Here is a 72089-nt window from a genome sequence, read left to right on the forward strand (position 1 = left end):
CAACTCCAGGCAAATTTAAAAGGTGCTTGGCTTTCTGCAGGGGGTGACTTTCACACATACACAGAGGTGCCTATTATTTAATCCACCCACTTCCTGACCTGGTACAGGGAGCTCACTGCAAAATCTAAACATTATTTTGGACTGAGGATTGCAATCTGTCTTCTGACTCCTCAGTCTCCTATTGCCTGCTCTGCCATGGACTTGTCAACCAACTTCTGTGCCTTGCTTTCCTGGTCTGTGCAACTGGGATAATTACTTGCTTTGTAAAGTGCTTTGAGCCCCTTGGAAGAAAGGTGCTACATAAAGGCATTATTTGCTCCATGCAGAGCCCTACACAGGAACCCCTTCACTTCCAGGTGTAGGTGTACAATATAAACCATACGAATGTTAATGGTCTCAGAAAGGCAGAAGACTCCTTAAGAGGAAGGAAGGTCTTGTGGTTAAGGCACAGGAGATTGGAATTGAATTCCTGGCTCTGCTACAACTTCCTGTGTGTTGGTCTCAGTCAAAGCCAAGCCCTCCTGCCTCAGCTGACCATCTGTAAAAAGGGGACAATGCTTCCTTTCTCCATCTGGTCTGTTTTGATTGTGAGCTCTCTCAGGTAGGAGCTGTGTCTTACTGTGTCTATACATTACCTAGCACAATGGAGGCCTAATCTTGGCTGTGGCCTTCAAGTTCTATTGTAATATAAACCATGATCACTGAGGCAAATGTATCTGAGCCCAAGTTTCAGACATTGAAACCTAACGACCTGACCTTGCAAACATTACTGAGGAGAGCGCTTACTATTGTTTTTACCATGGTGGAAAGCACTTTTCATACTGTTTGCCAGACCAGGCTCAATCAGGCTGCTAATCTTCCTGTACATGTTCCTTGGAAGTAGTTTTGAAAGCTAAGGCCTGCCAACTCTGTAGACTTTAATCTTTATTTACACACAGGTCAGGTACTGCACATAGCCATTGGCAGACTGGTACTAAAAATATGAACATCCAGGGCAATATTTTAGATAAAATTTCTGTGTTTCTTTCCAAACAAGGGACAAAGTCACCTATTGTTCAACAGAAGATTAGAATGAGACACACAGAACAAACCCTTCAACAACGAGGGACTTTTCTTAGGGGCCACTTTAAAATGGTATCTACTGGTAAGTTTGACATGGTTATTACTGTGTAAATTATTAGTAAAAACATGTATTGATGTTTAACTGTTTAATTATGTGTTAACTTTAATGGATGAAATATTTTGTTCAGTTGGTGTGGTATGAGATGCAAAAATTTTGTGAATGTTTCACTTAAAAAAAAAAAAAAAATCATTTGGGCCTCATTCTCCACCCTTCTTTTTTTGCTTTCCAGCAAACATCTAAATAACCACACTTTAATAGTAAACATTTTTTGCCAAAAACAGACTTCAAAATCATGCCTGCAACTACCTGTGGAAACAGAAATTTAAATAAACACATGCAGGTACTTATGCCAGCTGTGCTTATATTCCAGTAGCACACTCATCCACTCGTGATACAGAAACAATACTATGACCTATTTGTCATATCACAATTAAGGAACACAAGTTGAATTTTGAATAAAACTGGAGTCAGACAGTAAAACATTCGGAAAAGATATTCGTTAAATACATGTGAGGAAATCCCAATTGGGTCATGCATATTCTGTGAGCAGGAAGAAATGGCTAGCTTTACAGAAGAATCCAATGAAATGTAACAAAGATGACGTCAATAAGGTTCTGTAGTAAATCCTCTTAAGGCTATATAATGTGACTGAATACAAAGGATATTCTTTGTTTTTCTGTTGTACAAGGACAGAAAGCAATAACAATTACAGTGGAATAAGGAAAAAACACAAAGCTAAGTTCAATAGAAAGCGTACATGGTATAAAACAGTGTGGTACATTTATGCCCTCTTTATCTGGCAAGACTACTCAGCAGAGATACATTCCTGAATTAAATATTATTGGATGGTTCAAAATAATCTATAGAAAACTTATTTTCCATTTAATTCTATAGAACTTTCCCTCAAGGTAAGTTCATCAAAAAATAATTCATAATGAATCATTTTGCTCAGTTTATGTTAATGTAGAATAGTCTGGTGAGAAAGTAATAAGACAAATGCCTTATTCAATCAGTATCCAAAACATTTATTTTTTAATAAGTGTTTGCTTTGGATACATGTCAGATTTGACCACCGCACAGCAAAGCAGTTCAATGAATCAGTCATTTTTCAGGCGGATGCCCACAATTATATATATGTTAGAACCCTTATGGTTGAGAGGACAACCTTTTACATGTGAAGGTGTAAACCAATGCAGTGCTGTCTTCCAGACTTTGCAGACAACCTGAAATAATAGCTTTGGGGGAAGTGTAAACTGACTATCTTTGCCTCAGCAACATCAACACTAACTCTACACTGCTGATCGGAGCAAGCAAGAACAAAGAAGGAAGATCATATTAGGAAAATCTGAGTGGAGTCTCACTTTGGCATTTTCAAGGGGATCAAGCCATATCTGTGCTCAAAATCTGGGAGAACACCACCACTCCCTCTCCACTCCATTCTAGCCTCTTGTTTGGAAAAGGTATTAATAATCAATAATTTCATATCTGTAAAAATCTTTTATTTGTATTCACTATTGCAAATAACGTATAACTCATAAGGCATCAGTAAGTAATCTACCTCCAAATAGGATTGTTGTGTTTTCTGATATAAGAATGAAGCTGTTCTGTTTCCTGGCTTACTTAATCAAAATGTTCACCAGAACATAGAAGCAATTGCTCTCAGTGGAAAGTTGACAGTTCAAGGGGAAGAGACTTCGGGAAGCCAAGTTCTTGTATCTGTGATGTATCCACTGGCTTCCCCTACCTCACCATCAGTGGTTTGGAGTTGCTGCTGCAGAGCTGCAAACAAAAATCTGAGATTGAGTTGAGCTGAGCACAGGCTTGTGTTGAATGGCTCTGTGACTTTCTGGGGAATCTGTCTATGTGCAATTGATGAGTTCTGGTTGATATTATGAATTCTCTGTGTTTAGGCCCTTACAATTATTTTTACTGTATTCTTATTGCGTACTCCTTGTGACAGGCATTAAGGACTATCAACAAGTGAAAGAGCCATGCCTGAACAGAACAATGGGGTGGCTGAAGGTAGGAAAACCAGATCTCCAGAGGAGAAGGTGTGGAATTTCCCAGAAAGGGGATATGTTTCTGGAGTGAAGGGGAACCTTTCTGACCGTCAGACCAGCCAGAACCTGAAGCACACTAACTGCAGGAGTAAGGTGGGGAGTCTCAATGTTCTGGAGGAAAAGCCATGTGCAGGAGAAAAGCTGGAGAGGAAGGACACTGTTAGAATGCTTTGACCAGCTCCCAATGAATACTTAAGTGTAGTGAAGAAACAGGCAGGCAATGGTATAGAGGTGTCTCTTTGTTTTGCCTCTTTGTTTTGCCTACATCTGTATCTCTCTTGTTTTGTGAAAGTGAAGAGTAATGGTGTTAGAATCCCAAAGCAAAATCAGTGTCTATTTGCTTCAACTATCACATGTTCGTGTGATACCAGAGAAATCCCCAGACTCCATTTTGTATTCCTGGCCTCCATTTTGAATAAACAAGAGTCACTCCACCACTAGATGGAAGCTGCAGGTCACATAGCACTTCAAAGTAGGGGTAAAGTCAGCTAAATTACCAAAGTAGGGGAAAGTACAGATAAGGTAATCATAACTCTGAGGTAAACAACGGCAGTGAGCATGCGTGGAATGTTGACATGCATTCAAGAATGAGGTGATGTTTGGAAAGTTGGTACTGAGCACATGCGAGCATGTGCAGTAAAGATCTGATGGTGTCATGTCTAAAAATAGAATTGAAAAAACAGTATAAAAGGCAGTGTGCCTATGGGCAGCAGAGAGAGAGAGTTCGAGGGGCAGAAGGATGAGAGAGGCTATTGGGAATGGACGGATAGCAAAGGAGGAGCAAGCAGACAGCTGACCTGACTCGGGGGAGCCAATGTGATGTTGAGCTGTGGAGCAGATCAGAGCAAAGCAGATGGTAGAAGAAAGCATGAAGAAGCAGCCGCTGCAGAAATCAGGAGACAGAATAAGCCTGTCAGTTACGATTGTAGTATAGTGCTAGGGTTAGCTTGTGTGTGGATTAATAAAGATGTGTATGCATATTATGTTAATTGAACAGGGAATCTATAGATGTAACACTTAACGATTGTTACCGGTAGCTGTCAGTGACCTGTCAGTGACCTATGATACTGTATCAGGGATTGTTATTTGCACCAAAAAAGGATGCTTTGTTTTGGACAGAATACTGCTTGTGTCAATTATTTATTGGAAGACTGTATCCATGTCCTCTGGAGGTAACAGATTCAAGCTGTTCTAGGGAGTTTCTAAAACAGGGAATCTCTGGCAAGCCCAAGATATTCCTTAGCTATTCTGAAGACCCATACCCAATGAGAACAGCTTGATTATAACAGGAGAACACGTGGGCTGTTTTGAGGGAATCCTTGGTAAGCCCAGAAAGGTACAATAGGTAGGCTATTCTGAGGATACTCTGAATCTGTTTTTGGGGTAACACCTGAAGGGACAAACTTTACCAGAGTACCCACAATGTTGGAGCTCTGGGAATGGTGTGCTTATGGTATTGCGGAGTCTGGGGGAGCCAGCATAGTCTCAGGGCCTATGCAGCTGGACTGTAAGGTCCCGCTCTGAGAAGGGAGGGATAGATGGAGATTTGTACACTGAGAGTCTGCCTAGAGACCCAAAACCATAGACTATGCCTTGGCTCTGCTCAGACTCTGCAAGTGAAAAGCACACAAGTCCAGTGTTGGGATCCAAACACAGCAGCCTGAAGAGTGCCCAGCCCAGGAGCTTGACCAGAGCTGTGACAGAAAGAAAAGGAGTACTTGTGGCACCTTAGAGACTAATAAATTGGTTAGTCTCTAAGGTGCCACAAATACTCCTTTTCTTTTTGCGAATACAGACTAACACGGCTGTTACTCTGAAACCTGTCATTATGCAAGGCACTGCATTTAGCCATATGGAGTGGAAATCTATATGCTCAAATAAATTGGTTAGTCTCTAAGGTGCCACAAGTACTCCTTTTCTTTTTGCGAATACAGACTAACACGGCTGTTACTCTGAAAGCTGTGACAGAATCCACTAACTTGATAGGCATTCAGGGGGTAGAAGATTTTCTGCAGAGATGGGCTGAGGAGATGGTGCCTGGATCTGGATCTTGATTAGGTTTAGACCAGGTTTGGGTTTGTTGACAGAATCAAGGGATTTGTGTTCAATGCTATCAAAGTCTTGCAACCTGTCCGTTGAGATTTTGGCTCTAAAGTCAACCTTTGACTTTACTGTCCGTAAAGTTTCCACCATCTTGGAAATGGATCTGGAAAATGGGCCCTTTCCAGCTTTGGATTCAACCAAAGCCCTGGTGCTTTAATTTGGATTCAGTATTTCAAATTCACATAACCCCTTTCCTGTCCAAACCCAGGAAAATCAAAGGGATTTAGATTCAAGTTTCTAGATTAAATTTTACAGACACTTTATTGATCCGTGAAGATACCTTAACTGACATCATTCTGTCACCTCACCAGATTGCTTGGATTGTAATGAGAGCTGAAGCATTTCTGACGTGACATACTGATACATTATGAGATAGTCAGTGATCCAGCAAATACTAAGAGGATTTCACAAAGATCAGAATGGGGGAAAAAGAATTTTAAAATTTTGTAGCGCTGCTGAATGCCTGCCCACAGGTTGATTAGTGGGCCCCTGCAGCTCAGAAGCCAATTTTCATTTTTGCCTTGCAGTTCACTTGGAAAAAGGGAAGGAACTAAATATTTTATATAATTTTCTGTGTCTAAATATATTGCCAGAAAGTCTGATTCCCTTTCATCTGCGTTCCCCTGGTAATTTGTCTGTGAAACTTTGTGTCTCTCTCTTCCCTCCCCACGCCCCCATCCCTACTTTGCTTTCCTTTTCCTTAGGATATTTTACTTTAGGCCAGAAGAACCCAAAGTTTGCCAATCTGAGTATTGCACTGGTTACCTACCAGGCGTCTGGGGGTGGATCCTAATTTGTATAACACGGAGCAGGTTGCAGCTGGCCTCATAGTTAATAGGAAGTACAGCATGCAGAGACTTAACAGACTTACCTTGTTAGGCTCTGTGCTCCAGTGGGACCTTATGCTGCATTCTGAGTGATTTACAGCTTCCATTCACAGAAGCTATTGTGTTTTTTCACTTGATGCTGCTCTCACTAGCACATGATTATTTTTGAGGGAACAGGATTATTAGGAAACACATCTAAAAATGGAAATTCCAGAGGTTAGTCATCACTGTACCATGGGAATTATTTTTCAATTGAATGTTGATTCTTTTTGGTGCTGGAGCCTCCGCAGGTGACCCTCCCCTCTGTCAGTACTTCTCAGAGTGCCTTGGCATGAAATTTGGGAGTCCTGGGTTGATGAATGTGCAGTCTGTTGCATGAGATGCATGACCAATTCTCTGACAACTTGTGGGGCATTAAATGGTCTCATAGCACCTTTTCCAATGCACACTGTGTCTTATCCATCCCCTGCACTATTGCAATGCATAGTAGTGTGGATATCTGTCTCACAGTTAACAGCATTGACCTCACCCACTGTATTGTCTCATTTTCTGTGTGTAAAATTATAAGTAGAGCTGAGCGGAAGCTTAACTAAATAGTTTTTCATTGGAAAATGCTGTTTGGTAGAAATCAAATTTTTTCCCTGAATCATATAATTTTTCACTAAACTTTCTAAAGGCCAATATATGAGTAAGAGTGAGAGAAAGAGAGACAGACCCCCAGACCCAGCTTGGAATAGCCAATAGCCCAGTAAGTAGGGCATTTACTTGGGATGTCAGAGACACAGTTTTGAGTCACTGCTCTTCCCGATTCAAAGGAGGGACTTGACCCTTGTTCTAACAACTAGGGTACTGAGTATTCTAGGGTGGGATCTCTCTTTGTGGGTTTTTTCCCCCAAAACTGAAAGGTCCTGGTTTTGTGCTGCCTTGGGCTGGAAACAAATGATATCTTCATTGTTGGAAATGGAATTCTTGTTTTCCTGACAGCCCTATACATAAGTGCTTGGCTCTTATGGGTAGATGATCCCGATCGTCTCTTCTGGCCTTAAAGTCTGAGTCTATATATAATCTGGACCGTACAAATTATCCCTATAACATTTTATTCGTATAGAAAATATACTCCTAACACTTGTAAATAGAACGGTTGTGCCATTTCTAGGTACAGAAATGAAACATGCAATCGTTTATAAGCATGTACATTATTTGCTGGCTGTATCCAAAGCAGGAAAATTCAGACTTATTCCCCACCAGTTAGCTCCAATGGTGACAGTAGAAGTGGTGACTGTATTTCAGAGATAACTTAAGCATTTTCATCACCCTCTTGCCTAAAACTACGCAGTGTCGAGTAATATGACACCATGATAAAGGGGTCTGAGTCTTGTCTAAACGATAACTTCCATGGGTGGAGCTGCACTAGTGATTGAATTATGGGGTTTAATGTTTCCTAAATAAGTTCACTCACAGCAAGTACAATTGGAGAGATGCTGGTGGGGCTGATGTTAGTTTGTAACCTACATAGGCAACCTTTAAGTCACCTAATATTTAGGAGTAGCTCCTGCCCAGGTGTTCCTTTAAGCATTCCCACTCCACTGGCTGACAGTGGCCTAGGGCACTAAAGTGTCTAGTGCTGCCTGGTTGTGTTTGTATGCTGTGGCAAACGTTTTTTGTGTCAGACAATAGGGTGTGTTGCAAGCAGTGCTGATGCTCTCAATGGTAGAATTCTATGCTATGGGGAATTCTCTCTCGTGTCCTAGTCAAATTCCAGTCCTGCTCATTACGTTCCAGTTACCTGAATTCCCCCTGGTTTCAGAGGGGTAGCCATGTTAGTTTGTATCAGGAAAAATAACGAGGAGTCCTTGTGGCACCTTAGACTAACAAATTTATGTGGGCATAAGCTTTCATGGGCTATAACCCACTTCATCAGGTGCATGGAGTGAAAAATACAGTAGGCAGCTATAAATATACAACACATGAAAAGATGGAAGTTGCCTTACCAAGTGTGTGTGTGTGGGGGGGGGTCAGTGCTAACGAGACCAATTCAATCAGGGTGGATGTGGCCCATTCCCAACTATTGACAAGAAGGCGTGAGTATGAACAGAGGGAAAATTACTTTTTGTAGTGACCCAGCCACTCCCAGTCTTTATTCAGGCCTAATTTGATGGTGTCAAGTTTGCAAATTAATTCCAGTTCTGCAGTTGCTCATTGAAGTCTGTTTTTGAAGTTTTTTTTGTTGAAGATTGGCCACTTTTATTGAGTGTCCAGGAAGATTGAAGTGTTCTTCTACTAGTTTTTGAATGTCAGAGTTTTTGATATCTGATTTGTGTCCATTTATTCCTTTGTGTAGAGATTGTCTGGTTTGGCCAATGTACATGGCAGAGGGGCATTGCTGGCACATGATGGCATATATCACATTGGTAGATGTGTAGGTGAACGAGCCCTTGATGGTGTGGCTGATGTGGTTAGGTCCTATGGTGGTGTCCCTTAAATGGATATGCAGACAGAGTTGGCAACAGGGTTTGTTGCAGGGATTGGTTCCTGTGTTAGTGCTTCTGTTGTGTGGTGTGTAGTTACTGGTGAGTATTTGGTAAGGCAACTCCCATCTTTTCATATGCTGTATATTTATACCTACCTACTGTATTTTTCACTCCATGCACCTGTTGAAGTGGGTTATAGCCCATGAAAGCTTATGCCCAGATAAATTTGTTTGTCTCTAAGGTGCCACAAGGACTCTCTGTTGTTTTTGCTGAATTCCTCCTGTATCTTCAATTAGATACAGCATCTAAAACGATCGTGTAGTGTTGCTTAGCACTGTTAAACATTTACCACGCTTTTGCTCTAGCAGTGGCTGCTTTCCCGTGGTGGGTGAAGTGATTCCTTATATATATGTAATGTTTATAAAATAGTTTTGGATCAGACTGACTGAAAATCACAACAGCTGTGACAGTCCCATCATGTCTGTATCAAACTCTATAACAAATAATGGGACTTATATAACCAAGGAGAGGGAAAATGGCAAAAGCAAGGCACATGAAATCATAGCTTTTTACAAGTAATTGACAAAGGCAAGTTTTGAAAAAAGAGGCTCTTTGACACAGCATTTTAAAGATTTATTAAATGGGAAGTCCTCCCTCCTCCTCATGTTACAGTCTCGCGGCAGGCACGCTAGTTTACCGTTCTGAGCCTTTGCTGGAAGGCTGCTATGGTAGTAGGCAGAACTGCTGCAATCCATGATCGCTTCACTCCTTATTATCCTTTTAACAACACAATAACAGCAGAGACTGTGGGTCCTGGTTAATACCCAAGGTCACGGTGCTCCCTGCCTCTCAAAGAGAGGTAGGCGAGTGTGAGGGAGAGAGATGCGGTTTGGTGGGTTGATAGATACTCTGTGAGACCCTGCACATCCGAAACGCGCGGCCAGAGCTCTGCTCTTGCTCCAGCTGTCTGATTGGGAAGGGCTCCAGAGTTGCATGGGTGCTGAACGGCGGCAGCCCGAGGTGCTGAAGCCTGGTACTGAGCTGGGATTGTCTCCCCCCAACATGCAGCCGTTTGGCAGCAGACGCCAACAGCTCTCTTTAAAAGGCAGCTTCCAGACTTAAAGGGCAGAGCTGACTCGCGCTGTGACAATTACAATGAGGGAGATTTAAAAAAAAATTAAGCGAGAGTGTCATTTTTTTTTGGCCCATGCCTCTTGCATCCCAGGAGGGGCGTGCTGGGGGGAATAATACTTTCGCCCTTCCCGGGGCCGGGGGGCTGCAGCCAGGGAAGTGGCGGAGGGGAGAAGGCAGCCAGCCAGCAGAGCAGCACCTGCGAACGTGGCTGGTGGTGACTCTGCCGCACTTTGGAGCTCGTTCTCCGCTGCCTTGGGCTTATCACCCTCCGCTCCGCCCCTGCCTCTCACAGCGTCCCTCCTGCGCCCGGAGAGCCCCCCGGGGCGGGTGGGAGGGAGCAGCTCGGGCTGCGGCTGGATCGGCTCCTTCCTCAAGTCTTCTTGCCAAGTGCCGCCTGCGTTGTCAGCCCCTTGCTTGTGTGTGTGTGTGTGGGGGGGGGGGTTAACATGAACAAATCCATCTCGCGGCGCCCGTGGCTGCTGCGGGAGGGTTTCATTCACAGAAGGCGAGCCCGTGTAGCGGGGGGCGGGGAGAAGGACTCCAGAGACGGGGGAGTGAGGGGGCAGGCAGGAGACAGAAGCGGGAGAGACGGGAAAGCGGGAGGGAAGGGGCGAGCGAGCGCCCCACTGACAACCCAGCCCCGGAACGGGTTAAGCACATGCCCGCTGGGCCAGTTGACATGTAAATACAGAGCAGCTGCTCTTCTCCGGCTCCGGCTCTTCCCAGCTTCTGATTGGCTGCCAATGACATCACCCCCTGCCCCCCTGTGTTACACCACAACGGACTCAAAGCTACGTCGGATAAACTATCCCCAAGCGGCTGGGAGCCCAGCCCCCGGCTCCTCCCACTCCCCCATCTCCAGCCATTGGCCCCCCGGCGCTCGGAGCCCGCCCGCTTGCAGGGGAGAGTCCCCATTGGGCGTGGGCGCCGTCCGTCCCCGCCCGCTCCGCCCCTTTCGAACCTTACATTTACAGTGTAGCAAAAGAGAAAGTAACTCTGTTGCAGCGGGAGATCAATGAAGCCCAGTGAATGGGGGTTTAACGTGTAACTCCGTAGCCGCAGACGAGCGCCGGATGCTGAAGGGATCTACTTATTTATGAAGTAAGTGGAAGGCTCTGATCATAATGTTAGGGGAGGGCAGCGTTTATATAGTTACACAGAGGTACAGCACCTAAAACATACATAGTATGAGAGAAGGGCATAGTTTCATCTGTATGCAATGCTACTTTTGGAGGGGTGGTGTAGAAAGCTCGGCCAACAGCGTTGGGCTTGTACTGCCTCTGATTACTGACCTCTGCTCTTTCTAGTGAGTGTTGGTGGGATGGGAGAAGCGGCTTTTCTTGTCTGGGATTGCTGCAGTGTGGTTGGTGGGTGGGTGAGAGACTAGAGTGCTCGCAGGGCTCTCCTTGCATCTTCTCCCTTGGCTTTATCTTCCCCACCCCAGACGCACACAAGAGAGGGTGGTGGTTCGTGGTGCTAAATAGGGCTGCGTTAGCTCGGTTCCCTGACTTCGTGGTTTTGCTGGAAATATACGACCCTCTGCTGCAGAGATGCAGCTCTTCCAAAACTGCATATATATCCTTGGGAAAACAACCCTCTGTACCTGGGATCAAATCCTGTGAAGTGTTTTTGTAATCTTACTGATTTTTATGTATACTTTGAAATAAAATTAGTTGCAATTTATTTTTAATTGTGCTGCTGTTTTTTTCCTCTTTACTAGCTGGAGGAGATTGCTTTTTAGTTTTCCCTTATGTTTGACTGTCAGGCTCTTTTTTTTTTTTTTTTTTAAGAGGAAAGGAGGAGGGATAGGCTAGACAATCTACTGGGGTCGTTTTGTAAAGGTTGATGATTGGTCTCTACCCTGAGATTTCATTTTCTGTCATGTTAGAGCTGACGTTCATCTGTAAATGATAAATATTTTCCCCATTGTAAAAATGTTTTCAAATTCATCTCGCAAAGAGATTTTTAGAGAAAAGAAGGAAGTGGAGGGACTTGTTATCCCAAGGCAGGCCAGAGAATACAACTGATTGATATAAAAAGGGGATGTTATAAGTATTGGAGACATGGACAGTATAATGTTGGAAGCGTGAGGGGAAACTGATATTAGAAGTGCTCAGTCACTTTATTTTGTTAGATTTATTTAATTTGTTAGCTGGTTGATGGAATAAATGTATTTCGAGGAGGGGAGTACCAGATGCTCTGAAAGTTGGTGGATATCTTTTGGGGGTGTTTGTGTGTGTTTGTGTGTGTGTGTAAATAACTTTCTGGTGTCTCTTAGTAGATGAGACAATAAAGCTTGTAAAGATCATGACCTAGGGGCTGCAGAGGGACCCTTATTCCTGGAGTCTCTAAAACTGTTCTGTGGGGTGAGGGTGCTTCTGCCTCTAGGATTGCTCGAGGTGCTAGACTTTCCAGGCTGATACATTTTTATTCGAATTGTACTCGGATCTAAAAAGGGGAGATGGAATGCAGGCTTGTCCCTTTCAATTACATAATAATCTCTGGCATATTCTTGTTATGCCTTTGTTTCTGTATGGGTTCAAGCTTTCAAATGGCTTTCTCAAGAGTTTATTCCAAAGCTAGTTTTATTCAAGCTTGCTAGAAAAGTTGCACATCTGCCTCTGATGTATTTAGCTGCTGTGCATTCCAATGAGTTGTCGAGCCACGCCAGTAGTTCTGTCCCTTGCTGTGAGCAGAGGAAATGAGAGAACATGCCTTTTTATTATCTTTCTCAGTTGCATGCTTTGCAGCCTTAAGGCTTCAGGGTAGCTCAGCATCTGCATGTAAATGAATGTCGACTAGTTGCATGGTAGGCCAATTGCACGTTCTGCATTCTCTTTGGGTAAAGAGTTGAAGTTTTTGCTGCAGGACTGGGAGAGGTTCCTTCATTAACTGCACTGAGCTGATCACTCTTAGTCAGCGATGAGTATCAGAAACCGCTTTTAGAAATCTCTGACCCTGTATGTTTCATGTGATCCTTTTTCTTTTTCCCTTTGCAGACAGATCTTGAGTTCTTCTTGACTTGCCAATTCTCAGCCTCCTCATGCCTCCATCTCCTTTAGACGACAGGGTAGTAGTGGCACTTTCAAGGCCAGTAAGACCTCAGGATCTCAACCTTTGTTTAGACTCTAGCTACCTTGAATCTGCTTCTTCTGCCAGTGAGAGTCACACAAGTCTCCTTGGCACAGCTGTTGTGTCCCTAAAGGCTGCTAATCTCACGTATATGCCCTCATCCAACAGCTCGGCACGCTCTCTGAGTTGTGGATGCAGCAGCGCCAGTTGCTGCACTGTGGCAACTTACGACAAGGACAATCAGGCCCAAACTCAAGCAAGCACCAGCAGCACTACCAACGTAGGAACCTCTACCACCTGCCCTGCTAACCAAATGGTCAACAACAATGAGAACACGGGCGCATTGAGTCCATCGGGTGGAGTGGGGAGCCCGGCCTCAGGCACAACCAAGCAACTAGCTAGCATAAAAGTAATCTACCCTAATGACCTGGCTAAAAAGATGACCAAATGCAACAAGAGCCACCAACAGAACCAAGGGCCTGTCATCATTGACTGCAGGCCATTCATGGAGTACAATAAGAGTCACATTCAAGGGGCTGTTCACATTAACTGTTCTGACAAGATCAGCAGGAGAAGGCTCCAGCAGGGCAAGATCACGGTCTTGGACTTGATCTCCTGCCGGGAAGGCAAGGACTCCTTCAAGAGGATCTTTTCCAAAGAAATTATAGTTTATGATGAGAATACCAATGAGCCAAGCCGAGTAATGCCTTCCCAGCCACTCCACATAGTGCTGGAGTCACTCAAGCGAGAAGGCAAGGAACCTCTAGTTCTGAAAGGTACTTCTACCCACTACCCCCAAAATAATCTGCTGGTTTCTTGTGTCTTTTCTCCATAAATATCCAGGTTTTTTTGCTTGGTTGAAAGATGTACACTTAAAATCTATTTGGGAATCCTATATGTATAGAGTCATCAATAGCAAAAGGAACAGTCAGTGACATTACTATAACCAGGGTGCACAGCTGTTGAAGGACCATCTTCAGAGTAGTTCTCAATGGTTTGCTATCAAACTTGGTGGGGGAGGGAGGGATGTAGCTGGTGGGATCCCACAGGGGTTGTCCTGGGTCTGGTACTAGTCCAATGTTTTCATTAATGACTTGGATAACGGATCTGGAGAGCGTTCTTATAAAATTTACAGATGACACCAAGTTGGGAAGGGTTGCAAGCAGTATGGAGAACAGGATTAGAATTAAAATCAACCTTGAAAAATTGGAAAACTTGTCTGAAATCAACATTATGAAATTCAATAAAGACAGGTGCAAAGTACTACACTTAAGAAAGAAAAATTAAATGCACAGTTGCAAAAAGTGGGGAATAAGTGGCTAGGCAGTAATACTGGTGAAAAGTACCTGGAGGGTACAGTGGATCAGAAACCAAATGAGGTAACAACATGATGCAGCTGCTAAAAAGGCTAATATCGTTCTGGGTTTTTTTTTAACAGGAGTATCGTATGTAAGACATGGGAGGTAATTGTCCTGCTCTACTTGGCACTGATGAGGCCTCAGCTGGAGTGCTGTCTCTAGTGTTGGACGCCACTCTTCAGAAAGATGTAGACAAACTGGAGAGAATCCAGAGGAGAGCAACAGAAATGATAAAAGGATTAGACAACCTGACCTATGAGGAAAGGCTTTAAAAAAAACTAAACAAACCTGGGCATGTTTAGTCTTGAGAGAAGAGGACTCAGGGAACCTGAACACATTTGAAGACTGTTAGGTGCTCTTATTGAAAGGATGGTGATCAATTGTTTTCCATGTCCACTGAAGGTAGGGCAAGAAGTCATGGGCTCAATCTGCAGCAAGGGAGATTTAGGTTAGATATTTGGAAAATATTTCTACCTATAAGGGTAGTTAAGCTCTGGAATAGGCTTCTAAAGAAGGTTGTGGAATCCCCATAAATGGAGGTTTTTAAAAACAGGTTGTTAGACATAACACCTGTCAGGGATGGTCTAGGTATACTTAGCCCCATAGGGGGCTGTAGGAGATGACCTCTGAAAGTCCCTCCAGCTCTCCATTTATTATGAGTCTATGATTAAGAGAGGGGAGGAAGATCTTAGCATGTGTCTTATATATAAAGCATGGAGCTGATAGACCTTGGTGTTCAGGTTTTTTGTTTTTTTTTGTTTGTTTGTTTTTAAATGAATATTGCTGTCTGAGGGTGAAGATAGGTGGAAAGAGAGGGAGGAAACAGACTTCCTAGATTCCTAATGTCTGTGCAGAATTTTAATTTTTCCTAACTATAAGCATTTGGACTAGAAATACTTATAGTAAAGGGCAAAGACCCAAGAAGATGCAATACTCTACCCAAATATTTTAGATCAAATTGATTTTTGGGGACCTTGTATTTCTAGTAGTCTTGCTGTCTGTTATTTTAGTCTTCATAAAACTTAGCTCATAGAAGTTGGAGATGGGCAATAGGCGTTGGGTAAAAGAAGAGGAAGAGGTATTAACCTAACTAGTCTGATTTCTCAGATTAGTCTGTGGACTACCATGGTATACTACCTGTTCTGGTGGCTGATCATTTGGATCTCAATATATTTTACACTGTCCAGGGCTGGAATGTTGAGAGGGCCCAGAAAACAATTTCTCTGCTCTGAAGTTGTCTGCAGGAAAACACTTTTTTGAAGAACTACTATTTTAATGCTTTGTCCAGTCTAATTTTCAGTGTTTCAAGTGATGTCGTCCACCACTTTGAAAAGCTTTCCACAGTCTAATACTGTCTGAAGATATTTACCTTTTTCTTCATTTCATTCTGGTACTTCTGTTGCCATCCAAATTGTCTTCCCTTTCCTTGTTATTTAGACCCTTCAAATACTTGGTTGACAGTTTGACCCTTCCCTCTCCCTTTAGCCATGGTTTACCCAAACTGTACATATTGAACTCCCTTAATCTTCCTCAGAGGTAATTTCTTGTAGCCTTGCAATCATATCCCAAAGAATATGGCAGTTAAACTTGCTGTTCTGAGAGTTGCTAGAAGACTCTGTGGAAGTAGATGGGTCAAAGAATGGAGCTGAGTTAAAGGTTTTGTGGCAGGCTTCACAATTTTGTTTAAACCTTAAAATCATGTTTTGGCTTTCTTGTGCATTAACTGCAACTCACAGTGACACTGATTTGATTTTGATAGTTGCAACTGATTCCCAATAGACTTTCACTGAAATCATTAGGCCATCATGATTCTTATGCATGCAAAAGGAACAGAGAGACACATTGTGCAGTGAAGCTTCCTTTTAAATTCAATGCTACTATTGACCATAATTCTGTCTTAACAAAGCTTTCCTTCCCCCCTCCCTGTCTTGACATTCATACCTTTTTCAGCAAAGAAAACGTTTATAGAAAAAGATCTTTTTCTGTATTTCTTTGTAAGAAAGATATGGGTAAGTGACATCGCATCATGACAATTCCAGGATCTTGATATACTGTGTAGTAGCTATGGTTTATCTGCATAGATATTTGGTATCAGTGAGATGTTCAGCAATTGTAACAGTAGCGAGCAAGTCCACCCAGGTGTCATGCTTGAAACATGGCTTTTATACCCTCCTTTACTGATGCTAACTGCTGGGTGCTCTGCTGAGATTTCGTAAAATGCTTGCAAAATCACCCAATACACACTACTTTGGTCCTGCTCTGAAGCAGACCATTTTAAAATTGGTGAGAAGCATTTAGTGGTTGGCTCAGAAGATTCTCTTAATAGAGTTTGGATCTCTTTCTCCCCCTCCCTCTCCACTCCCCTCGGCAATCAGATGTTCCCTCTGAACTATTTTTGCCAAGGTGTGTGTGGGGGGGGAGGGGGAGGATGAAACAGGTAAAGGACAAGGGAAGAAAAACCTCTGTTAACTGTGGTTTAAAGGGAATGGAACTAGCTTGGGAAAGCGCATCAAGCAGAGGAGGGCCAAGAGCTCTCCCATTTTAAACCAGTTATCTTGCATTTTTAAACCCTCTTCTTCCCCCCCACCCCCCCGAATTTGAAATGGGGTCTGAGTAGGGGCCTCTTGGAGTTGGGATTATTATAGAGTAACTAATAAGGCTCTGCTTAGGCTTCCATGCCTGGAAAGTAGCAGTAGAAGTGCTTGTTATTTAGTTCCAGTTGTCAGATAGGATTTTTCCATCATGCTTCAACAGCGTGTGTGTGTGTGTTCAGGAATTGAACTAAAATTGAAGAGAGGATATAAAGCCTCGTTGCTTTTTATTTTAGAAGATTTCTCTTGCTCACCGCAATCCAGTCATAATTTATTGCTGGCCCATCTGATCCTCTGTTTTATGTTTGTAAACATTGGTTGCTAACCTTGCCGTCCAAATTTATGTCCCCCTGATCTGGTGCCATGTTCTCCATGTATGGTGCTGCCTGTCAACCAAGCAGCCTTGTTGCCGTTTTAGTATTGCAGTGTCACATTGAGGAGAAATTGATCAGAGAACCTCGGGGCCCTTGGCCTTGGGGATTAAATTACTGCTTTAATTTACAATTCTTCTGGTTGGTGACTTCAGTCCAAGATGTATCTTGTTCTAGATGTCTGAATCTTTATTTAATTATTTTTTAAAGCAGTGAGGGACGTATTGTGTGCTTTCCTAAAACCAGACTGATCTATTGGTTAAAATATGCTTTAAATTTCTCCATTGGCATGAACACTTAAGCAATAACATTAAAAATAAGTTATTAATTTCAACAGGACCACATGTTGTACTGGGGCTGCGACAAGAAGACACATCTGGGCAGTGTTGAATGTGATTGGGCTTGCCTTTGTTTTATGGAGGGATTTTTAATCTCTCTAATGTTCCTCCCCCTCCCACCTGCCTTGTCTGCACTATTTCTTTGCCACTTCCTCTAGTTATGAGGTACACTTTTTTCTTTAAAAATTAAGGTAAGATTTGCATTTGATTTAATCACTTCAAAAGCCAAGTTTGAAATGCTGCTATGCCTTTTGAATAACAAATACAAGAACTTCTATATCTACAGAAGTATATATCCGATTATATTTTTAGCATTATTGTCAAATTGTGTAAAAACTTAAACTGCTTTTTATTTTAACCTGACGAAATCCAAAGCTTTGGTTTGGTTGCATACAGTATGTCAAGTAGCTTTCTCCCCCCACTCCCTCCTCCCAACTTCCCCTTTTTTCTTCCCTTTAACAGTAGATGCTAGTGTCAAGTAGTTATCAGAAACTAAAGGCACTTTCTTTAGTGGCTGGATTTCTTTGCATATCATCATCTCTTTCTCTTAGTGTACCACATACGGAACTGATCGCAGTGGTATCTTTCACCAGTTCTGCTAAATGGCTAGAGGCACTTACACAATTTGCTTTGCCTTTCATTGTTCTTGGGGGGGGAGGGAGTCAATTTTCCCCAAAGTCAGTGGGTGGGTAAAGTCAGTGATGTGGGCCTACTTCTGCTCTCCTTGAAGCTGATGGAAAAATAGTCACTGCATTCAGTGGAAGTAGACTTGGGAGCCCAGATGAGTTGGTCCTTAGCCTCATCGACCCATGGAACAGGGTGAGAGGGAGAGACCTGGGGTGAAATCCTAGCCCCATTGAAGTTAATAGCAACACTTCCAGGACTTCACCCATGGTGTGGAGGGGCCTCAGTGCCTTATAGGGGGAATTCTTCTCCTATTAGTGACTAATCCACAGGTGAAGCAATATTGCCAACCCTTGCAGTTTTATCACAAGTCTTGTGGTACTTGGTGTTTGCTTTTTATGTTTTTGTTTTTCCTCTTAAATCCCCAGCTCTTGGAGTCAGGTAATTACATAAATATCTCTGCTTTAATTATAAATGAAGTGGTGTTGGTTTTGTTTTTCCCCCCTCTGGGATTGAAGGGAAAAATCTGGGGCAGGAAATGAATTGTCCAGGCTCAGAAACCAGAAGATACGTTGCGGGGTGAAGGGAGATCATTTAAAACAAAACATGATTTTTCAAGCCAATCACTTTTTTGTTTTTTGATTTTTCAAGGGGACAGGTTGATTTGAGATTTTGAATGCATGGGATTGGCAGATTGTCAATCCTGCAGATTGTCAAGCGGGGGCTTCTTTCTAAAGAAAGTCTTGATGCTTTTCACAGTATTGTGCACAATTGGGTTATATGAACCCAAAGAAATGTGGCTAAAGCTCAGTTAGTTCCTTGTAACTCCTTTTGTTTTCCTCTTGGTGTGAGGAGCTTATTTCTGTTCTGGTGTTCTATCTTTGCACTGTTCATCTAACGGGGGAATAAATGAAGTGAAGTGTTTTAGGTCTTGTTATAGTGATGAGTGTAAAACCTGCCACCAAGCTGTTTGGTGTTTTATTGTCATGATCTAAGAATAATTTCCAGACTCCTAACTTAAACAGGTATCAAGAAAGTTAAAATAATTCCTAAAGAATGCAGAGCTTTGTAGATTTTAAATAAATGTCCATCTAATGTCATACACTAAGCTCACTGTGAAATACACTTATCAGCTTGCTTCTCTGTACCTGATGTTAGTTTTCTTTTCAGAAATAAACATGGTTATGTTTTGTTGTAATTCTAGAGTAACTCTGTTGATGTCAGAGTTACTCTACATTTGCAAGATGTGTAATTTATGGATCAAATTCTCCTCTGAGTGACTGACCAAAACTACTGGCCAATAGAATATATGAAAACTTAGCATGTATTTCTGCCAGGGATCTCAACGCACTGAAGTCAATTAGACCAGTGGCTCTCAACCTTTCCCCACTACTGTACCTCTTTCAGGGGTCTGATTTTTCTCCCATGCCCTCCAAGTTTCACCTCACTTAAAAACTACTTTCTTAAAAAATGAGACCTAAAAATATAAAAGTGACAGAGCACACTAGTACTGAAAAATTGCTTACTTTCTCATTTTTACCATGTAATTATATTCCAATCAATTTATTTTATAAATATTGTACTTAAATTTCAGTGTATATATAGAGCAGTAAAAACAAGTCCTAGTCTATATGAAATTTTAGTTTGTATTGACTTCATGAGTGCTTTTTAGGTAGCCTGTTGTCAAAGTAGGCAAATATCTGGATGAGTTGAGGTACCCCCTGGGAGATCTCTGTGTACCCCCAATGAATAAGACCATAACTATACTTGGAAAAAGTTGTAATTTTAAATGTTAACTAACATGTGAAAATCCCAGTGATTCAAAATAAAACTTGCCTTGTAAAATTCTGGCCCCACTGAGATCAATGACCACTCCCCATGACTTTGCTAGGGCCAAGATTTCACCCTAAGATTTTAATATATACTACCTAATGTGTTAAAACTACCCCTCTTTTTTTTTTTCCTGTGGTTGACAACACTAAGGCCTTGTCTACATTCTCTCTCCGCTCCAGTTATGTACATGGGTTTATACAAGGTAAACTGAAGCACAAATATTATTGAAAAATTTAACATTCTCAATCCCTTAAACCGCATTAAAGGGACATTGCTGCATAAGAAACTGAAAACTACTTTCTCTTTGCAGCTACATGACATGCTGTCCTTGCCTCCAAAATGAATGGTATCTATTGTGTGGTGTCCCAGCATGCACTATGCTGCTGGTTAAGTCACACTCAGCCTTGAAGAAAGCAGGAGACTACATCTGTGTAGGGGTAAGAAGTCCTGTTTTCCTTCCAGTGTTGCATTTTTCTCTTTCAAGGGTTTTCCTTGGGGATCCTTCCTTATACCTTGGGGATCCACAATAAGAATATTAAAAAGCAAACTATTTTAAAGAACCATCCATGCAATATTTGGGAGGAACAATCTGGATTTACCATCCCTTTTTTGGAGGCTGGCTCCGTCTCTGTAATGCTGGGTGTGACATCACCTGTAATGTGAATGGCAGGTTTAGCACTAGATAAGAGCTGGCATTTGGTTGAAGGGGATTAGCAGTGCATAGATCTGCAAAAGACTATGGAGTTGGGTTTTGGCTACCTAAATTTACTGATACGGCCATTCATTCTCTTCACCTTGTTTGGTAAGGGACATTCAGTACCTACTACTAAAGTTCCATTGTTCTTGGTAATATTGCATATTTAAAATCTCCCTTCAGTGTAAGTTTAATGCTGTTAAGTACTGGATTGACAGCCCTGGCAGCAGTCCCTGCTGAACTACAGAACCAGGTACAGCACTGGCCTTGTCTTCACTGCTAAAAAAGGTGTGTTCTTCTTAACTTGGGGTAACTAACCTGCGTGAACTGTCCAGAGGTAAAAACACAGTGTAGTTAAAGCACTTCAATTTTACTTCAAGTACATTTACCCAGGTGAGCTCCTGGAAGGGGTATAGGGCTGTTTAGTTTTACCATGAGATAAGCAGCCCTATTCCAGTGCTTTATCCTCATGTGTGGTTTTTGTTTTTTTTTTTACCTTGGGGATAGTTCATGTGTGTTTTTCCTGAGGTAAAGGAAAAAAACAAGCCTCTTTTTAAGCAATGCACATGAGACACCTTGCACCTTGCTGGTTGTGGCTTTGACACACTGACCCAAAAATGGACCTCAATCCTTGCTTGGAGAAACCTTCCTTAAGGCTGCAAGGCAGATCAGTCTCTTCACCTGTTGGCTCATTGGTCACCACTGAGACTTCCAGCATGAGTGTTACTGTTAGTTGTCATGTGGATGTACAAAGCTAACCTACTGTACAAACAAAACACCAAAACCACATTTATGTTCTAGGCTTGAGTGGTAACCTGGACACTGCTTAATGCAAATATGTCTGCATAATGCCTTTTAAGTTTGCGCACAGGGTGGGTTTTTTCCTTCAAAGTAGCAGCTGATGTTGTTACTGTGCTTAATACTCAAAGATTCTTAAGATTACTGTGGGTTTATAATAAATCTGAAATGTGCTGTGGGGGATCAACCACCGGGCTTCAAGCTGTGACTTTTTAACATGTGTTTTTTGATGGAACAAGTAAGAGAATGTTAAGGTTGCATATTTTAGGACTCAAAAGCCAAGAAATGCCCAAAGTAGGACCACACACGCAACTTTAACTGTGTGTGGGTGTCTGTACGTGGTTTTTATTCTCATGATCTCACACTGTTTCTCGGTAATATAGTGAAGCATTCAACTTTGCTACAATTTTTAGATACAGAAATGTAGCACTTCCTACTGCCACTCTGTGTATGCAGACAACCCCAGGCAGGTTATTTCACATAGACTTGCAGTTGACCACATGTGGGGAGCGGGGGGGGGGGGGGAAATGCATGGCCTTGTATTTAAGGAAGTATGCAATCATGAAGTATAAAAAATGTCATGCATATAGAATCTTAGAAATGTAGGGCTGGAAGGGATCTCAAGGGTCATCTAGTTCATCACTCCCATGCTGAGCCTGTGGTAGTATACCCAGATTATCTGACAGGTGTTCTATGTAGCCTGTTCTTAAAATCCACCAAGATTCCACAATCTTCATAGGTAACTTGTTCCAGTGCTTAACTATGGTTATAACGAGATTCCCTTATGCCTCCCTCCCGCCATATCTAAGTCTCCCTTTCTACAAACTAAGCCTATTACTACTTGTCCTACCCTCAGTGGACATGGAGAACAATTGATCATTGTCCTCTTTACAACAATCTTTTAGGTATATATGCACAAGAGAGCAGAGCTAAGATTGAACATACAGCTTGAACTGTGCAACTGTACCGTTCTCTTAACTTTGTTACTGATCCCCACATAGAATCTTCTAGAATGTATTCACAGGCTCCAAAACAATCCTGAGTTTTTGGCTTAAATACCATAAGGTTAAAAAAAACCCCAACACTTGGAGTTATTTTTATTTGCTGCCTTGTTTCTGAGCCTTTAGGGTGCACTCAGTGATGTGTTCAAGCTTTTGTCTGCAACCATAAGGGCTAGAAACTTTTTTTTCTTTTTAATTTTTATTATTTATTTATTTATTTATTTATTAAATGAAAGCTGAGCTGCTCAGTTAGTCCCAGGGTGCCAGCACCTGGGCTCTTAAAAAAAAAAAAAAAAAAAAAAAAGGCCAAATATTGCAAATCTCAAGATTGAAATTGCAAGAGTTGGCAATACTGCTGGAGGGAATACTGAAGAAAAGTGAGAGAATAGTTCCTTCCATATCACTGAATTTCTGTTTGGGTTAATACAACTTGTATGTCTCTTGCAGACCTGTGCCTCGCTCGCTGCACACTAAAGTACTGATCCTATGAACGTGCATGCAATAGCTTTACTCATGTGGCTAGTCCCACTAAGTCCCAAAATTACTGTGGACACAACCGTCTGTGGGATCAGGCCAGGTTACCAGCCCCTCCGCTCTCACCGCCCAAATAAATACAAGTAGACCACTATGCAGTTGTACCCTGCCTCTGCTTATAACATTATTGACACATAAAAATTATGTCCACGTGTACAATGCTAACTTTCAAAGTCTTGCAGCTTGGCCACTTTTGCCCATGAACATTCCAGAACAGTCAGTGAGGGGCACTTCTCTACCACATTGATACTTTCTCCCCAAGATGCTTCATCATTAGAGCTGCTGTATTTTGTTAAATCTTTAGAACTGTTTTGTACTGGGGATTATTTTTGTTCAAATTAAAATGCGCCTTCAGGGCAACAACAAACCTGGAAAAATCTGTCTGGGAGGGAAAGTTTCAGCATTGATTTCCAACACCCCACCCATAAGCTCTGTTGTTCTCTAGGGAGAACATGTCTTCCTACCCTGCTGCAGATCCTGGGCCTGTAGAATGTCCTCTGTGGGATTTGGGGTGGGGGAGGGAGAGCATAGTGGAGGTAGCATCCTCTTCTGTGGAGACGATGGGAGATCTGCATGTGCAGGGTGTATCTGTGCACCCATGAACTATGCACAATCTGGGAGAATGATTATAACTGTCAAGTCACTGCAATGATAGCTTTAGCCCAGTGTGATTAAACCTACATAATGGACTTGCTGGGAGGCCTTGGGCAAGTCATTTTAATCTGTCTGGGTTTTCTTTTTAATCTCTCCCAACTCCTGATTTATAAAACAGAGCGAATACTTTTGCCTATCGTGGTTAACGTTATATGTAATTGACCCAGAATTATCAACAATAATTTTCCTATGCTTTAGTACTATGTCATTTGCAACCTTGCCAAACCCAAGCTTTGAAATATCATGAGTCAGTCTCTCTCCCCCCCCCCCCCCCATCATAACATTATAAATACGTGATAAACGTTGGGTTCTTATGTACTGTGATTTCTTCCCCCCCACCCCATTTTTCTTTCTGCAACAATGAAGGATATAAACTTTATTTTAAAAATGTGAAAGTTGAGCTTTCCATATAGTGGTCTGTCTTCAGGAACTGGGCCTTAAAGTGAAACGTGCAATTGTCATGAGTTGGCAAAATGACCTCTGAGCTACCACTGTTCATTGACTGGGAGTAAATGGCAACCTCTGTCCCAGTTACTATTAGTGACCACTTTGAAGATATAAAACACTGTGTTAGTGCTAATAATAGTAGACTGGTTGGGATCCAAGAAGGAAATAAAATTTTGAGTGATCTCAGCACATTTGTTTCAAATCTGTATTACTACAGTAAAGCTTTTGAAAATCTTTAGAATATTTGAGTTAGCCCCCTTTTGATTCACTGAAAGGGAGGAAAGATGTCTGTTATAAAAAGAAACATGTCATCCCTTGCCCTTGCAAGAATTATGCATATGAATTATTATTTGTAAAAATGCCTTGGGAAATTCATAAAACCAGAGGATTGGGCGTAACTTGCAAGCGTCTGTCACATTAGTTGAATGCGATGGTTTTGTCAGTTTACTATGCTAAAGCCTGAAACTGGCTCTTATATAAGTGACTGGCCAATAATGTTATAAAACAAAAGCTATTAAGCAATTGACCTGTTCTGAGACCATGACAGCTTCTAGCTCCTCTGAAATAATAGAGTACCCTTGGCTTTGGTCTCTGCAAAGATCATGTAAGTGTTTCCTATGTTCTCTACTGAAGCTGTTAAAATTCACTGGCAGTTTTAAGACTAAATATATTTGATATTTTAATTTTCAGCTTTTCATAATCACATCAGTAGCAGAATATATACATACACACTTAAATTCCAAATGGCAATTTTAAAATAAAATGAGCTACGTAGAGTATTGCATTACTCCTCACAACACACTTGTGAGGCATTATGACCTATTTACAAACAGAGAAACTGAGAGCCAGGCTGAGTTTAGACCAAGGCTACTCAGTGAGTCAGTGGCAGATATTAGAATTTTGGGTTTCCTTGTTCTCAGTCCCATGCTCTAATCACTGAATAATGTAGACTCATTTCCTTCCACCCTTACCTGCCAAGGCTTGTGTTCAGGGTTCTGTTTCTACTGGAAGTCCATGACATTGGATGTATTTAAAGCAATGTGACGGATCATGCCTTCTCTTATTGTTGTCTTTCTCCTATTACTTTGCATTTTTCTTTCCCATTTCTCTCCTCCCTCTCTCCTGTGTGTATATCACCTTTATGATTCAGGCCTAGGGAACCAGCTTCACAGGAAGAGTAGCATCACTTTCCCACAGAAAAGCTCTTCCTTCAGCAACAGTCATGACTAATCAAGTAGATAGAAATGATACAGTCAAACTGAAGTTTCCACAAGAGTTGTGTGGAAAACCTCTTCATACAGGAGCATGGGGCTACTTGTTCATTGTGGTTACCTGCTGGCCTCTTGGATGTCAAGTATGGGGAAGAGAAGGCTTTGCCCAGTGTTCAATCATTCTTTAGTTAATGTTTTTTTGTAGACTCCTTAAATATTAGAGGGAAGCATCTTAAAGAGACACACTCTCTCTCTCCCTCCCTCTCTGTACAAATTCTGTTTAGAGGGACTCTTGTATAAAGTTGTAAATGGAGCCAATGTTTCCCAATGTATGTGGAGATCTAAGGTCTGTTACTTAGCTACCGTTAGAATTCTTTTCCTTGTTCCTTTTTGATTACTCTAGGAGACACAGTGCGGGAGGTGGGAATGAGTGTAGAACTCAGATTAAGTTTGTCTACAACCTTGGTCCTTTGAGATGCTCTGTGATCTAGGGTGGCCTAGTAGCTGTAGTGGCAAAGCACTCCTACTTTCCATCTGGAGCTGGTCGAAAGAACGCACCCATCCTGTCAACCACAGACCTGGCCATGGTGATTGATGCATTTATGAGCTCCAGGGTGGATTACTGTTGTTTTTTGATGTATAGGAATGACACATACCACATGCCCTAAAAAAGTTCTGGGCAGAAAGAGTTCCAGGGGATGAGGGGAGGAAAGGTGTGACAGTGTGGGTTAACACCTTTTGTATTCTTTCAGTTCTGGGCTGGTGAGGGCCAGTGTGGCTATTGGCATAAGTTAGGCATAAGTTAGGGAGATGCTCTAAGTGTCGTTTTGTCTGGGTTGCCTGTGGGCAACCCAGTGCTGTGGCTCTACCCTGGGGGATTGGGTGTTGTCTTGAGACTGCGGCAGGCTGACCTATGCACTGCCTTGCACCATGGCAATTCTCCTCTGAACAACTATGGATTGTTATTGCCCTAATGGCGACAGGGAGCCCCCTTCCCTAACTGGTACAAGAGAGTAACCAATCTACTGAGTAACAAGCCAGCGTGAACCCTGTCACTGTGGTGCTCCAGTCTCTCTGCAGTGACTTCCTATCAAATGTAAATTTTGTATAGTAATTGTTCAGCATCCTCTGGGAAAGGATTGGCATGGGCTGCCTGAGGGGTCTTGCTTCCCTCCCGGGGCTCCCACACGTTTATATCCACTGGCACAATGAAACTGCTGGTCGGTACGGGGAGGCTTGTGAGTGCTGCAGGCAGAACTCTTTGAAGGAGCTGGACCTAGGCTAGGGACGTATCTCCCATAAGAGAGAAGCAACTGCTGAACTACCTGCTCTGAGAACTCCATACAAGACTCTTCTCTTTCACTTTGCTTTCCTTCATTAAGTCCTCTGTATACCTGTGCCCTATGAAGTGAGCTGTAGCTCACGAAAGCTCATGCTCAAATAAATTGGTTAGCCTCTAAGGGGCCACAAGTCCTCCTTTTCTTTTTGCGACTACAGACTAACATGGCTGTTACTCTGAAACCTGTCATAAACTAATCTAGTTTTTGTTGAGATGTAAACGGCCATCATCAGGGTCCAGCATTAAAACAATACTTGGAGGGGACAGCTCATGCCTCTGAACCGTTGCTCCAGGCTGACTGCTGAATCTGTAAGATAATGCTGCACTAAATCACATTATGAAGGTTTTCTTTACTACCAAAAGTTTTTCTTTACTTCACTTGGGAGGGGAGGGGGTGTGGGTTTTTTTTTTTTAAGTTCTGCAGTAATGAATTGGCTACTAAGGAAGTGCCAGTATGGGTTATCAGTGTGTAATGAATCAGTCTCACACCAGCTGTATGTGGGGCTGATGGAATTGTAGTTCCCTTTGCAACAGCATTTTGGATGAGAGGTGGTCACCCTTGTCCTCTGAAGAAAAAAGTTGCAGTATCTCCTATAGAGCTTATGGCAAAGTTTGTCCTTAAGAAAATGTTTCCCTTAAAAGCATAAAATGAATAAGTGGATAAACAAGTTGTGGAAACAGTAGGTTTAGAGAAAGCCACTGTTTAAGCAGAAATGTTTTAATCTTACCCTTCCAGAATGACAATGGTGACTTACTTTTTTTTTTTAAACTTCACCCCCTCCCTCTTCATATATGCTGAGCCAGTACCCTTTTGCATTGCTTTAACGTGCATGTAATCCACCACATGATCACACCAGCTGCTGACTGTGTCAATGTGAAGGCTGCCTTGAAGGGCAAATGGGCATTATTGCTTTAGATATAAATATGGTGATGGCTAGATGTAGGAGAGAATCCGCAACAGAACCCCAAATGGAGAGGTTTTTTTCATACAACTTTTTTCCTCAGTCCTATTTCACTCACTCTCCTTTCAAGGCTGATACAGCAGGGGGTGAGGGCATAGAGTGTCAATACAAAGTTGTTAGTTTTTATGTCTCTTACAACATACATGGCCATGTTGTTTTGGAATAGAATGAGCACCTTAATCAGCCTTTTCAGTTCAGATTGTTAGATGCTCAAGAAGACAAATATAAAAGCATGCTGACAGGTAGTCTAGGTCCAAAACTTACAGTTGGGGAAAAATAGACATAAATCAGACACTGAATATTTTATAGAGTATCATAACTCTGCATTGTACTGTATGGAGACCAAAAAGAAGATAGAATTCCTGAAGGCTTTCTAGTGAAAGTTAGACAAGGGGTGGGGTATGAAAGTGTAAGATGTCACTGGGTCTTGGAGTCCATGCACACAATCCAGTGTGCCCATTACAGCTCTTGGGGCCCCTTCAAAACTAGGAGCTATAGTTGCAGGGCATGTGACTAGGATCAAGAGATACAAGGCTTCCTGATTCTTAGTCAAGACCAGCAGATAGCAGACCTAAGGAGGGGGAAGCCCTAGTGTGGGGGCATAGTATCCTGGAAGATACTATATGGGGGAGGATATGTCCTTACCCTTTCCCACTGTCCAAAGTGGGAAAGATCTCCTTTTGCCAAGTATTTTGAGTCTCTTTTGCATCTTTTGGTTTCATCAGTATGCCTATCCTGAGGAAATGGATGTAGAACTAAACTTGAACATTTGGGCTCTCCTGGCTGGTGAATCTACCCACCAAAGTAGCTTGAATCCTTATCCCCTAAGAAGTGAATTGCATGGTCTGATGCTACCTATCCAGGGAGAGCAAAAGGAGTAGATGGTACAAGTGTGGAAGTTAATGGTGGGAAGAAGAAAGATCTGAAGGAAGGTTGGTGGGCAGAGGGATGTAGTTTCAGGTGTAGGGAACAGTATAGGAAAAGCCATGAATGAAGAGACAAGACAGGAAGAGTGGTTGGAGAAAAGGGATTGAGGTGGAGGGTGACAAAAAAGGGAGATAAAATACAGGCAGGGGAAGAGCTGTGCAGAGTCTTAGAAGTAAGAATGAAGAGCCTGACCTCAGTGTCAAGACATGGTGTCAGAGAAAGGACTTGAGACATGAGCGATGTCATGACGAGAGATGGGAAGTGAAGCTTGTTTCAGCAGATGAAGAAGGAAGGCTACGGGGCTTTGTCTACCAACTGTGCCACTGCTGGCAAAATAGTACAAAATCCCTCTAGTGTAGACAGGGTCAAAGAGCTTGGAGAGGAGATTATAGTGGGTCAGAAAGAGAATGTCCTGTGAACTGGAGGTCTGGCAGTGAGGAGTTGGCAGGAGTTAGAAGTGTTAGAAATAATCTAAAATGCGTGTTAATGTACGTCTGAGAATTTTACCCTAGGTCCCTCTTTAGAGACCAAAAAGGACCTCAAAGCAACTGCTGTCGCTCACGAAAGCTTATGCTCAAATAAATTTGTTGGTCTCTAAGGTGCCACAAGTCCTCCTGTTCTTCTTGTCAAGGATGTGCTTGCAAATCTTTAACTTCCTTTAGGGCCAGGGTTTGTTTATAAACTAGCCTCTCTAGGTAGTTCACAGGGGGGGGGGGGGGGACCTCACCTTACAGGTTCTCTGGAATGTGAAGAGCTTTTTGCTTTTGTCAGACTTTTTTTGGTTGGTTGATTGTTAGATTTAGGATTTCTTTTTTTTACTGTTGTGAAGCTTTCACCTTGGTAGCTTGATTAGAGGGAGTGACTTGATTAGATTGGGTGTATCAAGGTGGAAGTTTTTTGTAGCCGCCTGTTTAGTTTTACATTTTTTTTTTTTTTAAGCTTAATCTCTTACGGCAAGGCTGACACTTAATGCTGTGTGTGTGGAGGGGGCAAAAACCCTGCTGTCAACTGTTTAAGGGTGCTGCAGGCAGACCCTGGCAGGTGAGAAAAGTGCCTGCAGCACTAGAGAGCAAGACTCCTCTAATCTGTTAGTAACCAACGTAAATAGAAAGGTGTAAGTCACTCTTCTTCTTCTTCTTCTTCTTCTTCTTTTTTAATTCTCCTTCAAAGACTGGATAGATTTCAGAGGCAAATGTGATCCAGCAAAGTCTACTTGTATTCTGAAACTGAGGTAAACCATTTCACTCTTGAAGAGCACTTGCTACGCAATGGATTTTCTTCCCCCTTCTTTAACAGGGTAAACAGAAATGCTAAAAATTAGCAGAAGTCTTGTTGTACCTGTGTTTCCCATCAACATGGAATATGGTGGGTTCCTCCCACCTGTACACACACTGTCAGTTGTGCCCAGTTTGTCTTTCTTGGGCGAAACCTGGTGTAACTCCCTGGAAAGTAAAGGAGCGACTCTGATTCTCACCAGTGTAAGTGAGATCAGAACTGGTCCCTCTTTCTTTAGCTGAGGAGAATTGCTCCTTTTTTCTTCTCTTGTCACGTGCTCCCCATGGCACGAGATAGTTAGTTATATTAATAGTAGTACCACTTTTGGAGACTGACTTCCTGGGCAGTAGTTACAAGCCCTGACCTAAACTGTGACCCTCAACGACGTTTGTGGTAAGACGAAGAACTTGTATTTGATGGCAGGAAATCCTGCCCTTAATCTGAAGTGTTTTGAATCAGCCTTGTCAATATGGGATAATTGTGGGAGGCAGAGCTACCTACTGCTTCCCCTGAAGCCTCAGGGACAGCTTTGATGTAAGCCAGAAGCACTCTGAGGAGCTGCTGTCTCGTCCTTGCTACAGCTGCTCAGCACCTCCCAGAGTGGCTGCCTGCTGTATTGCCCAGGAGGGTGGAGAGAGTAGCTCTGCCTGGTGCATTGCCTGTTTACTTGCATGGCTGAGAGCCTCAGACAGAGCAGGATAGGTGTTTGCTTGGCTTTGCTGGAACCTAGTGGAGGAACTAACAAAGGATGGCTGCCTTCCCAGCATCACTCCCTAGGACAGCCCAGGAGGGGAGAAGGGAGGAGAACCTGAGGAGAACAACCAGTTTCATGTCCCTGATTCTCTGCCCCAGGGGTTCTCCTTCCCTGTTCTCAACCTACTCCTTGCACAAGGGGCTGTGGTAGGGGAGCAAGGTGGGGAGGCTGACTGCTAGCTCTATGCCTGATGGAGGAATTGAGGGCAGTTTCCACTCTTGCACCACCCAGAGGGCTGTGAAGGGAGTGGAACAGGACCGAGAATAAGCCTCCAAGTATTGATTGTCGCCCCACTGTGAAATGTTTGACCCTCTGACTGAAAAGGGTGGGGTGTCGATGACAGTAGAGCCGTGTTCCCACTATGGCTGAAACTGTGGTAGCAGCAACAATATTTAAACATGGTGGCCAACTATGAGATCAAGGATTGCCAAGTGCAACTGGGGGGTGAGTAAATTAATGCTACTGCCAAATGCATGAGGACTTAAGGATCACAAGGGTGTAAATAAACCCTCACCACATCCCCCTTTCCAGCAACAGGGATAGGGACTGCTGTCTAGCTGTATGCCACTGTAGAATCCCCTATGCTGGGGTAATTGTCTTGTGGCTGCTGATGCTGGCATTGGCTCTGCTTTTGTACCAGCAGCCCAGTGGAAAGGGGCTGCATTGCAGCTCAGGTGTTGCTAGTGTAAGGGGGCCTGTCAAAGTTCCTTCCCCACTCTGAACTCTAGGGTACAAATGTGGGGACCTGCATGAAAGAGCCCCTAAGCTTATTTTTACCAGCTTAGGTTAAAAACTTCCTCAAGGTTCAAACTTTGCCTTGTCCTTGAACCCTATGCTGCCGCCACCAAGCGTGTTAAACAAAGAACAGGGAAAGAGCCCACTTGGAGACGTCTTTCCCCCCCCACCCCCGAATATCCCTCAAGCCCTACACCACCTTTCCTGGGGAAGGCTTGATTAAAAATCCTCACCAATTTGCGTAGGTGAACACAGACCCAAACCCTTGGATCTTAAGCACAATGAAAAAGGAATCAGGTTCTTAAAAGGAGAATTTTAATTAAAGAAAAAGTAAAAGAATCACCTCTGTAAAATCAGGATGGTAAATACCTTACAGGGTAATCAGATTCCAAACATAGAGAATCCCTCTAGGCAAAACCTTCAGTTACAAAAAGACACAAAAACAGGAATATAAATTCCATTCAGCACAGCTTATTTACCAGCCGTTTAAACAAAAGAAAATCTATTGCATTTCTAGCTAGATTGCTTACTAACTTTTTACAGGAGTTCTGAAGAGCATTCCTGATCTGTTCCCAGCAAAAGCATCACACAGACAGACCCTTGTGGGGAAGGAACCTTGACATGGTGGCAGTGGTGGGATCATTTTGAACCAGAAGCACAGTAGGATTTTAAAAGGACTTTTTTTTCCTTTGGGCTGCTTGAAAGCAGGTTTTAAGCTGGAAGCAGTTAGAGTTCTTTTGTCTCTGCCTGGGGGCCAAAGTAGCAAGCATAACAAAAAGATTTGTCTTTTTTGAGCTGGAGTTTTCTCTACCTCAAGGCAGGGTAGTTAACCTCCTGCAGGGAAATTCACAAGTTTTTCACAGACCTGAAGAAGCGTTTTTTGGTTTTGTTTTTGTTCTTGTTTTTTTTTTTTTTTTTTTTTTTAAGCTAAGAGCAGCTAGAGGATTTTTCTGTAGGCTGAGAATAGCTATCAGAGAACATAGGTATCGCATTACAGTACAAAAATTTACAAGCCAGTTTTTTTTCTTTCTAACTCTTGGGTGTAAAGTTAGTTAAAAATAGAGAGGCTAAGATGACAGAATCCAAGGCGGAAAAAGCCAAAGAGGCTGCCCATAGGAGAGCTATGGAGGTAAAAGAAAAAGAATGGAAGTATGCTGAGGAGGAAAGGGAGGCTGCCCACAGGAGAGAACTGGAGGCAGCGAAAGAGGCAGAAAAAACCCAAGAGGCTGCCCACAGGAGAGCAGCTATGGAGGCAGAGAAAACCCAAGAGGCTGCCCACAGGAGAGCTATGGAGGCAAGGGAAAAAGAGGAAACATGTACTGAAGATGGAGAAGGCAAAGGCTCAGCAAAGTGGGGAAGGAACCTTGACGGGGACTGTTGCCCCCTTACTAACATTCAGTGGGGGTGTTTTAGTTGCTAGCTCCCAGTGCTCAAAGGGGAAGGGTCGATGGGGAATCAGGACACTGAGACTGACAGTCCCCAGGAACAATGGAGAGAGGCCAATGCTCCAGGTCAGCCTGAATGACAGGGCGGGCAGGGAGTCAGGAAGCCAGGGAGGTCCCATCCTCCATGTGAGCTGGAATTGCGTGGGTCAGACAGAGTGGGGCCAAGCTAAGGAGAAAGCAGGGGCCCAAGCTAAGCTGGGGAGCGGAGCTGTGCTAGATCCAGAGGGACCAGAAAAGCAGCCCAGAGAGAGCAGATCCTGTCCTGGGAGCAGAGCTGCAGCCCCAAAGTCAGAGGCACAGCCCAGAGAGAGTAGATCCTCCCTGGGAGGAGAGCTGCAGCAACCAGAGCCAGAGGGGCCAGAAAAGCAGCCCATGGAGCAAGTCAGTGCTGGGAGCAGAGTCACAGAAGCAGCCTGTGGAGCAGACCTGTCCTGGGAGGAGAGCTGTAGCAACCAGAGCCAGAGGGGCCAGAGAAGCTGGAGGCAGAGCAGCAGCCATTCTGAGGTAGAGTGGAGCTGGAGCTGGGGCTGCAGCAGTCCAAAGCCGGGTGTCGTGAGCAACTGGGGGGAGCGCGTGGGGACCATGGGCAGTGGGCCCAGCACAGGGAGATGCCTCAGCCAGGAGGCTCTGCAGGCCAGACTCAAAGGGGGACTGGTAACCCCGACTGGGCGGGGGCAACGCTGGGAAAAAGGGCCCTGCGACCTACAGCCTGTGGCCACCACCAGAGGGAGGGTCCAACCCGCAGCATCTCTGCAGCACAGCCAGGACCTGAGAAGGAGGCCTGGGACTTAAAAGGAACAGACTGTGAACTGCCCTGACATTCCAGAGACACTGTTTGTTATGTTCCCTGCCACAGAGTAGGCTGATGTGTTTCCTTTAACCTTTCCCATTTCCGCTTATTCTTTTTAAAATTAATTGTTGATTAAATAACTTGCAATTGCTTCAAATTATATGTAATAATCCGTGGGTCAGAGAAGTGCCCAGTGCAGAGAGAGTACCCTGAAGTGGGGACACCCTAGCCCCGTCGTAGGTGACTGCAGCAGGGTTGGGGGTCGAGCCGCCGAGGAATCCTGGGCCCAGCCTTGTTGGAGTTAGGAGGACCCTGCCAGACAGGAGAGTGGAAGGAGGGCCTTCAAGGGCAGGGAGGCCTCTGGGTAAAGGAAGTGGGAGCGAGGACTCAGATCCTTTCGCTAGACCATTTTACCGGGTTAGTGCAGAAGCCAGGAAAGTTCCCCACAATAGCGGGACTATTCCCCCACTTACACTAGCATATTTGTAACCACTTTCCTGGCAGTGGTGTCAAACTCTAGCCTTGTAGGCTGGATCTGACTAGTCTCTATCATGCAAGATATGGACACATCAGATTCTGTAGAATCTAAGCTTTCGTTTTAAAAAAAATTCCCTTCCAATTTCTGCCCCTGGGCCTGTGAAGATTACACTTGATTCATGTGTGGAAGGTTATCTGCAGCCGTGTTTTTGTCTGTCTGCAAACAGTCTGGGGAAAAAGGCTTGGAGAGGCCTGAACTCCCACAGCCTCCATTCATCTTACTGGAGGTGTCAGTTCTTTAAATGTCAATATTAACTACTTCATTGCTAAAGGGATTGGGAGGGAAGCTCCGGACATTCGTGGTAGAGGAGGAGGAGAAGAAGAACTGAGAATTGTTACAGGGGAGGGAAAATGCGGAAAGGTGAATGGATGAGAGAGACAAAAGATTGGTCTACATGTAGGAAGAAACTGGTTCTACTCCCTTGCATAGTCAATGCAATCCTATCCTTAAATTGGTTTAAGTGGCTAAAATCAATTGAACTTGTTTTGGTTTCTTACCCAATTAAGCTGAATCAATTTTAGCTGTTCTTAAACCAATTTTAAGGATGCCCACACAAAGGAGATGAGCCAATTTAGTTAAATCAAAGCACTTCCTGCATGTGGACTATCCCAAAGAGAAAGGAATCAAGACCAGAAGGAAGAGGAACAAAGGTCAGGAATAGCAGTGGTCAATAAGATGAGCATGTTTTCTCCATTGAGTAATGCTCTGTGACGCAACAGGGTACTTACTAAATTTTAGTTCCCTATTTATTATTTGTTATTACATAGAGACGTATCTTTGATATACAAATCTTAGTGGCTCTGGGGCCAATCCTTTGTGAACTCCAGTCCTAAACTTGTGCCCCAGATCATAATTAAAACCAGAATTCAGCCCTCCCCACAGAATGACTCTGACTCCCCGGGCATACAGATAATTATGAAAACAGTCCTAGAACTGTCATAAATGACCTTGGAAGCCAGTCTCAAGCATTATTTTGCTAGTGTGGTTCTTGGGATGGAGGAAGGTAAAGACTTTTCCAACAGGTCTGGGACATTTTTGATGCTAGTGTAGTTTTAGATATAGTGTGGACAGACTAAAATTAAACAGTGCAATACATATCCCACTGTGTGTGTGTTTGTGTGTGTGTGTGAGAAAGTCAGATTGACTTTCTCTTGAATCATCCTGCACTTTGAATCAGCTTGACATAAAATCACCTGTTCATTAATAACACAAAAGCAGTTTAATGGTTGTATTAGTGGAAAAATACATGAGACTGTCATCAGCTGTTGCTTCTGGCTTTTCTGCAGTAATACAAATAAATGAGGTCACAGGTTTAAAGGAACAGGCTGTACTTGCACAAATCCAAAGTGTCCTTGGTGCATGTTGCAATACAGCCATATTATTGCTCCTGGTATGCCCAAAATGTTACCTGCTGAAAACTCTTATTTAATTTTAGACAGTACAGAATTTTGGTTAAAAGTCCAGATTTGGTGTGTGTTCTTAAGTGGGCTGCTTTTTTTTTTTTAAAAAAAAACAACATTAAAGTCTTTAGTGAATTACTCAGTACTACTTTATTCTGCTCTGCTGTAATCTTTCAGTTAGAGTGGAATACTTTGGCTGGAGCAAATCTGAAAAGAAGATATAGACAGAATGTGGCCTTAGCCAATATTTTCCTATAGTCTTCGCTTTTATCTAATGAAATTTTGTTGTTTTATTATAATCTAGGGTAGATATGTAAAAGGTCTGTTTGTCACTAGAGGGTCACATGTTCTGTCTAAATGAGGACATCACATCTACAGTCTGTGTGATGCATTACAAAACAGGAACGTATTTTTGACACAACAGGAACATACGGTGCCTGTTAAAATTAGAACTTAAAGATATGCATCAACTGTAGGTCAGCAAAAATATTCTTTAGTTTTTCTTTAGAGAGTACAGATGTCGCATGGGGGTAGCTGCATATCCTAGCTCTTTAAGATAGACTGTTTAGTGATTTTTCATAGAATGAAGTCACTCTTAATTCTTGATCTTGCAGATGATTCTGCCAGTAAAGATTTCATAGCTCCTACTAAAAGCTGATTAGCAGATCTCTGCTATATGAGACCATTTTGTGTCTGCTGCATACAATATAATAATCACCCCCCGTGGTGATTACAGAATAGACCCACTGAATGTCTGTAACATTGTTACAACTCAAGCTAGTCTACTTTTTTTTTTCTTTTTTAAAAACTGCTGTGGCTCAAGTTTCCATGGATCTACCTGTCCCTGTTTTTTCGCCAACCAGGTGATCCTCAGTGGTTTCAATAAGTTGAAACTGGTATGCAGCTGATCTCCAGAGACCACAACCTAGCAACAAGGACTTTGTTACTATTAGAATAAAGTAAGCTAGACACTTACAAACAGATCTTCCATATGCAGAACGGAACAAGTTGTTATTGGTAGCTGGAGGGTATGGTGCTGACTTAGTATGACTTGCACTGTTCAGCTTCATAAAAGTTTTGATCTCTCAGGACACGGTTTGTGCTCTGTCTCTATTTACTAGCAGGTGTGGCAGAGCAGTTCAGTGGAACTTGTCATACAGTGGGGGAAGTATTTCAGATGTAGTCATGATGGCACAAATCTCTGGCTGCTTGCATCAGTGACTACAAGAATACTCTGGCTTCTGAATTATCTTGCTTTATAGATGACAGGCCAGCCTGCCTGTCATTAAGAGTATTGCTTCCTTGATTCCAGTCTTCATTAAATAAATACCTGGGTTTTCCAGATGCCCTGCACACCCACAGAACCTACTGGCTTCAGTTAGATTTGGGTGTGCTCAGACCCTTGAAAATCTGCTCGTTGGCCACTTTAGGGTGAAAGTGCAAGCAGTTTCATCCTTATCTCTGCATAAATGCTTGCAATGTAGCATCTGACTGCAATAGGCTGAAGTTACACTTTTCATCACAGGCAGGTAAGTGGATACAATCTGCAACATGGTGTTTGCAGCTACATAATACTCAGCCTAGGAGATCTACAGTCTTATCAAAATGGGCCATAGTTGCTCTTATAGGTGTGTGTGTTTTCTACCAGAATATTTCACTGACTTCAATCAGACCTCTCATGGAACAAGGTACTCTAGATCTACAGTCTCTAGATCTTTATAGCTATCTCTTCAGCAGTGCCTCAGAAATGGACTCCCATGCCAACAAACCTGTTTTGTTTTTGTTCTTATAGTTGAGGATTGCGCATCTGGACTTGAGTATGTTGTATAATGCTACTATTAGCTGTTTTAAACTTTCTTTTAATGTGCAGCTTACTTTTTGTATAATGATGCATTTCCTTTTGTGAGTCTTCTCAACCTTCACCTCCCTCTTCAGGGCACTTCTCATTCTTGTGCCATGACCTGGGAAGTTTGGAAGTACAGTGTAACAGAACACATTAGTGTCACCCATAGATCCTCCTACAGCTAAAAAAGTGAGCCTTTGGAATGTCCCTCCCTCCCACCATCCAAGTTTCCTTAAGGTCTTTCCCTGATAGGAGTGACACGGTGAAGTCCTTGTCACCACTAAGTTTGGAACATCCAATCTAGACAGACCTGCTGTAGGTCAGTATTGACCTTTCCTTTTCTTGGGGTTGTGGTTGTGTATATATATATTTTTTCCTTCTCTCCCATGAGCATAGACTTTAAATTCTGGGATAACAGCCATCCTCTGAAGGAATACTAATCCACTAAAAGCTCTAGTGGTTATATGTACACACAGGCAGATGGGGACCCCATCTTGACTCTGGACCTCAGGAAAGTCATTTGTGATACATATATTTTATTATTCCAGCAAGCGAGTGGAATAAATTGCATTCTGATGTATTCACAAAGTACATGTTTAAATTACATGTAGTGCCAAACAACCCACTTGGATCATGGCCTCCTTGTGCTAAGTGCTGTAGAAAAACATAGTAAGAGATTGTAAATTCATTTTATAGAAAATCTATTGAGTTACCTTTACTTTTATGAAGGGGAGCCTTCTCTTTAACTGTTTCTCCCTAAAATGCTTGCTAGGGTGCTTGTTAGGGTGTCTGATGTGGGCACTGCCAAGTTAATGTCTCTAGTAAAGAGAGCCTAACTAATCTCATATCAAATTCCCTCCTTTCTTCTCTCAGTTCACCTCACTGCATGGTTCATAAGCATTTGCATTATCATCTACTGCCTCTTCGTTCCTGTCTCCAAGTGTGCATATTTTAAAAATGTCTATTAATGTGCACACTGCATTCACTGCTTGGGGAACGTGCACTCTGAAATGTGCTTTGGATAGCTATTGTGCTTGGATAATTTCTTTAACCCCCCCCCCACCCCCCCCAAAGCCAGCCAAAGAGGAAACATGCACCTAATCAGTGAGGTGGCTACTGTCATTTTGTTTGTATGTTATGTTTCTCTTTCCCCTGCTGGAAGAGATAATAAGCTTCAGGCTTCTTGGATGCCATTGGTCTATCCAGCAGCCCTACCCCACTGCCTGGCAGCCTTGTTGGAATGTTTGTCTGGGGGTTGCCCTGCAGTTTCTGCTCCTAGCCATCAGGTGCTGCTCTTGCAGAGGAATTTCAGACATTCATATTGTCTCTCACTCTCTGCTTCCACCTGCTCCTTTCAAACTGGCAAGAAGTGCTGAGGAGGAGGGGGTGGTTGCTGCAGTTGGGTGGTTTGGTGTCTCCCTCCACCGAGGGAGGCAAGGAGCCAAGAAGGAGGGAACAGAGACTGGGCAACAGGATGGGTGAGGTGGCAGGGGCGGGAGGGGGACGCAGAGTTGGGGAGGCTGCTCTGGACTCTCCAGTCCTTTTTTTTTTTTTTTTTTTTTTTTCCCTTCTCCCCCCAGGTCTCACCGGCCTGCTCTGCCATTACCCTAACCTCCTCCACCCCCACAAACATCCCTGCTTCTAAGAGACGAAGAGGCTAGGCTTCTTACTCCCACCCCTCTTCCATTGCAATTAAATGGGGGTGGGAGATAGGGAATGCCACATGCAAAGGTGTGGGGAGTCTGGCAGCGTTGTTGAGAATGCATGTTCTTTGGGGCGGGGCAGTGTTTGGAGAGTGTTAGCACATTTTGGTTGCTACTGCAACATAAAACAATATTTAGAATGTAATTACTCGTCCATACTGTGTAAAGCAGCCTCCAAATTCGAGGCGCTGTGGTGACCAGAATTCGCATTTGGTTTTAGGCTACATTAAAGGCTGCATCAGGATGGGGTTACAGTTTGATGGAGGTGTCCTTTTGAGAGCTATCACAGGAGTAAGGCCCTACCAAATTCATGGCTGTGAAAAACATGTTGTGGACCGTGAAATTGGATCTCCCCCATAAAAGCTAGCTATTTGTAAGGGAGGGGAGGGCTGGGGGTACACCAGCAGGGGGCTCTGCTATGCACTGGGCTCAAGTTGCTAGTCCCAGCTGGGCTGGGGAGGGATGGGACTTCCTCTTCCCCTGCAGAGCTGCTCTTGGTGGTGGAGATCAGACCCATCTCCAGGAATCTCCCCTGGGTGCAGGAGGCTCTGCAGCTGCTGCCTTCAGAGCAGAAATGAGGCTGGCAATCCCATGACAACCCCCTTTTGGGGTCAGGACCCCCACAGTGACAATATTGTGAAATTTCTAGATGTAAACATCTCAAAACATGAAATTGACTATTTTAAAAATCCTATGGCTGAAATTGACCAAAATTGACTGAATTTGGTAGGGTCCTACTCATGAGACTTTACCATCTTGAGCCAAAGTAGCTCAAAAAGAGCTGTTCTCTTGTGCGGACTGAGGATTTTGGATCTTATCAGAACCAAAATCTTGGGAGTGAGTTTGGATCCAGGTATATGGATTCAAACACTTAACCCTCTTGCTTAACCCTCACTCCCAATCTCTTCTGAAATTGAAAGTCATTTAGAGAATGTTTCTGATATCTGGTCCATCTTTACCTTTTACTTTTAAAAATCCATGTTCCTTTATCAGAACAGTAAAAAATGTGTTTGAGCCACAACTCCTTAAAGCTCTCTCTCTTCACTGGACAGTTTAAACCACGTTTGCATTCCCCCCCTTACCCCCTTTCCCCCTTCCTTCATCCACTTCCCCTTTCAAATAACCTCCTGAGCAGAGATCTTATCTGAGGTTTGCTTTGCACATTTGTTTTGTCCTGGAACTGTTGAGAGAAGTGTTTAATACCCCTGAAGATAATGTGTGAGTTGGGGGGGGCTTAGGGGTAGGAGAAGTGTATTACAGCTTGCTAACTCTGTTGGGGGTCCTAGACAAAATAAGAAACTTATCAGCAAATGAAGAACAAAGCCTGTCAATATGATAGTATGTTTAGGTTTCCATATTTTTAAAATCTTCTCCTAGCAGCAAATTACCAAAGTATTTTATGTGTATTAAGCAGCCACATACTTTCTTCTTTTTAAGCTTAATAAAGTTAGCAAGATGATAACTCTTAAGCATTTATTTTGGTCAGTGCAGCTCTTTCTGGTAAGCTTTTTATGTCTTTCTCCTGATTTTTTTTTTTTTTTTTTTTTGGCTTAGATTTAACTACGTGCATTTGAATCCTTACATTTTGACGGTTTCAAAATATTGGCTGCATGGTACTCCATATGGCCTCAGTAAAACATTAAACACATAATCTTACAAAGATATCCCTTCTGTATACATATCTCCTTTTTGTCTTCCTCCCCTCTCCCCCCTCCAGTGAGGCAAAGGCGGTCCCAAGCCACCTGTTAGCATTACATCATTGACTCCCAAGAACACAGTTGTACCAAAGGTCTTAAACAAAGTAGTTCTTCTAGTATTGTTTGCACTCAAAGAGCTAATGTCATGCCAACTGATGTCATTGTATGTCTTTGTGTAATTGCTATGGAAACCAGGCAGGTGGGGAGCCTGGAGCTGATGTCATCGTGGAATGAGGTGTAGAAAGAATTTTAAAAACGATTCTGCTTTTCATCTAGTGTTTTGTGGTGCCACCCACTTGAAAAGAAAATGCTGCTTTAAAATCCCACAGTATAATAGGATACACAGGGGAAGTGTAACTTAAACTGGTTTTCCCCTGGTCCACTTCCTCACAGTTATTAATGTCCTAAAAATAATAAATGTCGTTGCATATTTGCAGCTACTCTAGGCAGAAAAAGTGGGGCTGCTGTTTGCCACATGTTAGTGAGCTCCTCGACTGTGATCATTTTTATGAGGAATACAGTCTTTTAAAAAAACAAAACTTCGCTACTCTATTGCCTGGTATGAAGTATTAATGGATTATGTTTCCCTCCATTTGTTAACATTTTCATGAGGAAAAATGTCATGCTGTGCCGGGCTATCTCTGCTGCACAGATCAGTGAAGAACTTGAACAGATAAAGTTAAGACTTGTATATTCTAGTTCAAATGTTTAACCCTCCCACCCTACAATTTAAAGCAAAGTGATTCAACTTGTTGTACAGCTTTGTTCAGATAACTACTTTCTCTCACCCCACAAAATTAGAAGCCCCAGCCATATGGGGTGCAACTGTGTACTGATGTGTTGCATGGAAACACGTTTGACTATTAACTTCTTCCCTGATATATCTTGTCTATACTAAAAAATAAAAATAAGTCATGTTTGGGATGTATTGCAGCAGCTGTTACCAATGGTACAGCTGCAATGGTGGTAGCAAAAACGTAAGCAATGGCATTGATGGGGATCAGGCACTTTTACCACTGTGTGCTGAAAACCTGCTCTGAGGAAGCAAACCCTCAGGCATAGTGCAGAGTTGAAGAAATGTACGTATGTGAGTAGTTCTCTCATGTGAGCGGTAGATTCCTCATAAATCTCCAGCTGAAATCTCTGCCCTTACACTCTCTCTCTCAGGTGGACTCAGCAGTTTTAAACAGAACCACGAAAACCTCTGTGATAACTCCCTCCAACTTCAGGAGTGCCCAGAAGGCGGAGGAGGTGCATCTGCGGTGCCGGCCACACTACCTCAGTCCATCCCCACCACTCCGGACATAGAGAATGCCGAGCTGACCCCCATCTTGCCGTTCCTCTTCCTTGGAAATGAGCATGATGCTCAGGACTTGGAGAAGATGCAGAGGATGAACGTAGGATACATAATCAACGTGACCACCCACCTCCCCCTCTACCATTATGAGAAAGGCTTGTTCAACTACAAGCGGCTCCCTGCCACTGACAGCAACAAGCAGAATCTGAGGCAGTACTTCGAAGAGGCTTTTGAATTCATTGGTAACTATCCTTGCCTGGCAATTAGTCTTGTTATAACCCTTGATACCTGTCTGAAAACCTTGAATGAACTTAGTGCTACTCTGACAGCTCAGAAAGCTTGTTAAGACCGGATTTGTTTTTGTGAGAAATGCAGAGCCCATTGACTTCAGAATTGTGGCACCTCTTATTAAAGTCAGACTTCAAGTCCCCTTTATACATACACAGTGGCAATACTGCCAAACCCCAAGTGTTCAAAATTAATGAGCCGTGTCTCCAAAAATCAGGAGACTTTATTTTAAAAAATAAAGGTCTTTAGCGTGGTCACATTTTCCAGCTTTTCTCAATAACCAGGAGGGCTAAAGGCTTACCCCCTTTTAAAAACCTGAGAGTCTTTCTAATCCTGTAACTCCAGGAGCAGAGGCATTAAACATATCAAGACTTGTGATGATGCAGACTTAAAAGGTGGCAACATTGCAGTGCTGGTGTAAGCTTTCCAAATATACTGTCGTGCCAACCTGACGCAGTGTTGACTGGGAGGGTAGACAGAGTAGCTCCATTTTCTCTCTACTTAGTGCCCTGTCCCCTCCACTTAAAAATGATGGAAGATACTACACTTTGCAGTAGTGTTTTGGAGCCCTGCAATGATAAGTTTGTTCGTTTGAGGCCCATACGCGTTAGGAATGAATGGTATTTTTAAGCAGTTAATCACTTTAACCTAACCATAGGTACAATCTTGAAGTCGTCTGTTCAAAGTAATTCACTAAGGTTTTTCTTCTATTATTTCTATTGCTGCCTAAACCATGAAAAATTAATACTCTTTTATACAGTCTTCATTCAAAGCATGCTTGCTAGATGTAATCACTTAGGATGACCAGTCCATATTTTTTGTTTTAAAGGCAAATATTTACCACCTTTCTGCTCCGTCCCATTAAAAATCTTGCTCCTGGTCTGTTGTGTCTCCATGATAAAAAGATGTCCCTTTCCTTTCCCTTTTTCCCTTCTTAAAAAAACGTCTCTGTCTTCAACCTCCCTATCATGGCAGACTTGCTCCAAGTGCTTTACCAATGCTCATTCAGCTTCACAGCACTTTTGTAGCCTGTGGGTAGAGGTTAAAGCCCAAGTGCTGCTTTCAGGAAGGGTAAGTTTGCCCATGCTGCTTTGGGTGTGCTGCTTAGCTCAGGTAGACAGAGACTTGCTAGCTCCTCTTGAGTTAGCATGCTAGAAATAACAGTGTTGCTAGCTGCTTGAGTATGTACCCAGAGGGTCTGGGCAGGTTTTTACTCCCGGCAGATAGCCCAGGCTACCACAGGCGACATTCCTATTTATACTGTACTAGCTCGAGTAGATCTAGGTCATGTCCGTCTAATGGAGCTGAGAAGCATGCTCCCAACTGCAATGTAAATGCACCCTAAGGCCAGTAAATGTACCCAAAGGCCCACCCATTTTGTGGTCAGGAAACGGGCTCAATCCCTTCAAGGCTGATAATCTTCCAGTCCCCACCCACAATTCCTTCACATGTGCCTAGGACAGCCCAATTCACCTGCAATTCACTGGTAAAGAATCCTAGAATGACTCTGCTTACTGTAGCACAAAGAGCCATGGGATATGCCTGCAGAAGCCCAGGTGTGACACAGGAGGGAGCGTAGCACCAGTGAGCATACAGTGACTGCGGTAGGGCTTTTCAGTGCGGATGCTTGCACCTGGGCTAGGCTAATCCACGTGCCAGTCACCTGGGCTCAATATGCAGTGAATGAAGACATATCCTTTAGGAGCATGCAGCAGCATTGTGTTATAGTTGACGTTCCCAGTCCCACCATTGGATCTGCTAGCTCACCCCCCTCTGCTTGTGAGTTTCAGAAGAGATGAATATCTATAGCTTCAATTGACTTGAATTGGAGTTGGGCACTCAGCACCTCTGACATCCAGGTCCCTGTTGCCTCCATTAGGACTGTGCTAGGGTTGGAACTAGTGGATCCAATTTCAGGATTGGGGTCTAATGCAGGAAACTAAGGGCTTGTCTGCATGGCCCTACAGTGCAGACTATAGGCATGTGTGTTGCATTGTAATGGTCCTGTGTAGACCCTGCTCGTGCGAACTAAAAGGTACCTAGTTTGAGTTAACATACTGTAGAGTCCTGTTTGAAACAGGTCTATGTTAACACAAACTAGGTACCTTTTAGTTCTCACGAGTAGGGTCTGCACGGGACCGTTACAACGCAACACTGTAGTGCAGGCTGCAACTCGTACCCTGTAGTGTGTGCTGCGGGGCCATGTAGACAAGCCCTTAGAATAGCACATTCTACTGAAACTATCTAATGTTGCTTTTCTTCATGGCAGTGCTAAGAGTAGTGTCAGCTTGGAGAGTGTGTGTGGAGAATGTCTCAGACTCTCTGCCCAGTCTAGCTGTATTTGTTTTTTTAATTGTTTAATTGTGTCAATGCACCAGAGTCTCATAGAACTAGAAGGGAACTTGAGAGGTCATCTAGTCCAATTCCCTGCACTCAGGGTAGGGCTAAGTATTATCTAGACCATCCCTGACAGGTGTTTGGAGATTTTTAAGAGCAGGTTAGACAATGATGGAGATTCCACAACCTCCCTGGGCAATTTATTCCAGTGCTTAACCACCCTGACAGGAAGTTTTTCGTAATGTCCAACCTAAACCTCCCTTGCTTCAATTTAAGCCCATTGCTTCTTGTCCTATCCTCAGAGGTTAAAGTAATGGTTACATCATTGTGACTATTCATATAAATAAGTAGACAGAAGGTAATTATAACTGTGTTGGAATTCAGCTGGGAGACGCTAAGGTTAACATCTTGGCTCTTACTAAAAGTTTCATGAGATCTCTCACTAGAAGTGCTCAGGATTGCTATTCTACCACATTTCACTGGTTTATTTGCCAAATGCTGCCCCACAACCAGCTCCACCGGGGTAGCAGTAGTGTTGTGATTTGAGGATATTGAAGTATAGCCATCTACTTGCCTGCACAGCAATAATCTGTAATTGGTCATATGTAACCAATTACGCTCCTATATGCTCCAGTTTGTACTAAATTAGTTTCACTAAACCTGGATTACAGCAGGAGTGGAAAAGTTAAAATGGCCTCTCTGGAGAAGGTGAGGAGGTGAACACAAGGCAGGGAGGAAGTCTTCTTTTATATTGAGTAAAAAAGAGAAGCTGGGTCATGAACTCAGACAAACCCTAAACTTCTAATTCATGAGAACAGGAAGATGCAGTCAGGCCTGGCTTACATTAAAACATTACTAAATTTTGCAACCATTCTTGAGAAGAAAAGGTTCTCTATTCAGTATTCATAAGAACTGCAGGATTAGATCCCATTGAAACCATTCATAAATAATGCATGGTCTACTACCTGATCCGAGTGCAGAGGAAACTACAAGAAGGCCTCTCACAGGCCAGGCTAGAAAATGTGTTTCCTAAATCGGTTTTACTTTCCTTTTTAATAGCTGCAGCTTGAGGGCCTGCTTGTGTGTTTAATAAACAGCTATATCTTATCAGTTGGCTACATTTGCTGTTAAGTAACCTGTCAAAGATTTTTTTCTTTTTCTTGCCTTGGGGGAAATTTAAATTGCATTTGAAAAGATCTGGAAACATCTTAAACTGTGTGTTTTTTAAAATAAATCAATCCATCTGGGGTTTTGAAGACTGAAGTCATAGAATGTGAAGGCAGAATCTTGCTGGAAAGAGACACCGAAAGTTCATGCAGTTAAAAAACTCCAGCTTTTACTTCCTCAAATGCTAACTGGCAAAAATATCCTGGAGGAACTTAGCCAAATTTATACTGTCAGAATAGACCTGTTCTTGATCTAATGTGTTCCTTTATCCACACTTGTTAGCTGTTTCCTTTTGCTCTGACCCATGTGAAGAGCATGGAACGTGGTTTGTGGATTTTTGTGCAAAATACAACCTGCCTAGAGTTAGGAGCATCCTTTAAGGTTCCCTTGCTTTTGCTTTAGGGATCTGTCATTCTAAAAATGTTCATGGGTTGGGGGTGGGGGGGGGAAACGATTGGTGTTGTAATTTATTTTTCCAGATACTGCTGAGGTACAATTCCTGGAGATACCCTTTTCCCCAAACCCTGCCCACGTTGTTGGTGAGCTTTTATCAAGGGACACAAGTTAATGCTTAGAGTTGTGCTCAGATTGGGTATAGGATTTGTCATAACCACCTTTCTTCACACTGCTAAAGGTGATTAAAACTGGGCTGGGAGCAGAGGGGAAGTTGGAGCATACCACTCTTTCCTCTTTTCATATACAGGAAGGAAGTGGGAGTCAGAATTTCTGGGTTCTTTTCCCAACTCTGTCAGACTTGCTGAGTGCCCAGGGCACATTATTTAACTTCTCTACAGCTTTCTCTTTTGCAATATGGGTATAATACTTGCTGCTTTTGCAAAGACATTGTGAAAGAATGTCAGGCTAAAGTTCATCCAAAGTGCGGATCAGTGGAAATCGTTCCAAGAGTAGAATGTTTCCAAGTATCTTACAATGAGTAGTGACTGTGAGCTTTATAACACCCTTATGGGAGGTGGTATTAACCTCTGGACTGAATTTCCTCCTCATTTAAATGGGGATAAATCACATGCCCAAAATTATTGTAGAATATTTATGCTTGAAAGGGAGTAGAACTCAACTCTCCTGCTTCCTAGTCCTGTGCCTTGACAAAAGATCACGCTATTCCTAAACAAGTATTCCCCTGCAGTGCTTGCAACACAACCATTGCAATATTGTGCTCATGTAAGAGCAATTGAGATGAGATAAATGGATTTAACTAAATCTGAAACTGGCTACTTTCTGTACTTTCTGCTGCATTTTGACTCAAGTAAAGGATTTTTTTTTTAACAGTCCAATTGATTTTCCACTTTTTTTTTTTAATTATCTTGCTGTGTTTGTAACCTAAGTGAGGGGGTTTTCACTGACAGTTTCCTTCCAATTAATTGGAAATTGCATTGAGATTATCTGATTTTAATTTAAAAACAAAATCCCGCCCTGCCCTTCTTTCCAGCAACAAGTGTTACCTCTGTCTTTTGTTTCTGTTTCCAGAGGAAGCTCACCAGTGTGGAAAAGGCCTCCTTATTCACTGTCAAGCCGGTGTGTCGCGCTCTGCCACCATCGTCATCGCTTACTTAATGAAGCACACGCGGATGACCATGACGGATGCCTATAAATTTGTCAAAGGCAAACGACCCATCATTTCTCCTAATCTTAACTTTATGGGGCAGTTACTGGAGTTTGAAGAAGATCTAAATAAAGGTGTTACCCCACGAATTCTCACACCAAAGCTGATTGGGGTGGAGACTGTTGTGTGACAGTGAAGCTAAGAGGTGCCATAAAATAAAGGGATTATCGTATTCTTCACTTGATCTGGGGGGGAGGGGAAGGGTTGTGCTTTTTTTTTTTTTTCCTCTCAAACTTGGTGACAAAAAACCTTTTTTTGGTGAGGAAAGGTTTTTAAAACAAATCCAAGAACTTCACTACGTTTGATGAAATGCCACTGAGATTCCCTTCCTAGAAACTGACAAAGCAGGGAGGCTTCCAAACAAAATACATAATTTTTAAAAGCAACACAACAGGGGGAGAAAAACCTGTGCTTCTTTGTTTATTTTATTATTATTATTTTTAGCCACTTGTAGAGTTTATGGCTAAGTAGTCTGTGCAGGTTCATAGACCGAAGAAAACGATGTTTAAAACAACATGCAAACAGCCAAAACAAAGCAGAAAAGATTCTTTCTGAAGCATATGGGCCTTGATTCTGCAAAGGCTTTGCTAAAGATAAAGCAAAATGCTCACTGGTGCAAAGGAAATCCGAGCAGCTTAGAACTTTTCACACTCCTGATAGAAACGAAAGAAAAAAACAACAACATTTATTTGGTGTGTTTCATGTTCTGGTTCTATTTTTCTATTTTTGGGTGTAAAGAGGTTTTAACAGCAAGGGACTTTGACCATTCTATGCCATATGCCTTCACTGGCTTCTTGTGCAATAATAATAATAATTTGGGGTTTATTTTGAGTGTGCAAACTGATTACAGCTGACTGCCCAATAATAATAATACAAAAATAATTTTTAAAGTGTGACAGCAGCCAGCTTGATTTAGAAGGAATAAACAAAAGCAATTATATTTTCCTTTTTATTCGTTTCCTTTGATTCTGGTTACAGTGCCATAAACCTTGTTACATATGTATATCAGAATGTAAAAAATCAAGAACAAGCAAAGTTTATTTAAGATATTTTTCGCACAAAATATTGGTGTGTTTCTGTCTATGTAAAAAAAAATTTGATTATAAAAATGAAAAATTCTTTTGGAAAGCGTGTGTCTTTTATTTCTTTAGTAATTACATATTTAATTTGCTTTATATGGGCTGGGCTTTTCTTTTTTTTCTTTCTCAGTATAGAACTGCATTTGATGAAACAGGTATCCCTATCCTTCCCTCTTTTATTCCCTTCCCTCCCACACACACACACTTTTTAAAAAAAAAAAAAAAAAAAAAAAAAAGAATTCATCAAATTGCTGGGCAGGCTAGATGAACTAGTTCAATCAGTGAGGGCTTTTTGTGGAGGAGCTGTTGTCTCTGCAGTCTGGTAGCAAAGTACTCATTTGGGAAACTGCAGAATCAAGTCTTCCCACTAATTTCTTCCCTGCCCACCCCCCCGTGTTTAGTTTTATTATCATCTATGTTATGCCCTTCTGTACCTTGTACTGTCCTCGGTTAAGAGAGAATGGGATCTAATTTCACAATTTAAAATCCATGTTGGGTTTACTTCCCACTTCGCTGCATTTATTCCCCCCACTCCCACTGGTCCTCTCATTTCGGGGCCACGTCACAGTGTAAAAGTGTGGTGTGTATTGCAGGTTCAGTGTTTAGCACTGATTTCTTTCAATAGATAGGTTAACCCTTTTTAAAAAGTCAGGGTGTGGGGTTCCCCCCCCCACCCCAGTGTAACCTGGTCTCCTTGTGGACTGTTGCCAACCCAAAGTGTATTTGTATTAATGTGAAATGATTAGAAAAACTGTCTGACTTTTTTTTTTGGTGAAAATTGAAATATCCCAGGAAGTCTGATAGCAGTGATGGTGCCTTGTGAATCAAAATCTACACGGACTGAACTAAATTAAAACAGGGCATGTCAGCAAAACTTATGTATAAACACATTACACATGTATATTTTTGTGGACTTTTTGCTTAAAAAAAAATGTTACTATACAAATATTTTCTTGAAACTTATCCCTTTATTAAATTATTTTTCTACTAGAATTGATTTTTTTTTTCCTTTCGCTAAACACTGTTAGTCTTCTTTCCACTTCATCCTTAATGAATGTTTTCGTGTGCAGTGAAACCCATCAGCAGTGACCGCTCCTGGGACCACCAAAATGTAGTTGTTTAACAGAGAGCACTCCACTGAAAGTGAAACTGTGCATTTGCATTTGGGTGCTATTGAGGAAAGGAGATTCACTTTCAATGATGCGTTTTTTGGTTTGTTTTTTTTTTATGGATGCATTTTTGAGCCCACAGTGAATCTCTGGTGCAAACAACTGCTGTCGTACTACACATTTGCAGTCACAAATCAGTTGGTGTTAAAATCTGCTTGTGCCTGCAGTTCACCCTGAGCCAGAAAATTTGAGACGTCTTGCAAAATCACAGGAGAGTTGAAAGCCAGCTCAAAATCAGCCCATGTAACAGGTGAGTGAACACCCGAATAGATTATTCAACACATTCAGTATGTGAACATACTATACATGGTGGCCTGTATGTGTTATGGCTAATATAGTTACTCATCCTTCCCTACCTGTATGGGTAAGATTCAAAATTGCTATTTACTTCCACTGTAGCTTTCTGGCTCTGAATACTGAATAACTTAATTCAAATCTGTACAAGTAAGACAAGGGTCAGCTTGTTTGGTATAACCTTCCTCAACTTTCTATCAAGTTTCATGCTAACCAATCTCTGCTGTTTTAGACAAGATTCAAATTTATATCATGTGTGCGCTTTTCAAAAAGCCATTTAAAAAAAATAAATAAATCCCTCTGCAGCCCAGAATGTTGTGTTTAGTAGAATAAATGCATTATTTTACAATGTATATTTCAGATTTTTCTGGGGATAGCTGATTGATTTTCCCCTGCCATTGTTGCACCCAGAGATGTTTAGTTTGGGACTGGCTTGCATTTTGCTGTATGCTCTTAGTGACTGTTGCAGAAAGGAACTTTAAATGTTTTCAGCGCTGCAGTTTTTGTGGTAGAAAGCTCAGTAATGACTAGAAGGTTAAAACTTGCCTGGCTTTCATGAACATCTCCACTTGGAGACGTAAGATAGGAACTGCACTAGGTCGCAGGTGAACAGAGTTTGGTGGTCTCTGCTTGGTCCTGGGTAACTGATGTCATCCAAGTCAAACTGTTCTCTGTCCCAGTATGTTCTTTCTCTGTGTAGCAGCTTGTCAACAGTGACTACCATGGGTTACTACACGCACAGATGTCTTTGGAGGCTTGGAGGGGGGAAATTGGGAGAGGAGGGCATTAAGAGTAAATACAGTGGGAAAAGGCAACTCGAGCCCTGCAGTGGGTGGAATCTTGAAGGACCAACACTGGTTCACTTGGTTGGAATCTTTTGACACTAGAGAGCATCCCCTGTGCAACTGTCTGGAAGGGAGAATAAGGAGGTCGGTCTTGGATTCCTTATCTGTTTGTATTGCTGTAGTGTCTGGGGTCCCCAGCTAGCCTCCCCTACCCCCAACACACTTACTACGTGCCACTGTCCTAGGTGCTGTCCCTACACCTAGTAAGAAGACAAGGAGTACTTGTGGCACCTTAGAGACTAACTAATTTATTTGAGCATAAGCTTTCGTGAGCCTGAAGCTGTAGCTCACGAAAGCTTATGCTCAAATAAATTAGTTAGTCTCTAAGGTGCCACAAGTACTCCTTTTTCTTTTTGCGAATACAGACTAACAAGGCTGCTACTCTGAAACCTACACCTAGTAAGAGAATTCCTGACCTGATAAGTTTGCAACCTTAACTGGGAAGAAGGACGTGAGATCAGGGGAGACTAGGGCCCAGATTTTCAAAGCTGCTTCAGCATGCTTCTGAAAATCCTACTGGACACCTATCTGAATTTTAGGTGTCTAAATACCTGTGAAAATCTGGCCTTAAGGGACTTGTTTGAGGTCATACAGGAAGATCACAGCAGAGCTGGGAATTAAACACTGATCTCCTGTGTTCTAGTCCAATGTCTGAACGATAAGACTGACCATCCTTCTGTCCTGCTCCGATTTGTAGTTAAAAGAAAGAGGCACATGTAATAGTCTATGGTGCAAATCCCCAGAAAACTTAAACTCTTCAGCCATGTAAAAGACATTCAGTTAGCGTTTTGTGTGTTTTGAATGAAACAAAAAATCCCCTCCCCAGTCCTATTTTAGTTTCATATTTTGTATCCAAGATGTGCTAAACTAATTAGCAGCTGGCAAAATGGTTCTCATCTGCTCAGTTACTTGAACTCCTAAGCAAATGTCTAATAACTTGTTTCTATTTTCTCTTTCTGCTTGAGGCGTCAGTTAGATCTTTAGTGTTTCGTGTTCCCGAGTGCACTCCTCTCAAGACCTGTATAGTGGAAATGGGACCTTCAAACTTTCTCTTCTTTTGACATATCAAGTTTTTAGCACTAAACGCCATTTCAAATTGCGAACTTTTCTTTTAAAAAATGAAGTCCAGTGAGACCTATTTAAATGCAGAGTATTAGTTTTAATTAGTGGATGACAAATGTGCTGGATAACTGTAGTATAATTTAAAGAACTAGATATAAATATCTGCTCATGCTGAGATGACTTAACTCATTTTAGTAGTGATCTATCCCACATTTAAACTTGGACTTTCCACGGTGAAAGACAGATGTTATCCTATAGCACTAATTAGTCCACATGTCGCTTTTTTGGCCACACCAGAAATAAAACTAAATCTTCCGTAAATATAGTAGATGGTTTTCAGTGGGTCTCTGACATGGCAGTGAGTGCTCACATGGCTTGTAAAAAGGAGAATTATGGTTAAAGGTTTCCTTCATATTAAAGTGACAGATACAGGCTAGAAATACTTCAGCATGAAACAGCTGCAGGAAGTGTGGTGAAGAAGACCCCTAGTGCATGACTCAAAGGTTGTTGTGCCTACAACCAGATAGACACAGGAGGGTACTGTCAAAAATACTCTTGGGTAATCCCGTCAAGCTAAGACATTTGTGGGGAGGAAGAGGGTGGGTATCAAAGAAACACCCTGTAAATGCTTTGGAGTAAGTCTTACCACCTTTTGCATGATCTGCTACAAATATAAGGAAATATTCCTGGTAATTCAAGAAAAGGACTCCAGAGTCATGAGAATATTGATCTAAGGAAGGAATACAAGAAAGCGAGCATGAGGTAGCCATTAGCTGTTTAACAGGTAGCTTCCTTCCTGTGAGATGCCTGTCTGTGGTGCAGTTGCTGCTAACGGTGTAGTTTCCACTACTTTAGGCATCCAGGGGGAAGTCGCTGATAAACAAGTTTCAAGTGTTGTGTGCACAGCATGATACCAGTAGGTAATAATCAGAGCCCTTTCCCTTCACTGCTGAACATACTTTGCAGTACAATGCTGGCACTGATGGGAAATGGGTTCTTAACCAAGCTGCGTGGGCTGCCTCTAATGGTGGTCTGATGCTCATGTTGACTCATAATGTTTGTCCCCACTGGGTGTAATTTTGTTTTTTCAGCTAGATCAGCCACTTTTTTTTCCCTCCCTGTTTTGCCCCAACCCTCCTTAAACTGGAAAAAAACAAATGTATTGAACTTGATTTTCAATCTTTCCCCTTCCCCCTCCCCCCTTTATGTTCTGCAGGGAAATTCTTAGCAAGTCCTACATGATATTCAAGTACAGGTAGGAGCACATTGTTCAGCTTTGGAAGCACTGTCACTGGCAAATGTCCAGAGAGGGCAGAGCCAGACTCCCTGACTGACAGGCTTGGTGCTGTCTTTTAGTTATAACTGAAGCAGGGAACATTAGTCTTATCCTCCCAGTGTATTCAAAGCAATCGATGGGCTAGCTCAGATGTCTTTCTATTATCATGCTATCTAGGGTGGGAATGCTTGTGAGATGTCAGAAAAGTAGTGTCAGGGCTTGAATGAGAGACTTCCAAGGAAAAAGCAGGGTGCTATCAGAGGTCACATTGGTGACTCAGCAATTGACATTGTTCTCTCAGTCTTTGCAGAACCAATTCCGCTGCCTGTTAGATTGCACGGAGCTGCTTGAGATACAGTGGTTTGCATGAGTAATAAATTGGGCTTCTACGTTTGGTCTTTAAAGATGCCATGATATTTTCAGCAAGAGCTGGAGTGTTCTCTCCAAGTCATGGCTAAATTCTAATTTGGATAATTGCAATCTGCTCTGCTAACTCCTCCCCCCGGCAGACTTAACTTTAGGAGAACAGAAAGAATATCACCTAAATTATTGTTTTATGTTTTTATGATGCATGTATGATTAAATAGTTGCTTTATTCTGCCCAAGCATTGGATGCATTTCATTGCTGGGAGAAATTAATCCTGTTTTAAATATGTTTAGGGACAAAAGTTTCTATATATAATGTAAGATACTGATGTGGGGAAGAGATTAAGAGATCATGAATTTATTAAGTCCTATTTGCAATGGATGAAATACTCCTAGCTGAAAAGACTATCTGCTACTCAGGAATTCAATGTGGAATTAAACTAATGCAAAACGTAAGTAGTGAATTTAAATAAACACCGCCCCTTTTTAGGGGGGTTTACAGTAATAACTGTTTCTAGGACAGGCAGAGGTTTCCTTAAAATACAAGAACTTTTGAATAGGGATCTTTTCAGGTTGCAAATGTATTTGGAAAGAAGTTTAAAATACAGTCAGTGTAGTTGGAAAAAATGCTTGAATGAAAAGCAATTGTGCTAAGTTCTCAACCGGACAGCTGTTTGTTGGTGTTCTCCAAGGTAGCTCTGAAAGCTTGAAGTTGCACTTAGTCATCTAAGATCCCTGTTCAAGAATTAGAATAGGCTATTGTATCCTGTGTCTGTCCCACCTCATTTCTCTCCCAACTGGGAAATCTCCCACTCTTGGAGATCAAATTGTTCACCCTCTTGTTTTTCTAGCCTTTAGTTTCTGGTGGTGGATGATGAGGTGGGGTTGAATAGTATGACTGGATTTCCTAGTTTTTGCTCCCAGTCATCCCAACTCTTCTGTCTTTTAAGCAGTAGAATTCTTTTGCTACCTGGAGCTCCAATCACAATGGCCAGAGCAGCCCATGGAATCATGCTGCTCTAACTCAAGTTTAATTGATAAGCCTGTGAGAGTGTGATCTATAAACCCCTTTGGGCTTCACTTTTGTGATTTAGTCCTTTTCCCACCACTTGACATTGTTTGTTTGACATGGGAAATTACACACACTAGGTATCCTACAGCAGTCGATTAGGGTCAAATTCTCAAGTGGAATACCAAACACAACACATCACCTGAAAGATTGAAATGGCAGGGCTTAATATACCATGAAAAGAAAAGGAGTACTTGTGGCAGCTTAGAGACTAACAAATTTATTTGAGCATTTTAGTCTCTAAGGTGCCACAAGTACTCCTTTTCTTTTTGCAAATACAGACTAACACGGCTGCTACTCTGGAACCTGTTAATATACCATGCTGTCTTACGTAGGCACCTTTATAAAACCCACTAGATTTGCTTTAAGATAGAGCTAGGTTTCTTTAAGAGTAATAATACTTTGCATTTATATGCCAACTTTCATCTAAGTATCTTTAAGTACTTTATAAATAAAACCTCATGTCATCTTTGTAAGGTATATAAGTTGTATTCTCCCCATTTTACAGAGCACTAAACTGAGTGACTCAGACAATGTCACACCACAAATCAATGGCAGAGCGAGGGAAAGAACCCAGCAGTCCTCACTCCCAGTTCTTTAATCGTTACATTAGACCTCCAGCTTTTTCCTGCAGCTGGTTGCTGACTAATATATTGATGGTCTAATAAAGACCCATAAAGTGAGCCCTTCAGCTTGATGGCCATGGTGAATTAAGGCCTGAATTGCATCCTGCTGCCCTCTATGCAGCTAAAATGCCAGAGCAATTTTCGCTTCAATTAAGTGACAACAAAATCCTGTTAGTACCTCTCACTAATCCCCTTTTTACTGCTGTACAAATGTTACCAAGTAGTCCTTTGCATCTTTAGCTCTAAAACAGGCCCAGCACATATGATGTTGCCACTGGTTTCTCATCCTATATTTAACATAACCTTGATTACACAGAGATCTACAAGTGGGTAGGGTCTGATAAGCAGTTCAAGTTCTCTGCATAGAAATAGCACCAAAATAGTTTGTGTTGTTTCTAATTACAACGGATGAGCAGCCTGGCTTATTAATCCTCCCCTATCAGCAGTACATAACTTGTCTACACCAGAATAGCCCTGATCTCAGCAATCCTGCATTCAGCTTTGGGGTTGTGTTTTTGACGTATTTGGAAAAGGCAAGTTCCTATAGCAGGCCCAAAGGGATTTCCACTCCACTGACCTGGCTTTATATGGCTGAGACAACACAGAACCCAGAGGTTTGTGTCCCTTCATAAAAATACACCAGTGCAGCAGAGTGCATAATTCTGGTGAACTTTACACTGCATTAGCAAGCAACAGCAGTGTGTGCTCTTCGGCACAGTGTCACAGAACGGGCATGGTAGTGGCTGCAGTAAGGCTAGCTGGCTGTCACGCTGCCTCACCTCTAGGAGTGAGTGAATAGTTCAGTCTCTCTAATCATTCAGTCTTTGGCCAGTCAGGTTGTGGCGATGTGGACATCTGTCCACTAGGAACTAGGCTGAGTCCTTTAGTGCTATTTTGTGAAACTATGCAAAATGATAGGGGGGCAAATTCTGAGAAATAATTATTTTGTTGGCTTGAGATGCCCCTGGGAATGGGTGGGGTGGGGTGGGGTGTGCTGTTCAAAACTTTTGTGGAGTAACAGCTTATATGAAGGGAATAATTTAGTACAGTTAATGGGTGAAACTCTCAACCCTTCCCCCCCCACAGTGACTTAGGAACCTAAGTCCTGTTTATCAAAGAGACTAAGGCCTGGATGCACAAAAGGGAAGAGGTGCCTATGTTCCTGTTTGGGGACCACTGTGATCCACAAAACTCCTGCTGAACCCTGCGGGCACGTAAACTCACTCGGTGCTGAAGGTTTTCTTTTGCAGTCAAAGTTCTTTATGTGCCCAAGTTCCTGCTTCTAAGCAAGTGCGCTGCAGCCTCACTCTAGGCCCCTGGACGCCTGTCTCCTGCCTGAGGAGTGTGACTCATGAACCAGAGGAAGGTAAGTATTGGGCTGCCTAAGTCGTGTGTTGGACCTGATCTGGTAGGTATGCTCAGAGGGCACCCACCACAGCAGGCTCCTCATGCAAGTTCACACAGACGAGCAGGGCAGGACCCCTTAATAACTTTTAGCCCTCAAGTTAGGATACTTACTGGGAGAGACACCCCTCCCTCCCCACTCCCCCCCACACACAGACAAGGGGAAGAAGGGATCTGAACAGGGATCTGCCACCTCAGGTGCCTGAGAATATCCCATAGTCTCTCCTGTTGTACTCTGGATAAATAATTAGTCATTTAAGCAGGGGGACTGGGTGAGAGAGAGCAAGCCCACAAGCCTGGGAATGACTATTACGGGGTGGGTAGGGCACTCCCCTGAGAGATGGTGGATACCTCTTCAAATCCCTTCTCTCCCTCAGGCAGATGGGGGACTTGAATTGGGGTCTCCCACATCCTAGGTGAGTGACCTAATCCCAGGGAAAGAAGTTATGAGAGAAGTCTGCTGCCACTACTGGCAGCCCTCCTCGTGGGCTTCTGTTAAAATGGTGTAGGCACCTAATGCAAAGAGAGGGTTTGCAGCTGAGAATCCCCAGGCCTTTCCTTGAATCCCAGACTTAGGCCCCTGTGTCTGAGACAGGGGCAGGGTTCACCAGGCACACCTCTGGCCAGTAACTCCCATTGGCTAGCCTAGGCAGCTTTCTGTCTAGCATGCTGGTTTTTGTGAATCACTGTGTAAGGCTCCTCTCCCCATTCACTGTATAAGAGCTCAGTCTCCTAACTTGGGCTTTGTGAATCAGTGATTTTTCTAGGCACCTAAAAGTTAGGCCTTGTGATGCTCACCGCCTGACCTTAATCAATAGGACTTCATCGACTAAGTCAGGCCCTTTTTGAAAACATTACCCAATATGATAAGAATCCTTTAGTGCTTAGGGCTTTTTGCACTGAGATCTTGAAGCAATTAAAAAAGTAGGAGATATTAGCCCCCTAGTAAAGATGAGGAAACTGAGGCACAGAGCCCAAATGATGTGCCCCAAGTCCATATAGTGCTATTATAAATTCCCAGAGGATAAATAATGTTACTGTATATTCTGAGTTAGTTGAAAGAGGATAGTTAATCAAATATAAGGATAACTCTGGCAGGAAAAGAATAGATAACTGATAACACTATCCTGGCTTCTGAATGGCTAAATAAGAGTTTGGATACAATAACATCCATTGACTGTGTGGCCTGGAGTGGGTTAATTCCTCCTGAGGACTTGGAATATTTTTTCCTTCTCTATTTTCTTCATATTATGTACACCGCTCCTGTTCACCTCAAAATCAGAAGGGTCAGACAGCAAAAGCCATAGCATGGCTTCTATACAGCCATAGCATGGCTAAACAGCTGTGCACCCTCAGCCAGCCCCAGCAGTTTTGTGTGCTCTGGGCCCAATTTATCACAGTCCTTTGCCCCAGCTAGGGTTCCTCCCCTCCCTGGCTTACCCCCAACCCCATTTTGTGAAAAGAGCCACTTTTGTTTAACATAAAAAGATTTAATTCTCTGCCCCTGCAAACATGTAAGTACCCCATCCTGAGCTGAATGCCCTTCATAGGGCTGGCTATGGCTGCAATATCTAGCCATATTGCAATATCTAGTCAGATCCTCAATCACGTAAATCATTGGAATAAAATATCAGCTTCCTTTTCTTACCATCTTTGTCTTTATGTGATGAAAATCATAAATTTTATACAAGGAAATCCAGGAATCATTACTGCAATGTAGCACTGAAAAGGTCTAGTGTGGGAAAATCCGATTAAGGGACCTCTGGAACCTCATCAAATCGAGATGTGAATATTTGTAAAGCGTTTTCCTCTTCTTAGCCACTCGTATGCCACTTCAAGGCTACTGAACACTTTCAGCAGAACTCGAGGCATACGGCCCACTGATTACATTCTACCTACTTAAAATTCCTCTTGCTCTTTCAGTTGGATATGGTATTCTCCTTCACTTCCTATCTTATACAATGATTGTGTTTGGTATGCGTTGTTAAACAGCTGCTATGTTCTACTCCAGAGGTGGTTGAATTGCTTCCTATATATTAGGGCTATCAAGTGATTAAAAAAATTAATCGCAATTAATTGCACTGTTAAGCAATAATAGAATACCATTTATTTAAATATTTTTGGATGTTTTCTACATTTTCAAATATATTGATTTCAATTACAACACAGAATACAAAGTGTACAGTGCTCACTTTATATTTATTTTTTATGACAAGTGTTTTCACTGTAAAAAAACAAAAGAAATAGTATTTTTCAATTCACCTAATACAAGTACCGTAATGCAATCTTTTTATCATGAAAGTTGAACTTACAAATATAGAATTATGTACAAAAATACTGCAATCAAAAATAAAACAATCTAAAATTTTTTAGATCTTGAAAGTCTACTCAGTCCTACTTCTTGTTCAGCCAGTTGCTCAGACAAACAAGTTTTTCTACATTTGCTGCCTGCTTCTTGTTTACAGTGTCACCTGAAAGTGAGTTAATCGCATGAATTAACTGCGATTAATCAACAGCCCTACTACATATACTTTTCATGAAGTACTTTGGCAAGAAAGGTGCTATATAAAGGTAAGATACTATAAAGGCTTTGTGCAACTAGTGTTTAATGGCCATTGGCATTTCTGAGCCTAGTGCCAGAAGTGGCCATCTTGCTGAAAAATGATAGTCAGTGTATCTCTCTTGCCAGTTTGTGGGCTTCAAAGAAGGCCCTCTCACAGAGAGCAACACAAAGTGGAACTGCAACTGAGACTGCCTGCAAACCTGTGCTTGAACAAGAGAGACAGCCTGTGGGGTCTGGATGAGGAACCTGACTGGCATACCTGGGTGACACATGCCAGGCCCTCAAGAGCTGGTACGTGGCTGGGCCACATGCACTGAGTCTGGCAGGGACTGTGGAAACACAGAGAAAGCTGGCTGCAGGCCGTCAAGTTAGAGAAGCCAGAGGAGAAACAACCTCCAAGATTGTTCTCTGCAGCAGCAGAAGGCAGCAAATTTGTCTTTTCCTGTCAGAAGGCCTGAGACTGACCAAGCACCAGCACCTCCACTATGGAGAGACCAAGCCTAATATTATGCTGCACTCATGAGGACTGAAAGCTAGCTGAGCCTGGTAGGCCTTCCCTGAGCAGAAGCCAGAAGATGAACAGGGTTTGAAGCCGCCACAGACTCCATGCAGCCAAAAGCAGGAGCGGTCCGCCTCCCAGCAAAGGATACTAGCTCTTCACATCAAGCTAAAGTGAGGAAACTGAGGACTTTCTCATTATTATAGGTGGGGCTGGTAGTGCTGCCTGCTATTAAGGCTGCCTGCTATTTCCCTATTTTCAGTTGCTTATAACTTTGCCTAATTGTAACTATTTGGCAGGACAGCTTGCGTGCTCTAATGATCCCCAGAGTCTGTGTCAGCGAGGGCTTTTTTTTCCTGGTAGGTTCAACCATGCCAGATTGGTCTGTTAGGGAGAAGCCAGACAAAACAGACACCCTGGTCCTCCAGGTTGGGGGTTTGGCACAGGGCTAACAACGCTGTCCCGTAAAAAACAAAATCTTATGGAAACAGCGACGGAAAAATCTACCATTACTGTGGGTGATGGCCTTCAGGAGTTAATGACCCGTATGGCTGCCAGAGGTGAAAGCCAAAATGAAGCCACTGGCATGAAGACTGACATGCTCAACACCAAGACAAAAAACAAACTTGGGTTTTGGAATGTACGGACAATGTACGAAGCAGGGAAGCTAGCTCAGGTCACAGCAGAGAGGAGCCGCTACAGCTTACATATCCTGGGTGTCAGCGAGAGCAGATGGACGGGATCAGGAAGATTAACAACAGCCTCAGGAGAAACTTTGCTCTTTTCTGGATGGGGTGATGGACAACACCATGAGCGTGTTACCATCCTTTTGAAGAAGGGAGTGGAGCATTCACTGCTTGAATGGAAATCCATCAGCACCAGACTTATGAGAGCCAGACTGAAAGGGAAACAAAATATCATCCTGATTCAGTGTTATGCTCCAACAAATGACAGTGATGAAAAAATAAAGGACAAATTCTACCTTACACTACAGGCAGAGTTAGAGAAAGTGACCTAACTATCACCATTGGAGACCTGAATGCCAAGGTCAGTAACGCAACACAAACAATGACAGAGCAATGGAAATACATGGGTGTGGCACTATGAATGAAAACAGAGAAAGGCTTGTTGATTTCTGTAATATGACTGACCTAGTCATCGGCAGAACCCTATTTGAACATCGTGAAATTCACAAGCTGAAATGGTGTTCTCCAAATGGCAGAGATAAGAACTAGATTGACCATATCATGATCAATGGCAAATGGCAACGGTCACTGACAGATGTGAAAGTGAGAAGGAGTGCAGGTGTTAGCAGCGACCGCCACCTTGTGACAGCCTCCCTGAAGCTAAAATTGAGAAGTGTGGGTCCACCAAACAAGGGACATAGACGTTATGATATTGACAAGCTAAAGTCCCTTGAAATACAGAGAGCCTTCGTTCTGCAGTTAAATAACAGGTTTCAAGCACTTGCAGATCTTGATGAAGAGGAGGGGAATGCAGACGAGGAGATCAACAAGAAGTGGGACAAAGTAACAGCAATTTATAAACAGAGCAGTGACGCCTGTCTAGGCTACAGGCAGAAGAGAAGGAAGGAGTGGATTATACCCAGCACATGGAACGCCATAGAAACCAGATGAGCCCTGAAGAAAAGTTTTAGACACAAAATCCCAGAATCTAAAGGACAAATACTGCTCGTGATATAGCAAGGCAAGGTCAAACGTCTTGTGAGAGTGGACAAATGGCATTATACTGATAACCTGGCAACATAAGCAGAGGATGCAGCTGCTTATGGTGAGCAAGGAATCTACAAAATGACGCCGCTTATCAGTGGTAAACGGCAGGCACCAACAAACACTCTCATCAGGAACAAACAAGGACACCTACTAACACTAAAAAAGAAATGCACTGGACAGAGCATTTCAAAGAATTGCTGAACAGGGAGCCACCTAAAGAGGAAGCAAACATCCAGGAGGCAGAAGAAGATCTTGATATCAACACAGACACCCCAACTAAGGAAGAGATCATTCAAGCCATCAAATCCTTAAAAAAATGGGAAAGCTCCTGGCAAGGATAACTTGAATGCAGAATTGTTGAAGGTAAATCCTAAATTAGCAGCATCTATCCTGGCCCCTCTATTACATCAGTCCGGAAAAGGGAAAAAGTGTCAATGGGTGGACCAATGGGGTTATAGTAAAGATTCCAAAGAAAGGAACTCTGTGATTTGTAATAACTGGTGTGGTATCACACTTTTATCTGTGCCAAGCAAAATACTGTGTAAGATCATAGTCCAGCATATATCAGAGACAGTTCATAGCATTCTCAGAAAAGAGCAAGCTGGTTTTCGGAAAGGGCATGGATGCACAGACCAGATCTTCACTCTACAAAACATAATAGAACAGTGCTTAGAATGGTAATGACTAGTCTACATAAATTTCATAGACTTTTGAGAAGGCTTTTGATAGCATTCACAGCACCAACCTATGGTGCACTCAGAGGGTATGTGGAATTTCTTTCCTTATAATCGACATCATCAAAAGCTTCTATTTCAACTTTATATGCAGTGTTAATCACAGTGAGCTCAGTTTTGAAGTCAAAACAGGAGTACATCAGGGGTGTGTCATGTCTGCAATCCTCTTCAACATTGCCATCGACCGGGTAAGGCAGCATACAACAGAAGACATGCCAAGAGGCATTAAATGGACACTCTTCTCATCCCTTGAAGACCTGGACTTTGCAGATGATGTCACTCTCCTATCACATATCCGCAAAAAGAAAAGGAGGGCTTGTTGGATCATATTAAAGAAGTTCTGTATTAAAAATCACAAATGAGTTTGATTCCCCATAGTTTCAATTCCAGGGTATTACTAATTAAGAGGTCTCTTGGTTTTTGGTACTGTTTCTCTCCCTCTATGTGTGAAACTTGCAAGCTGCTAATTGTGTTAGTGCATTCTAAGATAGAGTCTGTTCTCAAAGCAATTCACAGAGAGAGAGACTCAAAGCAATACTCTAACAACAGAAACAGCACCCAGAGACTCCCCGCCCTTTTGTTGTATTAACAATTGTGATTAAAATAGAGATAGAGGATGTATGTGGATGGATGCTTGGTGTGGATAATAACTGAATGATCAGGGAGGTGCCAGCCTAAGAATCCAGTGTCCATCGGCTGAAGAAAGCGTCAAGTGGAAATAACTAGAGGACCCCCCGGAGGGCAGACTGGAATCCACCCAACAGCCTCAAGAATGGGAGAACCAAAGAACAAGATAACATCTTGGAGCCGTCAGGAATGTGCTATCTGCTGATTGATTCAGCAACAGCATGATGAAGCAATTCCCATAGACTGGCATAGGAAGAAATTCCTATAAAAATAGACTCTAAAAAGTGAGAACTTTGGGGTCTGATTCTGCAAACCAACTTCCAGGAGCATCAGATGAGCATCTGACAAGGCCCTGCTCCCTCCTCATGTCCAGGCCACCTGGCCAGTGGCTTGACATGAGCAACTCTAAGGCTGGTAACTATGATAACAACCTTGCAGAACCTGTGTGTGTGTGTGTATGAATGAATGTGTGAATAAATATGAGATTGAATGGAATGTTATAACTATGACTAACTGCTTACTATGATTCTTTCTGTATTCACAGTAAATGTGGTATTTTGCCTTTTTCCCTTTAATAAGATCCTGCTGGTTTTTATTTTATTGGTACAACAGGCTTGTGGCACCTTAGAGCTGTAGCTCACGAAAGCTTATGCTCAAATAAATGTTACTCTAAGGTGCCACAAGTCCTCCTTTTCTTTTTGCAGATACAGACTAACACTGCTGCTACTCTGAAACCTATCACACATCCAACACCATATACAAGAAAAAACAACTCTACTCAATGCATTCACAACAAATTGGACTGAAAATCAACCGCAATAAGACAGATATCATGACCTTTAATATTTCCTCACCATCACCAGTACGGATAGAGGATTATGTTCTCACCAATGTAGAAACATTCACATACTTGGGTAGCACCATCAGCCAGGATGGTGGAACAAGCCAGGATATCCAGAACAAAGTCAGGAAAGCCAGGAACACCTTCAGGAGCTTAAATACAGTCTGGAAATCATCAAAATACAACACCAAAACCAAACTCAAGATTTATCAGAGCTGTGTACTTTGAAAACTACTTTATAGTGCAGAATGCTGGGGAATGAGAAAGTATGACATGTCCAAACTGTCTTCATTCCATACAGCCTGCCGCAGAAAAATCCTCCATATCTTTTGGCCCAGAACAATCTCAAACCAAGATCTATTCACACAGTGCAGCCAAGAGGATCTGAGCACCATCATTGCCAGGAGGCATTGGAGATGGATCGGTCATGTGCTTCAGATAGAAACCGATTCCGTCACCAGAGTAGCAATTAGATGGACACCTGAAGGCAAATGAAAACAAGGCTGCCCAAAAACAACATGGTGAAGAGCTGTGGAAGCCGAGCTGAAAAACCTGGGGCATAGCTGGGGAACCATTGAAAGACTTGCCAGAAACAGACAGGAGTGGAGGAGCTTCATCACTGCCCTAAATGCCAAAGGCGTAATAGGAACATGATGATGATTGATGATGACTAGCACCTCCTGCAGTTTTGTGTATCTAGCCCTTTGTTTCCTTTTACTCTATTTTAAAAAGGGTTAAAATGTCTGGAAATAAAATATTTCATCTTGGGTCAAACAAAATGAAATTTTGTTGACTTTTTCAATTTTGCTGTAAAAGACGTGGTTTGTCAAGTTGAACTGTTCCCCCATGCCCAGCCCCTGAACTGCCAGCGAACCGAAAAATGAGTTATTTGCCCATCTCTCTGTGTGGAATTTAGAAGGGCTGTGTGACCTCGTTGAGGTTTTTGTGTGACATCCCCTCCCACCCCATCATGTGATAAGCACAGAGCTGGAGTGAATCTGGCATCCTTGTTTAATCTATTGATGGTACAGGGAAGGCATGTGGTAACACCTTTTGGTACTGGCAAGTAACGGAGGAATCAAAAAAGTGTCCCTGCTGGGACTCCCCAGGGATGAGAAGTCGTACATTAAACATGTTAGAGGTACGACTATCAGCCACATCAAATATTCAAGAGCAGGAGCCTTTTGTATTTGGGGGATACATGAATAATTTAATGTACTGCTGAGAGTTATGAAAGGAATTCATTGTCACTAATAAATAAAACAGAGCCCCTGTGAACTGGAGGATGGCTGACGCTCCTCCAAGTGAATCGGTAAATTCATTCCCTTCAGAAATTATACAGGAAAACAGGCTCCAGCCCAAGGTGGTCTTATACCAACACCACTGTGTGGAAGTGCGGAGAAGATAGTGTGTGTGTTTTTTTTTTTTAAGGGTCTAATTTTAGAAGTAGTCTTTAATTGTGTGGGTACAAGTGATAAATGCAGATGTTTAGTGACCTCATTCCACCTGCAACTCTGACTGTTACATGCCTAAATAAATATCCCTTGTGTCCATGTATATTTGTGCCATTAAAATTGTGGGAGCACAAAAGGAATCTAGGTTGAGATGTTCTCAAAATCAGACCCTAAGATTATAACACTAGATTAGGTTCTGTTTGTTGACAATACTCTGATATATTTATTTTATGGATGAAGGGCCTGTGACGTTGCACCCCATAATGCTTTATGGAACTATGCTTATGAGTGTAATTATGACATAACTTGAATAGGTTATATGGCATATCTAGCATAAAACATATCTTTGCAAAGGTTATGATCCATTGAATATATTCATCCTATTTGTATGCATGTATCATTTTTATATCTGAAGTTATGCTTGTATTTAAAATGTTTGCTGTAGGAAGCACATAAGGCAAATTTGGTCAATCTAGTGTGAAGGGGTTATTCAGGTAATTGGGAGTACTTAACTAGCAATGGACTTTGGGAGACGTCAATCCACATTTGAGCTTTCCTGGGAACGTTTAAACTAACATGTAAACAAAGGCGTCGGCCTGCAAAAAGCTGAATCATTCATAGACATGTGACTTGCCCAGATGGCTACAGACTCCATCTTGTTGCTGTAATTTTGCACAGGAGAACAAAGGGGTTTATGCCCACAAGAGAGCAGACATAAAAGGCCCTGAAAACCCCTCCATTTTGTCTTCAGCTGGCTCAGAAAATAGCTTCTCCACCCGAAAGAAACTGAAACAAAGGACAGTAACTATGGGGGTGTGATTGCTGGATTGCTAGGAAGGAGTCTAGTCTGTGAAAGAAGCTTATTGGAATATCTCTGAGGGTGAGATTTACCTGCATTTAGTTTCCTACTGTATTAGGCTTAGACTTGTGAGTTTTTGTTTTATTTTGCTTGGAAATTATTTTGTTCTGTCTGTTATTACTTGGAACCACTTAAATCCTACTTTTTATACTTAACAAAATCACTTATTGCTCATTAATTAACCCAGAGCAAATAATTAATACTTGGGGGAGCAAACAGCTGTGCATATCTCTCTGCCAGTGATATAGAGGGCAAAGAATTTATGAGTTTATGCTGTATAAGCATTATACAGAGTAAAATGGATTTATTTGGAGTTTGGATCCCATTGGGAACTGGGTATCTGGGTGCTAGAGACAGGGGAACTTTTTGAGCCGTTTTATGTTAAGTCTGCCGCCTTTGGTGGATGTGGTTCAGATCTTGGTCTGTGTTTGTAGCAGGCTAGTGTGTCTGGCTCAACAAGGCAGGGTACTGAAGTCCCACCAGGCCAGGGAAAATGGGCTCAGAGGTAGTCTCAGCACATCAGGCGGCAATCCCAAGGGGGTCTCTGTGACCCAACCCATCACAGGGCCTTCCAAAGGATTGACTTAGATAAGCACCCTGAAGTTTATCCAAAGTACTCACTGACTCTCCTGAGTCTGCAGAGATGGGATGGAAGTCTATAGAACCAACTTTCTAGGGAGATCTTCTAACAAAATGCTCTATCCTATGAGTACAATCTCTTGCTCTCTATATCCGCACTTACTTTTTGGATCCCTGCTGGGACTATGGCATGCAGAGGCATCCAAACTGAAAGAATAATGGAAACATTTCCAAACATCACAAACATTCTGTTGAGATTTGCTTCTAGAGCTGAGAGAAGGCTTGACAGGCAATGCAGTCTAATGGCTTAATTTTTGCAAGTCCGAGAAAGAGGATTTCTAAATCCTAATCCTGCCTTTGAGTGAATCCTAATATGTCCTTGAGCAAGTCATTTAGTGTTGGATTGAAACCTTGCAATCCAGCCCAGGTAAACAGTGCATAGCTGACCGGTCCCAGGAGCAGGGCTGGGACAAAACTGATCCTCGGAGCACTACTCTGTGGCAGCACAGGTACATATTCCCTCCCCTGGGGAAGTAAACTGATCCAGCCCTTTTCCTGGTGCAGGCTAGTTTCCCCTTTGTGCCAGCTCACTTTTGCTGCCCAGTGTATTGTGGGAACCGACCCAAAGCTCTACCTATCTGTACAGGAGGAAGAATAGCAGTCCTGCAGTGGCTGCTGCCCCATGCAGGGTCTGGCATTGCAGAAAGCCTGTATAAGGGGCTCCTTGTGTCTCTAGGCTTCCCTTCATAGGCATGCAGCCAGGCTCACAACTGAGGCCTTAACCTCTTTGCCTTAATTTCCCCATCTTTTAAATCAGGGTAGGAAGCTACCCTACTACCCGAGGTCTCAGTGTGCTCAACGTATTAACACTGGTAAAGTGTGCTGGGATCCTCGCATGGGAGGCAAAACATAAGGAGAAAATGCTCTTATTGTACTGCTTATACTGTAAACTCTTTGGGACAGGGACTGCATCTTACTGCAATGGGTGTGAACAGCACCTAACACTGAGTGTGCTAGCAGAATACACAAATAATAATTTATATTTGAGAGCTAATGAATGGTTGCAATGCACTTGGACTATGGACCTTGCTGGATACAATCTGCAAACAAATGAATGTTTGCATACATCACAATGCAATGTCAAAGTGCATTAATTGTTGAGTGTTATCACTGGATTAGAGGAATGGGGATGTTTGCTCCAAAATTGATGCCATGATCTGACCCATTATTATTTTATTAAGTTTGCATTGGCTCATCTTTTAACTGAGCAAGCCCATTAATCCATAACTGTACTAAGAACAACATCCCAGAAATGCACCATTGATCCAGAGCTTTCTAAGAAAGACTATTTGTGCTGCTAACAAACACTTGTCCAAAACTCAGAGTACCTCATGCCTTTTATCGTTTACAACACTTAAAAAGCACATCTTTTTCAGGGTAAGTTCACAAGAATAGGACTCTGTGACCTTGATGTCTTTGTTGCATATAAATTACTGGATTTATTTGGGGTAAGTCAAATATCAAAGCACAGCAGAGAGATGGTCAAGGCATTCGCCAGAGATGGTGATGAGTGGCTTAATGAAAGGAAGCCTGATGTTTAAAAGGAAAGTATAGTCAAGAATATTATGAAAGGAAGGAGGAGGTGAGTGAAGGTTGGAATGTGTGTGGTGAAAGGGTGCAAACCATAAGTGCTGGTGCAGATCTGCAGTATCATTTCTGAAAATTAGCTGGTGGTGTATTACAAACAGAAAACTGGTCCATAGATGTGATGAAACTGAGCCTACAGAGAAGCTTGCCATATGTGGATAGCTGACCAAGGAGCAAGCAAAGTCTGCCATAAGAGATTTTTAGTATCCTTATAACTCAGACACACCTTTATTTGCTAATTCACCATTTTTCTATCTCTGATCTTCTACTCCACCTCGAGGGGAGAAAGAGACTGTTCATGCTCCTTCAATAAATCCCTGGAAGAGATTATTAACATTTTATGTGCTACCCTGTGCAGTCAGGGAATCAAGCGTAGTGTCAGGATCTAGTATAATCCTTGTTGACAGAAAGACCCTGTATCTTTTTATTGGCTTGCTTGTTCCCAAGCTAACTAAAACAGCCTATAATACATAGCATCACCAAACAGGATCTCCTTGTGTCCTGGCCTGGAAAAAGCAATCGGAATGAATTACTGATTACACTACTCAGCCTTTGATAGATGGGTACTTGCCTTTCTTCTTTCCTGGAACTAATTTAGCCTGGGCATAAACTGATGCCATTCCCCTGGCAGTCAGTGGAAGTGGTGTCCTATATGCAAAGACTCTGTCCACAGGTCTGCATGCATTTTAAATATTTATAGTATATATGAGATGAATGAACAAAGGTTCAGTGACTATTGTTCATTTGAAAGAAGTCATTCATATATGTATGAGAAACACACATTAATGAATTACTTCTTTCAAATGAACAGCAGTCATTGAACTTTCATTCATCTATCTCATTCTTACTCTCATTGGAAAGCTAGTAGCATTCATATAGCACTGTCACCTGGCTAAATTTGATTTTAAAATAACCTACCGTCTAATCCTTCCTTTTTAATGGGAACATTTTAAATTGAAGCTGATCAACATTTAATGGGCTTGTATGTGTGCTTGTGATAATTTATAACAAAAAATCATAATTCCTGGATCGATTCTACCCTAGAATATATTCAAACTGGCTTTAAGATTGTATTGGCGAAAGGACAGCTGAATGAAGCTAGCTCACAGGAATGCAGGGAGCTACCTGTCTCGGGAAAAGAACTTTGTTTGCACAGTGCTTAGTGTAAAATGAGACTGTAGACCTGGTTTTCTAATACTTAAATCCCTCAATTCTTGACAGAAAACAACACCACAAAGGAGGCCGTATAATCCTGTTCAGAGGAATCCGTAGAAGTGTGGTCATGGATTGTGGCAGAAGCCAAACTACAGGGGAATGAGGAGGGAGTTACTGGGAAGGCAAAACAGTGGGAGTAGGCATCACAATACCTGATACTCAGGAGATTTCTTCTCCTATCTGTATTGTATTTCCATCCTGCCTAGCTCTCTGCTCCATTTTTCACAATATTTTTATATTCGATTGTTCTGTCTTCTTTTATTCCTAAATTATTATTACTTATTTGATGACAGTAGTATGTAGACACTCCACTGAGACAGGGGCCCTATTGTGCTAGGAACTGTACAAAAACACAGTAAGAGAAAATTCCCAGCCTGAAGAGTTATTAATCTAAATACACATGGCAGACAATGGGTAGAAAAAAAGAAAGGATTAGTTCTGCTTTACAGAAGGGGAACTGGAAGGCACCAGTTCTGTGAACACTTGTGCACAGGCTTAATTTTACTACCACGAGAACTCCTATTAAAATTCCCAGCCCCTCTGTTGTCACCAGGATTAAAATGTCGTAAAAATATGAAAACTGGACACAACTAAGGTAATAAATGATGTCAGTGTACCAGTAAAATAATTATACTAAATAATTCTAAGGGCTGGGCCGTGCACTCGAGGAAAGTTAATACTCACTTTAAAGGATAACTGATTGAGGCTAGAGGATGAGCCCCACCCTGCACTCCCCCTGCGCTTGCAGTTCCTGTCTTTTGCATTGACTGTTATTATCCTGGCTCAGTGTGGAGAGGAGGTCCTCGGGGTGGGAGGAAGGGATGGAGAGTCGCACCCTGCAGTCTCACCTCATCTCACCCTGCAGAGGCAGTTCTTGTCCCATGGGGCTGTACCTGGCTCTTGCCACTCGTGAATTCAGAGAAGCCCACAACAGCATTACATGATATGTGTATCTGTGTGCGGGCACAACTACCTCCCCCAGTGACACCCCATCCTCTTCCTTCGCCTTGGTGCCACTGGTTACTGAGCTTCATCTGCTGAGTAGGGCATGGTTGTGGGCAGCAGAAAAGCTCAGAAAATGCAGATAGATTGGGGATCGGGGAGTTTGAGCCACATCTAGCCTTAGCCACCTACCACCTATGGTGTGCACCTGTTGCAGAGCATCCATAAAGTCCACAATGGGAAAGAAAAATTCTTGAGGTTTGAACAAGAGGTTTTAGGTGTGTCTCTTAATGACACTCAGAGTCTTTAAAATTCTTGAGATGCTTGAGAAATTTCTAGTGAACAAAAGTTATTAAACTTCTGCTTATTAAGAGTTCTGTTACCATTTGTACTATAATAGCTCTGTTGGAGGGGGAAAATGGGTTAGCCACTGGATAAAAATTGAAATCTAAGAAGTGAGATCTATAAAATTGTGGGTCAGACATTAGATAATTTGGTTTCAGTATTAAGTTACTTAACCAAATTCAAATGATAAATGTGATTGATTTTAGTAAGGATTTATAATGAAATGGAGAGCCACCTTCTTAGAATTTATATCAGGATTAATTACATTTATATTAATTTGATGAATTAACTCTAATCCAATATTGAGACTAACTTGAGAGTTGATTTGTTTTGATTTTGTCACTGTTTTATTATTAGATTAGTTTAATATTATTAACAATAGCTTAACTTCGGTGATATGTTTACTTCATTTTATTTTAGTTAAGGAGTCTTATTAAAATGTATAACGTAGAATCAGGCAATGGGTCATATTTCCTTCCATAAGCAATGTGGGTCCAGAACCACTGAGTGCCTGTGGGAGATACCAGCCAGTCAACCCAAAAGCCTGACCAGATCTGCCAAATAAGTTTGTAATTCTCATGTAATGATAAAAGTTAGAAGATACATTGTAAAGTTAAGCACATTCATAAGTAAATACAGCCTACGTGACTTGATCCACTTCACAAATAAAGTTGTTGGCTGAGGTGGAGCCTGACCCTAGATGTTTTGCGTCCTAGGCTGGTTCTTTAACCATAAGGCTAACTTTCCTCCAGGAGGCTAGCCTCTGTGGACTGTGAATCCCAGGATGTTCAAATTCCAGTCTGGCTCTCAAACCCACAATGGATGAGTAGGCTCAAAATGAGTTTGTCTCTATAAAACCCCCCAAAACAGAGGAGTCCAAAATTTGTGGCCGTTTTTTAATAACGTGGCTCATAACTTTGATTGTTAAATAGGACATTAGCTACCCAGCTTGCTGGTTGACCAATTTTATTTCAAGCTCATTCAATAATTCTTTTAAAGTGAGTGTCCTTGATTTCAGGTGAGGGACCATATAATTAGGTGTAATTATTTTATTGATACACTTAATAAATTGTGCCCAGATTTAATATATTTACTACATAAAAATCCTGGTACCAACATGGGTATTTGAAGTTATTCATTGAAAATTTCTGTTAATTTCTCTGGCAGAAAAAAGTAAATCTATTTCCTTGCCTCCAAGTCACTTTGACCTGAGGTTAATTCCTGAAGCAAGATGTTCCTGTGAACTCTTTTTTTCATAGGCATCACAATCTTTTCTATTTAAGCACTAATATGGTTAGCAAGCTTGCAAATTAATGCTGAGGCTTCTGGTGACTAGAGGGCTCTGTGGAAAGGTATATGATAAATCTAGCTCGCTCACATAGGTCCCTGGTTCAAATCAAGTCCAGATAGGCAGTGTCCAAATGTTGTTGATATCTGACAGTTGTTCAGTGGCCTGTGTGAAATGAGTTTGTCTTAGTTTTTTGGGGCTAGATTTCAAT

At 42.4% G+C, this 72089-nt stretch overlaps 1 protein-coding gene across 1 annotated transcript; it reads left to right on the top strand.

Annotated features, from left to right (window-relative positions):
- The first annotated feature begins 10704 nt into the window (after positions 1-10704).
- DUSP10 (dual specificity phosphatase 10) lies at positions 10705-49333 on the top strand. Its single transcript, XM_077813730.1, has 4 exons — positions 10705-10819; positions 12718-13566; positions 41820-42191; positions 47227-49333. Exons 2-4 carry the CDS (start codon positions 12762-12764, stop codon positions 47490-47492), a joined length of 1443 nt encoding a protein of 480 aa, XP_077669856.1. The 5' UTR covers positions 10705-10819; positions 12718-12761; the 3' UTR covers positions 47493-49333.
- The last annotated feature ends 22756 nt before the right edge of the window (positions 49334-72089 follow it).

Source organism: Eretmochelys imbricata, chromosome 3 (assembly GCF_965152235.1).
Source record: "Eretmochelys imbricata isolate rEreImb1 chromosome 3, rEreImb1.hap1, whole genome shotgun sequence".
NCBI classification, from domain to species: domain Eukaryota; kingdom Metazoa; phylum Chordata; order Testudines; family Cheloniidae; genus Eretmochelys; species Eretmochelys imbricata.

Bases quoted from the DNA above. Each gene is read 5' to 3' on its own strand.
- DUSP10 (XM_077813730.1), top strand. From the start codon at position 12,762: ATGCCTCCATCTCCTTTAGACGACAGGGTAGTAGTGGCACTTTCAAGG. The intron at 13,567-41,819 runs GTACTTCTACCC...TCTCTCTCTCAG, and splicing joins GGAACCTCTAGTTCTGAAAG to GTGGACTCAGCAGTTTTAAA. The intron at 42,192-47,226 runs GTAACTATCCTT...TTCTGTTTCCAG, and splicing joins AGAGGCTTTTGAATTCATTG to AGGAAGCTCACCAGTGTGGA.